Consider the following 72,089-nt stretch of genomic DNA (forward strand, 5'->3'; position numbering starts at 1 on the left):
TAGTAACTTAATTCTGGGAGAGTCATGGACATACAGGTTTACCTGAACATTTGCAAACCTTTTTAAAAGTTTACATTGTGTACGGGGGGGGGGGGGGGGGCTGGATGAAGCCATAATGCTTTTCTTTATGTTTATTTGTTTGTTTCTTTGTTTGCTAAAGGTTCTGTGCATTATCTCCCATCCCATTTCACCAGGCAGTAAAGAAAGCTTAAGCAAAATCCTGGATCAAGGCAGTGATCTGGATTATCCCGACAAAATTTAATTAGTTGTTTCCTATTCCATTTAGGAGATTTTCTGAAAGTTAAATCAAAATCTGTCTGTTACCTAATGTAATATGGAGATGAACACTACCAAAAACAGGAAAAAAAGAAAGATTCCAGATTATTATATCTAATCTCCATATTAAACATAAGTTTTCTCTGTAACATTTGAGCAGCTCGGTTAAAACAACCAACATGATCATTTGAAGGCGAAACACCCAAACCAGTGAGATAACTTGTTGTTATACAAAGAATGAGAATCTGTCAAAGTCGTGTGGGTGTAAATTATTTTTTGGCTGAACTCTGGCGTCTTCGTATAACATATGCTCCATGTATTGTTCATTAAAATTCATTGTCTTGTTCAAATTAGCTTTAATTTGGAAAAAAAAAAAAAAATCAATTCTGATGACCTCATACTGACTTGAACTTATACTCATCAGACTGGAAAAGGCAAACTGTGTTTATTTCTACAGTGATCAACCAACAGATCCCTCCAGGAACATGGTCTGTGAGGCCAAAAATCATGCCATGGTAACTTCTCAATGGGGCATTTCATGTTGGCTCGTTAGTATTCCTAAATCTACTGGTACACTAAATAGTGCACATGATAGACAAGGATGAATGGCGTGTATGTTCTACAGCCTATACTGTTCTTTATCATGATGTAGCATCACCCGACCCAGTAGTACGCAAACTTTTTTCAGCATTGTAGCCCCTATGGAAGCATTTTGCAGCCAAGAACCCCTCAACTCAGTTGTCCCCAAGCCACAACTCCCAAGATACCATATGCTGGTGTTGGTATCTTGTGAGCTTGAGTGAATTTATATCAAACCTTTCTGACCACAACAAGCTCTGAGTGTGTCAAGACCATCAAAGACATGCTCCAGTTTTCCTCTCTAAACTTTTCCAGAACAGGTTGTATAAATTGCATACTGTTCTGAAATAAAGCTTTCGGATTTGATCTACTAATTAATACCAGACAAGGCAGTTATGCAGCAAGACAACAAAAGACAGAGTCATCCAGCCAAATAAGAGGAGCACAGTTAATGTATTGGGAAGGACAAATATTAATTGCCGTATCATATACAATAAGCATGTTTGTTTTAAGAAATGTGTGAATACCTCAAAACAGAAGCTGCTGCACACCACAATAACCACAATATTTAGTCTGTTGTTAAAGAAAAGATCCAAACACTTGCTACACACATATAAGACATAACTGATTTTTTTTTTCATTTTGATGGTTTATTATTATTTATTTACTAATTTGACATTTTTCTCCTCCCTTTTCCTTAACTCTGAAGATACTCTAGGTTGTGTTCATGCAGAATTGTAGAAACTTGCTGAAGTGGCAGAACATTGAGTGGGTTGTGACTGTAAGCTGTTGCTATATCTTTGTGAGGACCAGTTGTAGTTTTACACTTCAAACGGAGTTTTAAAAAAAACAACAACAAAAAAAAACTCCACATCTTTTTACAGGAGGGAGTAAATGTTGGGGTTAAAATGAAGAAAACCCCGTATGAAAATATTTGGGTTAGGAATTGATCTGTGATGCTTTATATGAAAAGCGTCATGTCAGGGAGATCTCTCATCCAAAGTCAGACGTGACAAAAGGCGCGCGCGTGACCGAGAGAGAGAAGAAAAGACAGAGACAGGAAAGACGAACAGAGCAAAGTTAGAGTCAGTCTTCAGTCAGGAAGCAGACAGAGAGGATCATGCGGCGGATAGACTTTTCTCTCCCATCAGCTCCACTGCTGTTATCTTCATCATCATCATATAAATCCAAGCAAGCCCAGCTGAGGAACCATGTCATTTAACAACACCACAGAGGTCCTGGACTACCACTGTGTGCGCTTTTACGTGTCCACCGTGTCCTTCTCGGTGCTGCTTTTCTTCAACCTCATAATCAACTGGACCATAGTATGCGAGAAGAAACTGCGCAGACACGCGCGCTTCGTGCTGGTCTTCCACCTGCTGGTGTCCGCTCTCATCCACCTGGGCATGAGCAGCATCTTCTACTACCAGATCCACCTGAGCGCGCAGCCGAGCCGCTCCGCGTGCCTGGCCATGATCACCGTCCTGATCAGCAGCGCCTCCAACATCCTGCTGACTCTCACAGCTATGGCTTTGGACCGGTTCTGCGCCGTGTGCCACCCGATGCGCTACACCTCCGCCTGCGCAGCAGCTCACTGGCCTTGGCTGCTGGGTGCGCTCACATGGCTGGTGGCTTTGGTGATTCCGCTTAGTTTGTTCCTCCAGCCGGACCCTCTGGAATATAACGGGGAGTGTGGCAGGGAGCAGCTAAAGAGAGGCGAGCTGCAGAAAGTTGTCTTCATAGGCGTGTGCTCGTTGCTCATATTGTACAGCTATGTGAGGATACTAATGGAGGGGCGCAGGTTGGGAGTGCTGAACCGGCGCAACCGGGCCGGGTGTAGGACGATCGCGCTACATGGCACCCAGCTGGCTGTTTACATCCTCCCCAACTTTGTCATCTTTGTACTGACTATTCTGAGCAAAAAGGAGTTAATTCGCCAAGAGACCAAAGAGCTGTCAGCAGTGGTTGTTTTTGCTTTCTTCAGCGTGGCGCAGTGTATTGCGCCAGTAGTTTACGGTTTGCGTAAAGAGGAACTACTGGAACAGCTAAATCACAGGTTCCCTTGCTGCTCACGGTACTTGAAGGCCCTCCTCGGCTGGACTGTTCGAGCCAACTGGCCCCATACGCAACACATAGCAAGGTAAAAACCATACTGTCCGTTTGGTCAAGTTACGCGTCATGTTTGAGTTTCTCATTTTGTTTTAATCCAAGTTTTGACACGTGTGTTGGTCAAGTGGCATCTTAGTGTGATCTTCTTCCACTTTGTAAAATATGAGACTGAGTCATTGATTCTGCGGTGATGCCGACAGTGAAGAAATCTGGAAATCATGGAGTTAACATGACATTTCTAATTAAGTTTAAAGTGACCACCAAAGCTGGTGACTGATAAGAGAAGACTTATCTAGAAATGTGTTCCGGAAACGCCTAAAAGACTATATTATGTATAAAATTCTGAGACAAAAAGTGTATTTTTAAAAAAAACAACAACAAAAAAAAACAAGTTAATCTCCAAAAAAAATTCAGAAGGTTTTGGGCGGTGCTATAGTTTATCATCATGTTGCATAATCTAGTCCTTTGAAAACTAACAAAGTTGAGCAGCTCAGCTTCCGTTTTTTTATCTTTTCTTTAAGTTGAATGTCTGATCTTTAGAAGTTCAGGGTCAAATTTGTCATGTTTTCCCCATTTCATAGTGCTTGTCATATAGACGTAAAAGTCATTTAGTGATGCTGAAATACCAAAGATCTTCTCAGGCATCATCTGAGTGGCAGCTTGTAAAACTCACATCTATCTTTCAGCATTAATGTTGCCTTCATAGTTATGCAAGTTTCTCATGCAGCATACAGGATGCCAAATATAACTTTGAGAGAGAATTTAGACAAACCAGAGGACAGTGTTCCACTTCAGCTCAGTCCATGCTAGAAAAAGGAAAGACAAGTTTGTTTGTTGCACAATTCAATGACAGGGCAAATCAAAGTGCTTTGCAGAGACATTATAATGTGAGAAAATAAGAAGAATAATTTAACATTGAAAATAAGAGAATGGAAAGAAAATAATATTAAGAACATGAAGTTTAAGGATACAAGCTTGAAATAAACTGCAGGTTTGGGCTTTTAAATAAAAGCTCTTCACATGCAGCTGACAACAGGAGGGTCTGTGACCTGGATTTAACGGAGTGTTTCAGCTGATCTGAGGTTTTCTGGGAGTTTGTTCCAACATAGAAACTGAATGCAGCCATGAATTTGTGACCGAAGATGACAATAATCTCTCTTGATAGTTTGGTTCTGTATTTATTTTAGTTGCATTTCAGTTTGCAAAGCACTTTGGGCAGCATAATTCGCAAATCTGCTATATAATCTTGACCTTGACCGTTGCATTGAAGAGTTAACCTGCATTAAGTGACTGCAGTTTTCACTCACTTTGATTTTGTGACTGTTTCCTCAGCCCACGCAATGGTTTCCACCACATAACCATGTCTGTTTTAGATGCAGGGCTGCCAGTCTTTTACTTTCCACAGATTTAGCTTCTCTCAAATGCTTTTAGGATAATATATAATACAAAATTTGCAATAAATTATGTAGCAAATAAATATTTAAAGCAGAAGTTTCAAATGATTATTTTTAAATAATTAAATAAACTGTGTGCATTGCTTTCATCCAGTGATGCAACTTTTTTTTTTTTTTTTTTTCCCAAGAGGCAGATGTATGGGAACCGACTTTTATGGGAAAATGTTCAGTGGAAAAATATTAACCGAGTTCTCCTCTTTTAAAATAAACACAGTTAAGTCACAAGACATTTGTGATTAATGGTTCACATGCAGAGTTAATACAACTCTATGTTCACAATGCAGATGACTAAACCGTACACATTAAAGATCATGAAGGTGATGGAAGTATTGATCTTCTCTGAGGCAGGAGTGTCTACTATTGTTTGATGTACTGTTTGAGAAACATCCAGAGACCGATGTCACTATATCACTTTACCATTTAGTGTAGTTTATTTAAAGCAAAACGAAACTGCACCTATTAAAATTTAACAGTAAAGTGATACACAGATGACGATTGCTAGAAATTGTTTCATGTTTCAACATGACTGTTATTAAGTTTCCCCCCCTGCAACACTTTCAAATGCTCTGGAGGTATCAGTGACCACAAAATACACTTTAAAAAAAAAAAAAAAAAAAGGCAAATGAGCTCAAACCCTCTTTTTTTTCCCCCTAGAGAACGAACGCTGACAGCGCAGACAATCATCTCCGCAGAGATCCAACAAGCCCAAGAGGAGGAGGAAGAGAAAGAAACCGACCCGATGCCAGTCACAAGTTCCTCATATGATTCACACACTTGCCAAATAACAAGAGACGCTGCCTGATGCGGAAAAAAAAAAAAGTAAATCAATGTCAGGATTTTACCTGTAACACCTCACTGAGCTGATGGTGTTTTCATCTCAGGGCCAAAAGGGACAAAGGGGAAGACCGTTTTCATCCCGACTCAACAGGTTGGCCCAGAGGGGCAGCTACACGCGACACCAGCATGTTTATGCTTTGGTCTGTTTTCGACCTCTCATCTGGTAAATTGACAGAGGAAATGTTCAGTCATCAGATCAAAAAGTTCTTTTGTTACAGACTTCCTCGGCTGGTCCAAGGATTTACATCGAGAAACATTCAGTTGACGGTCCAGCTCCTCTGAAGTCTTGTGTCTTTGAGGATTTTAATCACTGAGATGGAGGATGTGCCTCAATATACTGTCCGCTGGATGTTGCTTTTGTGTTATTCATACAGTCGATATTAAAAAATTGAAAGCTTAAAGTTGTTGACGTTCTTATTCCAGCATCTGCAGAGGAAACAGCATACATATGAGGAAATTTCCTGCGAAGGCTGTGCCTCAGTCGCATAGGTTGGCAGTTTGGCAACTAATAACAGACGATTGCTTTGGAAATCTAATAACATGCAAATGTGTAGAATACACATATTACAAAGCTGGGAAGCTGACACCACCAGCAAAAAAAGCCTGGAACAGTAAAAAAAAAAAAAAAGAAAAAGAAAAGCATAAAACAAGAAAGAATGGATCATCTGCTGCAGTTAAGGAGACATTCATGTGTTTTTTTTTAATCTACATTTTGTAACTGAACAGTTTTGCAAAAAGCCAGATACACAAATAAATGAATGAAAGTTTTTTAAAAAAATGTATTAGAAAAATGATCTTTCTTAATAACAGACCTGTATAACGATATTATAAGTGTTAGATGGAACTTTTTCCTACTTCAGGGTCTCATTTAAAAAAAATCCTAACAGGTGGTTGTTAGTGATTAACTGGATAAGTTTCCTCGCAGCATAAATTAAAAAAAAAAGTAAATTCGTGTTTCGTTTATCAAATCTCCTCCTTAATACCAACTAATATTAACTCTTAGGTTGTTTGTTATAAGTAACAAATATTTTACACTGTCAGGGCGTAGAAGGTCCATGCAGCCAGCCTGGTACCTCCTCATCCTGATGTTCGCATTTTGCAGTGCAATGGCATCCCACTCCTCACCTGGACTTAATGATAGTCAAACTGTGTGATTGTGATGGTTACTCTGATACATACAGTATGACTGAACGTAGCTGGTCAGTTTCTATCTCGTGCTGGTTATTTAATTGCCGTGACACAGCATGATCTTTGAAGAAACTCTGTAGGCAACAACAAAAACCACAATGCAAATCTGCCCATTCCAGTTCCTCTCCTACAGGACAAATGTACAAAAGGAAGGGGATGAGAGTCTAAAGAATTTATTAAGAATCTCAAGGGCATGAAATTGGGAAGGATGATCTTATAACAGTGAACTGCGGTGATATTTACCTACAGGTATATACTGTAATAACACTTAAGAGATTTTGTGTAATTATAAACCGAGACTGAAGCTGATCCCACGCTTAGTTGGGTTGAGGTCTGGACTCACAGCAAGACTTTCCATCCTCTTCACTCCCGTATTCTTGACGTACTTTGATGATGTTGGCTCTGTGGAAAACAACAGGATAAAGTTATGTCCCAGATTCTGTGGACATGAGAATGTCTCAGTGCTCCCTTTCTTTGTTAACTTGTAGTCAAAGTTCATTCTAAAAGAAATGCCATAAGAAAAACATGCATTTTGTGTCCACACTCCATTGGCCACCTTTAAGAATGAAGTTCAGGTCCAGTACCAAACAAAATAGATTATACATTAAATAGAATTTGAGCATATCTTTAAGAAGCCTAGCAGGATCCAAGGGGGGCATTAGCTTAGCATAAAGAGGAATAAGAATGAATCTTCATTTAACATTTTAACTCTTCACATTTAATCATTTTCTGTTTTGAATATCAGCTTTACTGCTTCTGACTACAGAAATACATTGTCTGGTATTTTAGTACAGAATATTTAAGCAAATCAAGCTAGTTAACAGTGAAAAGCAGGTCAAAGGTGAGTGAAATAGCTCATCTGTCCAAATGAACTGTATTTTATCTCTCTCCTTATAGGTGGCCACTATGTTATATATTCTATAAATAACAGCTTAAAAAGAGGCAGATTTTCCTGTTTTATTGTAACCTGAAAACAAATCAAGCATTTAAATTTAAATTGAGCAGGAAAACAAATGCCCATCTACAATACATATAGGCTACAGTGATCTGGTTAACGCTTGGAAACCATCTGAATAAATATTTCCATTATTCAGGTGCAGCTTTCCAGCTTTTAAGACTCAAACGAGTCTTTTGCTTCACACTCCACTTTTCTGTGTTAACCACAAACAGCTAGTATGGCTGCTGAGCTTGGCAGTTGGGTTTCAGCCAGGCGCCACCAAACGCCTGGGGATTTCTGAACATGCTAACCGCAGGCCTTTTCTCTTCAGTCTTGCACCCACTGAATTAACACACATTAACACAGTATGTACGCCACGAGCAGGTGGTTCTTGTTTGTATTTCATAGCAGGACCTGAATGCACAAGAAGAAATTTGGCGACAACTTACTGGAAGTTTCTTGCAAGATGATCGCTTTGGAAGAGTTGGGCTGCACAAGTGAAACCAAAGCTTTTAGGCTGTACTGAATACAGCAGAAATGGGAAGTTTGTTAGCAAAGTAGGTGATGTTAATATTTCAAATGGTGAGAAATGTGTGTGAAAGCTACATTAACAGTTTAGATCAAATGTTTTTATTTATGTGATCAATTAAAAAAATAAAAAATAAATTTAAACATTATCTTCATAATATGCCTTTAACCAGGATGAAGTCAAGGCAAAGTACCATATGGTATGGTCCAAACCTAGAGATAAACACATACGTGAGCATAAACATGTTGTGACATTAAAAGAAGAAAATAAATTTTCAGAGGCAGAACATACTCAGGCCAAAGCCAAACAGAGGTATGTTTATTGATGGTTATTGCAGTACAAATAAATTTAACTTACAGGTTCACAAGTGCTCGCTGAGGCAGATATCTCATGGACATACAGATTAATTGATGCCTAATCCAAACGTTGCATTTTAAAAGTGGAAAATGTGACCACAGTAAATACCCCTTGAACTCTTTGAAGCAATGCAATCTTAGTTTTAGGTTTAATGCTTAAACTTTTATGTCATATTTACACAGATGAAGACGGCACAGCAAAAGGTTTAATCTCTAAGAAATAAGTGCCTCTATATGCTATGCAGACATGGTAGTATTCTTAATTTACACCTAATGGTTGCAACTTTTGGCAGAGGAAATAAACATTTGAACCAGAGAAATAAATGAGATATTGACATTTTCTGAGAAAACTGAGTTTTCACAGCACAGAAGGTTCAAACGGCATCTGTGGAGAAGTTTATAAGGCAAGCGTATTCATCCCGACATGTGTGTCTGTTAGCTTAACAAGCAGAAAGGCATTTAAATACACATTTTTAAAAAGATAAATATAATCGCACCGTTAATGTCATTTGAACACCATGTAGGCAAGTGTACAAATGATAAAGGAAAAAGAAAGTACGTTCAAATACCTTTGTGCATAAATTAAACAGACAACCTCCCCATTTACTGGCTTCCCCTTTCAAAGTTGCATTGATTATGTTGAAATTATGTTACAACAACAAAAACAACAGCGTGACTTCACATTTCAGACGACTGAACAGATCAGATCAATCAGCTACAGTCATGAAGTCGAAGTTAAAAGGCGACTGGTCCATTGACAAGCTCCACATGTACTTTAAGCTGCGAGCAGCTTCAGATGCAGGCAGCAGGACTGAATGCAGGCTTGGATTTTCTCACCAAATGATATAAATCTTTTTTCCTCTAGAAGATTCAGACTTTGGCTCAAACGTCTGAAACTTCTGGCTCCGAAAGAACAAAGAATATGTAAGTGATAGAAAAACCAAGATGCAACTTAGATAAATACAGAAAAGAAGAGCTAAAATGTGATTTAGGAAGTTAAAAAAAATATAATTCGGGCACAAATTGTAGCTGCATCTCATTACCTATAAACTTTATAATGCAGGACAGATAAACAGGGTACAGATGATCATGAGCCAAAGATGCCAGTAATATCGTCTTATTTAAACAACCCGGTCTGCGATCTGTAAATGTGAAAAAACTACAAAGAAAATCAATTAAATACAGACATCCATGTTTGACAGCCGCTTAGAAACCCAAAGGATGCGGAGCGACCACGCCTCCCTTCTCCACCACGGCAGCAGAAATGGCCCGCATGTTGTTGAAGAGCTGCTTGGACTGACCAGAACGCAGAACCTTGATGTCGCGGATCACCCTGTCATGTGCCTGAGGAATGACAGAATGAGACGGAGTTCGTTAGAAAACACAGATGAATGTGGTAAACTGTCTGAGAAGTTAAAAGCGGAAATCATTTATTGATTATGCAAAATGCATTTCCGGCATGGCATGCATGCATTTGCATCAGGGGCTGATTCAAACTTGAAATAGGATGTCGTATATGAAATTCATGAAACTGGTGTGAGGACGCTTTCTTTTAAACTATATTCAATCCTGAAGAAAAAAAGGAGGTAAGGAAGCAACTCAGTAGATAAAAACTGTGGTAAAATCTTGTGATACAACTCTGCTCTCTTCTCACGGGGATAATTTAGTTTTGGAAAACATGTAACAACAATTTTATTCAAGTTTTTTTTTTTCTTTTTCTGATAATAAAGTCAGTCATGGTTCGGTGATACACGTCAAGTTGTCCAAATGCAGAAGATGAACAGATTTTCCTAAATGCATATTATCCTTAAATAATACATTTCTAATCACAAAGTTCTTAAAGTTTTATTTTTTTCAAATTGAACTAGTAAATATTAACCAGTCCTGTCCCAGTCAATAACATTTAACTGATTAACTGCATTAAACATAATAAAAATGAATAGTTTGATAGTCTTTTAGGATTAAATTTTCCAACTAGTATAAAATTGGCCTGAGATGCCCACTTTTTAAATCTCTAACTATATATATATATTTTTTTTATCTTCGTTAATTTTTTTAATTAAAAATCTGAAAACAGACAATATTACGACACGAATATAATTTGACTGTGTTGTCTGTCATCTTCCCCCACGTTTCCCTCTAGATTCATCAGTAATAATGTGGGTTTCAGACTACCTACAACTTCCTTCTACAGGCTTGTCAAATAAGCAACTTTTTGCCGCGTTGATTTAAAAAACAAAAAAAAACAAAAAAAAAAAACAACCCCAAAATAAAACAATGTTTTTGTTTTATGCAAACAAATTCAGTCCCGTTTAAATAACAGAACTAAAAACCTCCACCTTCCCATCTCTTTGCAGAGCAACAATGACTTACATATCCTATTATATTCTTAACAACATTGGGATAGTAAGTATAAAAAATAAGTTTGTAAACTGGAAGTTGAACCACAAATGCTGGAAAACATGGGCAAACTAATAATGTTAAATCTGCATATTCACTGCACAGTGTCTAAATGCATGTTGATATTGGATGTTTGTGGTTTTGGAGACGATCTTACCTCCATGCACCACGTCTCACAAAGCATCTTCTCATGCTGAGCTGATGGCTGGCCCTGACTCAGAGAGCGAGAAGCTCTGCACACAGTGGAAAAAACAAAACCAAGACACCTTCATTTAGGCTGTGTAGGAGTTTGATGTGCAAAAACAAAGCAGCAGAGAAAGAGGAAAGAAAAAAACTGCTAAACTGAAGCAGAAAACCTACCTTGACAGGACAACCACCATGGCGTAGAGGTCAATGGCACAGTCTGCAACTCTCTTCAGAACGAACTGCTCATCTAGAAAAAACAGTTGTTGACTCTTAGAGCACTTAAAGTGATCAAGTGTCACATAAAGATCTGTTGATTATTGTTGAACATCACAGTAATTCCAGGGACATACGGCGTCTTTATTTGAGATTGAACTTGAAATCATACATTTCTGAAACCATGGCGATGAATTAGCAGACAGCCAGGTACCAACTGTGCAACATCTCTCAAAGTTTTTAGATGAAAGCACACACACTGTGTCACACTCACCAATTATCTTCTTCCCATGTTTGACCAACAGCTCCTCAATAACAGCCCCAAACTCCTCGATGGCTTTTACTGTCTAGAAAATAATAAAATAACCTGTTTGTGAATCAGCAGCAAAAATGAGCAATTCCATATATGCAAAAAAAAAAAAAAAGATTTAGGAAAGTCCCTGAAATAAATACCAACAAGATCAGAACAAAGAAGGTTTTCACACACACACAATCTGCACTGATGTTATAACAAGATGCAGGAATGAACATACCAGGTCACCACTGTGTGCCAACTCAGGATGAATACTTCCCTGCAGGGTCAGACCTGTGCTCAGACCTGCCTTTCTGCAAAAGCAGGAGAAGAAGAGTGTCACATCAACACTGTGCATCCACATGTGGACAAAATGCAACAACCGACAGCATTATTTACTCCATGTCTCCAGCAGATCTGCTCAGCCGATGTGATACTGTGCAGTTAGACATTGTTTGGCTTTGGAAGAGCTGTGGAATGTTTTACGAGAAGTCTGGAAAAATATTTAGGAAGACTATACAAAGAGATGACGGGAAAACTTTTCTACCGAGACTGTGCTGGAGAACCAAGGAGACCACACCAAATATTGACAAACTCTTTCAAACTGTTTCTGCTCTTAAAAAAAAAAAAAAAAAAAAAAAAATCATTTTTATCATTGCATTTTAATTACTGGAGATATTGCTTGTTTTCTTGGTAATTATAACAACGACAATGACGATAAAATAAGTAGATAAGGGAAATTTGATAATTTCACTATTATTAATTAAGTATTTTTCATTCATTCATGAATGTAACCTGTACCACATCAACACCCTAACGGTATAAATGAAGCTCAGTTGTATAAAACAGACTTAAAAAAAAAAAAAAAAAAAGTTTAACCAAAGGGAACTGACAACAAAGTGCATGTGTTGTGTTTGGGGGCATCCCCGTCTCCCACCATCAAGTGTTGCACTTCCTGCTTCTCAGACAACAGTAAACACAAACAAAAGCAGGGTTCTGTAACCTTTTGGCTCTTTTTGTGATCTCTCCTGCGAGCAGCCCAGCGTTGCCGATGGGGTTCTTCAGAGCTTTCTGTAAGCTCTTCAGGTGGTTCCCAGCATTCTGGGAGGAAGCAGAGAGGAAATAATACTAAGTCTACAGACTGAATGGTTTTCAATGACAAAAGCAGCTTGTATTTTGTTTGGCTTTCTTTATTTGCACAATTTTAACATGGGGTTTAAGTAACAAGTTGCAAACTAATGAAAAAAAACTTTTATTTCTTCTATGTGGCACACAGGGACAGTCTGATTCATTTGGTGCTAAAATATGTGCTAAAAAGAGATCCTTTATGTCAGCGAGGAAGTTGTGTGTGTGTGCATCTCACGTTTTGAAAACTACAACATGTTAGAGTGTCTTGATGAGCATACAGGAAGAGCAAACGTTAAAAAAAAAACCAGAAACTTCCCCTTTACTTTTTTCGCACATGCACTTTGTGATCTGACAAAAAAATTTAAATAAAAGACGACTTGTGGTACCTGGAAGCCGTTGAGAGCCACGAAGAGCCTCAGGATGTCATTTGTACCCTCAAAGATTCGGAAAATTCTCAGATCCCTCATCACTCGCTCCACTCCACAGTCCTGCAGAAACATAATAATGGAAAATTGATCCTATTTTAGAGAACAATGAACCATCAATAGTCACACAGAACCAAACCTTTACTCACAAAAATGCTAAGCTATCAACAACGTGTTTTTATAGATTTTATTTAACTTTATTAACACTCTTGATGTCAGTTCTAGTTTCCGGATACGTTTGCTTTAGTATATTGGCAGCATTAAAGCTGCTAACTCTGCTACTTAGACATACAAGACATTAGACATTGAATAAGGCAATAAAAGCACCAGGTGTGAAGAAGAACAGAGATGTTCACTTTATTTGAACACCTCTGATTTCTGTACATTTGCGTCTGTTCTAAATGGGCACAGCAATGAAAATGCAGAGGCTTCATTCTCACTTTGTTTCTAAGCTGAAGTGAAACCCTGAGTCAAAATGAACACTGTGAGCAAAATTAAACGGTTGCAGAGGTGCTTTATTCCTATTTTTTTTTTTTTTGTACATAAATCATTTCAGCAAGTTTTCATAAACATAAAGAGATGGCATGTTATGAATAAACTCACTGCTGTTCAGACTAGACATTTGTTTACTTCACTTTTTATCCACATTTGTGCAAGTGCAGAGTAAACCCTTCGTCTTCACCTCGTCCTCTGCAGTTTCTGTCAGAAAACACCTACACACACCTGCTCTACTTCCACTCTATTAGCAACATGTCACAGTGACATTTCCTCACACCCCCACCTGTTGCAGTATCTAATTTATTTTAAGCAAAGGATCTTGTTATGTTTACAGAACTTCTTCACCCCCATATCTTCAGCCCTACATCTCGGTTCCTATTAACCTTTTTTTTTTCAAACCTCAACAGAAAAAAAAAAACAGTCTGGTTTCAGTCTTGCATGTTGCAACAATGGGACACTTCACACTGATAAGCCGAGTTCCTGTCACCACGTGACTTCTGAAAAATAAACCTGCGGCTTGCATTTGTAATGGCCACGTGAATTTACAGTCCAATCTATCATGTTGTCGCTGCTAAGCAGATTTATTTGATGGAGCAACGCTTAAGTATAAACATGCTGTTAACAAATATGGGTGAGTTTAACTTTTCTATGAATGCAAATATAAACTTGGCCAGAAATATCACGTTTGCTTCAGTCCATCTATGGCCTGATGGATCTTTAGAAGGAAAAACTCATTTCTTTCTCCAGTTAATACAAGCTGTACTTTGTTGTTTGACTTTCTCTTGTTTCTCACGCACACAGGGACAAAAAAAAGTTTAGTCATTTCAGACTTTAGGGTTTACAAAGATGTTTAAAAAGAGACATACAGAAGTGGAAGTGAAAACCCGACTGCCGGGAAGCATTTGAGATCCACCAACCATCCCATGGTTATTTATTCCTTCTCATAGATTTTACATTTCGGCTGTGGTTTCACTTCAGCCAAGTGTTGAAATAATTTTCTGAAAATGTGATTCAAAATACTGTGGCCAGATTACTGAGTGATAAGACAAAGAAAGAGATCCCCTGTTTCAGCATTTCTTATCGACTCCCTGGAACTCCTATCAAATCTAATATCATCCGTTTCATGTGAACAACGTGAACTGTTCAGCTTCATCCTGTCCCCAATGTTCATCAGCCTGCGAACCAACAGAGCCGATTGTTCTTTCTCAGAACAAAGACTAGTTTGTGATTTCCTGAAATTTTAGGACCAGAATGAGATGCAGGGGTTTTACTCTTTAGGTGATAAAGACACCCACCTTTTGTAAAGTTTATACCCACTAAATTTGTGTGTTTATACAGTATAAACTTTCGTTTATACATTACCAACGTTACCTCAGTGATAAACAGGACAAAAAATAATACTAATCAGTTTTATAGAATACTTCTGTTATATGACAATATACAATTTTATAACTATTTCTATAGAACAGATAAAAAAAAAAAAAACTAAATAAAAAGTCTAATAATGTTAAAGACAAAGAAAAGTGTCTGTAGGAGTAAAACACTGCATATGAAAAGCATAAGAAATGGGGCAGATTTTTAATAATTCATGCAGAGGTATAATGGCATTAAAGTTAATATCTAACCACTATTTGCAAACATTTTTCTGATAATTATATATTTTATATCATGTCCCAATATCGGTCTTTGTAAAACATTTTGCTGCAACTTGTGCTCAAAAATGATCCCGTGTAAGAAGGTTTTGCTTTTCTGGCCCGCCCACAGTCCTAATATTGATACAGCTTGTCTTCTTGGTTAGCTGGATGGTGCTTATGTTGAATGTGCAAACACTGATAAACCACAACACGGCACCACAGGCAGGCAATGTAAATAACACAGATCGGGTTTCTGAAATGCAGCGCACTGCAGGTAAATTTTTATTTGATGTAGCACTGACGGGATTTTTTTCAGATTTCCTTAAGGGTGCATCAGGACAAGTATATGGGTGATTGGTGAGGGTTCAAGCAGGTTTAGGAAAATGTTTCTTTGTTTGGAGCTTGTTAAACTGAAATACGTTGTTTGTTCAAACCAAACTGGAAGTGCTAGCTTTGTTTAAATGTGAATGAAAGTAAATATTCCAAACTTTGAAAATGGGTCATGAGGCTGTTTCCCTTCCCTGAATTACCTTTAATCTTTACACAGAATGATATACTTTGACTTGAATTTCCTGACAGGCAGCTCCTCTTTGGCTTTATTACAGGCCATGTTTATGCATGCTCAAACAGCCATAATTCTCTAGGTTTTTGGGATTTTTTTCTTCCTTTTTTTTTCTCTTAAAAACACAGCAGCCTTTCCCATAAGCAGTTTTGGCAACCATGACTTTTCTTTTTTTTTTTTTTTTTTATGAAGATGCAGCTTAAACACAGGATGAATTTTATGGAGGCTGCTCCTGTTTTCTGGTGGGGGCAAAATAAATTCAACTCTCATTCAGCTTTTCTTGTAAATCTGCATAAGACACCATTAAAAGCTCATAAATCAGTAAGTGTAGTCTATAGCATTACTCACATGTGAGCTAATTATATGATGTCCCACATTTTACTACTAATTCCAGTCTTAACAATTCTGGTCTCTGAATTTGATCCATGATGATGAAATTTAGAAATCTGGGGGAAATCCGATCTGATCTACCAACAAATCTGAAATGTTGTAACAATTAAGTGTAAATTTAGATATCTGGGAGAAATCAGATCTGATATGACGCATCTACCAACAAATCTGAAATGTTGTAACCCCACCCAGAAATGCTTCAATAAAAGACAAAAAAAACAAAATTTAAGGACAGAAAAACGTTAAACTTTTTAAATGTCTGTCATTCTTCACCGTACTAGACAACTAACGTGCTATAGTCGCGATTTCAAACCAACACACAACACAATGTACAGCTTTGGGACCAAAGTCAATCAATGAACACCAACTATCTGTCTATAATGGCGCTTTCTCTTAGTTTACACATACATCATTCGCGTGTGCACAAACTGCTTCCGAGGACATTACAGCGCAGGTGGCTTGCTAAGTTGGTTGTGTTGTTTTTTGTAATCTTTACAGAGGAAACTGGAGCAATGCCAGACAGCTCCTCATTTCACTCTTCAAATCAAGTAGCACTTCAATCTCTAGTTGTCGGTCTGACACAAAGACGTCATCTAATGCAATCATCTCATTGAGTACTGGAAATACCAATTCAGAACTGGCAAAATCCCCTTTCAGATGGCCTGTGCTATTTCTGTTGCCCTGCTTCACAACATCTTAATTTTCTCTGCTGGCGAAGTCAGCTGGTTTAGCCATTAAAATCCCAACAAGAGCTGTTGCAGACGACTTCTCAATCAAATCAGAATTTTACATCTAGAAAGGAGCCCAGCTTTAAAGAGGATAAGCGCCGAGTTGGTATGGAAATGCAGGTGAAAGCCTCTTTTTGTCCTCCAGATGTAGTTATGCGCCGACTTATGCATAACTTACAAAAGACTTTTGGTAAGGGGGGGGGTTGACATAGAATATGCAGACAAGACAATTAGGGATACAAAAGTCCTTCACCCTAGACCAATCTTTAAACATGTGCAACCAAAATGGCAAAACTCTACAGTCCCGCCTTGCCTGTTTGTGTTTGACCGTGGTTTTGTGTGTGAGAGGATGTGTACCAAGCACTCACCTTCATGAAACCCATACCGCCCATAACCTGAATACTCTCGTCAGTCACTGTCCATGCTGCTTCCTGTAAACATAAAATAAAACAAACATGCAGCTGAGACAAAAACATCTGTATTTGACTTGACAAATATACTTCCTCTTCAGTGTTCCACAGAACAAGGAACATGAATATTATGAAAGAAGGGCTGCTTGAAGGAGCACAAATGTACCAAATGAACACAATGTATCTGAAAAGATCTTACAGAGGCAAAGATCTTGCTGATGGCAGCTTCAATCTGGAAGTCAGCAGCTCCCGAGTCCATGTTCCCACTGATCATGTAAGCCATCGACTGCAAACAGAGAAGAAGTGATGTGAACGTTCGTCACTTTGCTGATTCACACTGCTGCATTTGCACTGTTGCATCACTTACATGATCTCAAATAAGAACTTGTACATTTGTCATATTTTAAAAGTTAACTATAATAAATAAGAAAATAATGATGGATGTGTTTTGCTGCATATAAACTTGTGAGCTGGTAATAAAACACAAATGAAAAGAGAGTTGTTCCGCTTGATGACAAGCAAATTCATCAGCTCAGAGCAGAAAGCAGCAGAGATACAGGTAAATAACAGTCATGTTGCCTAGTCTGACCTCTGTGACATACTGCAGCATAACCATGCGCGCCATCTTCTCCTGGATGGCTCCGTAGGTGTGGATCTTGTTCCCAAACTGCGTTCTGTTGGCTGCATGATCCACCTGGTAAAAAGCAACAGCAGCACTCCATCACTATCAGAGCTGAATTCATTAACATAATCCATCTATTATCATTATATGCCAAATGAAGAGTCTACAAAGATTTAAATGATACAGTTCTTCAAAGCCTAGACAGGAACTTTGCAGCTTTTTTTGTCTCCCCTGAGATGTTTGCTGTCTAGTACTTGTAAGAGAAGAGGAAGTTGGCTGCAATTGCTGGCCGCTGTCAAAGGAGGCCTCAACAGTGCGGAAGTGGTGCAAAAAAATGCCATAAGATGCAGAATAAAGACAGGGCATAAGAAATGTGTTCATTTATGTCAAGATTAGATATATAGATATATAGGTATAATCACTAGTTTCCTGTATCGATTTGATTCACAACAGCCTATTTCTATTTGACTTAGATTAAATTCTATTCCTTACGCGTTTATAGTTAACTGTTTAATGCCCATTTGTCCATTTTTCTTGATTAAAAAAATTCTCAGATCTACAGTTGTGCTCATATTTATTCATACCCTTTCATTAAAGAAGGAAAAAAACAGCTGCCTGTAAAATAAGCTGAAATTGACTAAAGTAACAGTAAATCAAAATCTTATGAAAATCATTACATTATTTTCTAATTCTGGTTCAAGAGAAATATTTTTTTTTAAAATGCAAACAAATAAGATAATTTATTACATACTACATCATACATAAACTAATATTTTGTCGAACAATCCTTTAATGTTTCCGCTACAGTCAGGTGTTTTCTGTTCCTCTCAGTCAGACTTCTGCACCTGTTGACAGGTATTTTGTCCCACTGTTCAACAGAAAAGTGCTCTAATTTTTCCAGGACCAATTTTTTGTTTGTTTGTTTTTTTTTCTTCAACTCAATTAAATGAAAAAACAGTGTCTTATATTACTAAATTATATTTTTGCAAATTTTTAGTTATTGTCCCTTTTTAAGTCTCAAGTTATTTGATTGATTGTTGTAAATTCAGCCTTTTCTTTAATGAAAGGGTATGAATACATATAAGCACAACTGTATTTTCATAAAAACACTGGACCCATTTCCATGACGATCAAATTCAGATATCTGGGAGAAATCAGATCTGATATGACGCATCTGCCAGCAAATCAGAAAGGTTGTAACAATACATTGTTTTATCAGAGTTACAGCCAGAAATGCTTCAATAAAAAAAACAAAAAACAAAACTAAAGGACAAAAAAATTTTCAACTTTTTAAATGTCCTAATTAAACCATTTCATTCAGTGGAGTTGCTCTAAATATTCTCAAAGATCTTGAGAATTAAAGTGCTGACTTTAATAAAACTAAGAAAATTTGATCCATGTTATGTTGTGATACAACAGACTAAAAATACAGTAGATACAGCTTGTTCAGTTGTGTGTGCTCCTGTGATCGATACTACTCCAGCTGTTCCTCACTGAAGCGAGAGAATTTCCATCTTTACTTCCATGGAAAAGTTAAAAAATAAACTCATATTTTTGTCTGATTTTCAGATGGTTGACTTGTTTCAGACATGCATTCTGTTCACTGACAAAGGCGTGATCACCATGTGTGTGTGCATCTTTTTTCTATGGTCTGCACGCATGTCGTAGTTTCCCAGCAGGTCCTTGAGATAACATGATCAGGGTCTGCTGGTTTTTAAGCAAACACGAGTGAAAAATAAAGGTGACAGATCCTTGGCAGCAGTGACTCCTTTACTCCCTTCCTCTCAGCATGAGATATGAGGACTGTGGTCCACAATTTAAAAATCAGCTAAAAATACATCTTTTAAACTTGCTTTGACTTAAAAACAAAACATCAACCTGTCAGAAATGTAACTTTAAATTACTTTTGTTGTGACTTAGTAGGGCACCCACCTCTGGTTTATGTCAGAGTACGTATGTGAGTGTTGACATCACTAATACAGGTGAAGGTAATCCACACTGGTGGATGAAAAAATGTCAATGATGCATTTTCTGAGCAAGAGATGCTGATTTGGCACGGAAACAAAACTGGAAACTAGTTGTGTGTGTGTATGTGCTAAGATCTTGCTGAGTAGGCTCATTTATTACGAATAAGAAGACCAATTAAACAGAATGTTTTTTTTCTTTTTTTAATCAATCTCAAAGTTTTATGAATAAATACTGGATTAATTAAATTTGAAGCCTAGCTCTATTCAAGATCTTTAATTGTTAAGCTGTTTAGTTAATCTGAACACACAAGAATGGAGATTTTCACATGTGCGTGCCTCTTCCAGTCATTCTGAGAGCAGGGATTTCCTCTGGTTCTTTTTTAACATCTTACACTGCACAAACAGGTTATTACACATTGATCTGATTAACTATGTTGTACAAAATGAACAAAAAGATAGGTGTTACATTATACCTGCTTAAAAAGGAAAAGTCCTTTGAATGGCTTCATATTTTAAATGTCACAATTTGCATATTTTCCTCTTTAGTAAACTAAATATAAAACTTGAGAAATTTCATTTTGAAAACATTAATTTCTAAGTCTAAAAGGTATTGACGTGGTTTTATATTTAACAGGGTAAATTAGCCAACACAGCAACAGACTCACAGCAATCTGAGTTTTCTGTTGTGGTGAAAACTAAAACTAGCAGCTTAAAAGGTCAGTCGTGCTAAAATATTTTACTTTTGGCACTGCTTACCTATTACTACTTAGTTTACACATAGGGAGAGTTTTGAATCTTGAGCTGCTTTACTTCAGCTGAAAACAGGCCATGGCAAACTCAAAGCAGGGGAATTTCCCCACAACAAATACACGACTGAAACAAAGGGGTGGAACACAGATGAACGAGATACGGCTCGATGCAGCAGATGGGAAACCTGACAGCATATACAAGAACTAAACTATGTCTGAAAGATATACACCCTGCTGTACTCACAGCTTTGCCAATGACACCTTTCATAGTGCCAGAGAGAGCGGCCGCCATGCCAAAGCGGCCATTGTTCAGGATGTTCATGGCCACCTTGAAGCCTCCTCCCACCTCACCCAGAACGCAGTCAACTGGCACACGAACATCTTCAAAGTAAACCTCAGCCGTGTTGGACGCCTTGATGCCCATTTTCTTCTCTGGTGGGCCACTGTGAGTGAGAGGATGAGTTGTAGTTTAATGTTATGAAAAATATATGTGATATACATGTGTGTGTGTGTGATAAATGTAAAGAAAAAGTCTGCCCACTTTGTCACTCCTCCAAAGCTCCTCTCCACAATGAAAGCTGTGATCTTGTCCTTCATCTCCCCAGTTTTGGGATCCTTCATTGGAGTCTTTGCAAACACTGTGAAGATTTCAGCCAAACCTCCATTGCTGATGAGAGAAAAAAAAACAAAACAAAAAAGTTAAGAAAAAAATGAAGACAAGAGAAAAACACCTGCAGCTCGTAGTCATTTATCATAACATTGCGCTGTGCTGCCCCCTTGTGGTTAAAGTGCATATAGCAGCCTTCCTCACCTGATCCAGATCTTGCTTCCATTCATGGTGTAGTACTGTCCGCATGGAGAAAGAACCGCGGTGGTCTTGATGGAGGCAGCATCGGAGCCACTGGCTGGCTCAGTCAGACAGAAGGCAGCAATATTTTCACCTGGATTGACACACATTGTACACAGAGTCAAACACAAACATCTGCCATAAATGACAGCAGATCCTTCTTTTCAATATGTTCATTAAAATCTACAATAACTAGCATTTTTTTTCATAAAAATACAAAGTAAACCAAAATGAACATCCTATTGCTGGTTTTCTAACCTGTGGCGAGCTTGGGCAGGTACTTCTCCTTCTGTGCTTTGTTTCCAAAAAGTAAGATGCCCTTGAAACCAATTGACTGGTGAGCACCCAGAGTGATGCCAACACCCAGATCGTGGCTGCCAACAATCTCAACCAGCCGGGCATACTGTAGGAAGGATGTCGATAACCATATTGAGATATATTCTTATAATATACAATTATATTCAGTTAGCAGTTAGACAGTGTTTATCAATCCATTATGATGTAGATATAAAGTCTCCTGAAGCAGCTGTACCTGCGTGTTTGTGAGGCCAAGGCCACCCAGGTCAGCCGGCACCTGCAAGCCAAAGGCACCCAACTCTTTTAGGCCCTCCATGGTGTGATCCTCCACTTTTTCCAAGGCATCATTCTTAACAGGATCATTCACTTCCTGTCCAAGTGACACGAAACACAAAGAAGAGGAATGAGTAAGAGTTACAAAGAGGGTTACAACTATGATGAAAAAGTATTTTATTCTCGGAACTTTATAGTTACCTCAAAAAATTTGCTGGTTGGCCCCACAAGCTCCTGAAGGAACTGCTCCTGTTCCTCGTTCAGAGCTGAAACACAAACAATTAGTTTTAAGTTTTACTGTTTTTCAGACAGATTTTCAAAATCTGTCAAGAATCTTGTGGAATACCTTTGGGAAAGGGAAACACTTGGGATGTTGCAATCTGCCCCTTGAACATGTTGACAGCAAATGATTTTGATTCCTGCAAAGACAAGAAACCGAACAAAAGATGACAAAGTTTTGCTACAAGAGGCCAAAGGTCCACATTTTGATGTGCAAACCAGCTTGAGTGATTTATAAACAAAATACATATATACATATATATATATATATATATACCTATTGTCATGGCACCCCCCAATGCTAGATTGGTTGTCATGTTGTGGTGGGTGGGGCTAGGTGGGTTTAGCAATCAAAATGATAAACGCAGCACCGGTGTGAATGGGAGAGAGGTGCGGTGGACGTCGGGGACTCCCTCTGAAACTCCGTGTGGATTTTTGTTTGTTTTTGTCCTTGTCAAAATGAATGCACTGATTATGAAATCGGCAGAGGTACGGTGCCAGAGCTGGCCGGAGTCAGCTAGGTGAGATCCAGTACCGAGCGGGGATTCCGAAAACAAACCGCCCGAAGAGGCACCTGCCACAGCAGTGATTGGAACCATAGATAGGCCCTTACTCTGTTACGCAGTTGATGGCCAGACTTTTCTTATATGCATTGCACCAGCCCTAGACCGGGTCAGTAGCTGTACAGTGGCAGAACGGTGTCGTGACACTATTAACAAACTGAAATGACACCATATCCAAATGGCATGAAGCCATTTCTTCTGCATTATGAAGCATTAAAACATTTTCATGCTGCTTACCAAACAACACGACCAACCGAAAACAGACCAACACTATTAAGTCACATAAAATCCATTATTCAGAAACAGAAAAACGGTAACGTACAACAGCAACAGTCTTCTTTTCTGCTTTAGGAGCGGCATCGGCGCCAACTGCTGCAGGCTTTTCCAGCACCGCCTGAGGAGAAATCAAAGAGGATTAACATAACTGTATACAAGTTTACTTTTTAGGAGAAGACCAGAGGAGGCATTGAAGAGCAAACAGAACTTGAAAAATGGATGTGTGATGTACAAATGTTGCAATGCATGTAAGCAAAATTGGAAAGTGACTTTAAGTATATGTATGTATGTAATATATGTAAAATACATTTTTACTAAATAATTTTCTGCTTAAAATTATCCAGTAATTAGTTAGATTATTGGTGGTGTAATTAAGGTGCACATTATACCAGATTTACACATAAATGCTATCATTATTATTATAAAACATATGGAATAAAACAGTCTTTTTTTTCCCTATGGAGTAAGGATTACATAGCAGATAATAAACAATAGCATATTATATCTCTCCATAAACCTCCCCCACTCCCACCTGTGAGGATCCGGTGAAAAAAAAAACTGTAAATAGATAAACAAAATTCATACATTCACTCCTACACCTTCTTACTTGTATGTATGTAGATAGAGATATGCATGTCCACTTAATACATATTTTGCACATCTATATTTACTCTTGTATATATGTCCTTATCCACACATATGTACACACACACACACACACACACACACACACACACGCATATATATTCATATATGCACTCATCCATACATGCATACACACATCCACATATTTACTAACACATCCTCATTCATAGTCCCCTAAATACAACTTTACATTTGTATACTTTTACCTTCATAAATTAAACCAACAATACTTTCATACTTTGTTCATTCGTAAATACCTCCATTAAAGACAAAAAAAAAAAAAAAAAAAAAAAAAAAAAAAAAAGGGAGGAAAAGAGAAAATAAAATAAATACATCCAGAGGGAAATAACTCCTCTTAGAAATTCAGGGGTTAAATAATAAATAAAATGTCCGTCCTTTCTTGTATCATTAAAAATCTGTTCCAACTGGGGTAATAAATTCAATCCATTTGTCCCAAATCTGGTCGTCTCACGACTAACCATAAGGTCATACATCAGACATAAGAATGTACCATTACATAAATAGATCTTCAACATATTTTAAGTAAGTCAGACATGCAGAAGTGTGAGGCTGTGTATGACATTTTCCATATGACTGGTTTGTTGTGAACTTTTGCCTGGACAACTGCAGTGTCACCTTTAATAACTTAATCATGTGATCATTGAACTTTCCCCTACTTCCAGCAGGAGAGAGTTCCAATGTTATGTATACGAGACTCTACATTTGTCCCAACATAAACAAGCACAAAATGTCTAAGACTAAGTGTCATTTCAAGATAAGCAAACTGTACTCTAATGTATGATAAGTTCAAGTTTAAAAAGAAAAGTACCTGAGCAGCCTGGCTGGCATAGAGACGCGCGTTGGATACGGCGACAACAGCACCGGCCTGACGCTGACCGCTGTAATATATATATATATTTTTTTTTTTTTTTAAAATAAAAAAGACAGTTTGTCAAAGGAAATTGTTAAGTTTTCCATAGAAGAACAAAGGGTTAAAAGGCATCCATAATGACCAGCAGACTGTTTTTGTGGTTATGAATTGCTCACCCAGATAACACGGGAGGAATCCTGAGAATGGTGCCGCAAAGGGCGGAAGACTGGCTCACCTTACGAAGCAGCATGACTTATTTTTGTTCTGAAAGAAAAAACAATACGTTCAAATGTACAAAATAAAAGACCTATTACCAAACAGAAAAACGGTGAAGGTTAGCTTGACAATGAAAGCGGAGGACTGTTGGCAGATACGCAACGACGTTTGCTCGTTTCGTAACTTGGCCGGCCTCCCATAAAAGGCGCTCTAAAACGACAAAAACATTATTAATTCTACAGTCAAAACATAAATGACTAATTAAAATAACAAACCTGAACAAGAAAATGTTTTAATATGCCCCCTGCGTCTTAGTGAATACGACGACACAACCTCTGCCGATGTGTTGCTGGTGTTGCCACAGCTGCTTTTGGGTCCGTTTCTTCTTCTACGTTTTTCAAGGCGCCGAGTTTCTACCACTGGTGCGGTAGGACAGCGCCTCTGCTGTTCAACTGGAAAATAATCCCTGTGGGAGGAACAGTGCTTCTTATGCGTATTTTCACTTTATTAAGGTGGCTTATTCCAAGTTTAAACTGAATTCTTGTAAAATAAAAATATAAAGTACAGGTATAACATTTTCATTGTGCTTTTGGTTATAACAGAACATCACAAAGTATCTTATGTTAGGTTTTTTTTTTCTTTCTAACTGCAATGTACACTTTCATCATCCAGATAGGGCAGCATTAGGTATCCAAAGATATCCTTAAATAAAATGTTTAGTCTATTTGGACCTAAAAGTGCATTAAAAAAACATTAGTGGGAAATGGAATAATATTTCATTTAGGGATATAATGTAAAGTTGAACCTTTCTGGAATTTTAGATCTTTTTCACTTTTATATTAATCAAAACACTCTCATGCATTCATTCATTTTCCTATCCGCTTAATCCAATTCAGGGTTGCGGGGAAGCTGGAGCCTATCCCAGCAGTCTTAGGGCGAAAGGCAGGGTACACCCTGGACAGATCACCAGTCCATCACAGGGCCACACAAAGACAAACAACCACTCACGCTCACTCCTAGGGACAATTTAGAGTACCCAATCAGCCTAACGTGCATGTTTTTTTGACCGTGGGAGGAAGCCGGAGTACCTGGAGAGAACCCACACATACATGGGGAGAACATGCAAACTCCACACAGAAAGGTCACTGTCAAAACCGATCGAACCAGCAACCTTCTTGCTGTGAGGCCAGATGGACCTCAACTCCTCCTTGTGTGAACATGGTCTAAGTTTCATTGATCACATAGGCTCTGTTCAGTCAAAAATCTTGTGGACATCCTGTGCTCTTCGGGTATCCCCTTAAGGGTTCCTGACCATAGGCTGGATCTACAGCAACGCATTATATATACATATATTAAAAAAGTTAGTTTATATTACCTTGATAAGTTACTACTGGCCAATTAACACAATAAAGAAATCCAACAGTGATGTTTGCTTCTATAAATAATTGAATTGGCAGCTATTATAATCCAACAGAAAAGTTTAAATGTGATCAATTGCAATGTGATGTAAAAAAAAAAAAAAATCATTCTGATCAAGTCTGTGAGAAAGTCCAAGTTCACAGATCCAATGAGTAGACTGCATTAAACAGACAAAAAAATCATATCTGACAGGTAAGTATCAAATTTATTCTCAAATACACAAGCAAAGGTGGCAATATGAAATCAAACCATTTGACAATCAAGGCCATTCTTTCTGAAATCGCAACTCTTCATTTAGCACCTTAATAGTTGGATTATACATGATTTATATAGTCACTCATATAAAAATGAAACTGGTGAATAATGCAAGTCAGTAACATAAAACAAGCATCAGGAGGTGGGACATTTGGATCACAGTTAGTATATTCACTGCGTGTAATCAAAAAGTACCACTTTCAGCATTTTGTCTTTTCACCAACTAGTACCATCAAACTTTACAGTCACATTAAAAAAAAACTACAGGGTACCCCTCACACAAGACTTATTTGATGACTATGCTTAGGCAGAGATTACTAAACACAAGTTCTCCTGATATTTTTGGACCTATTTTCTTTTCACATTAGCGCTCGCTCTTTACATAGATATACACAGAGAAGTTCATTGTCAAACAATGTGGAACAAAATTCATTATTTTGTGTACCTGGAGTGTAAAAATATGTGATAAAAGAGAGGGAAAAAGAGTAAGGCACTCAATATACTCTTGTGTGGACAAACAATCTGGTACTATAATGCAGATAAATGTACATGCAGGTCTGTCTCCTTTTCAAGTACAAAAATGTATCTGGCGCCTTCTAGTGTTAAACTGGCCTGTGCAGGTCCTGATCGGCCACATCTTAGATAAAATATATGAGAAGACGCTTCAACTGCTTAAAAGAAAACTGGTTTTAGAGCACTTTTAAGGATTGCAAAAGTATTGTGCTGAGCAGACGTGACAGGCACTTTAAATATAATATGAATGAATTTTCTTTTTAACAACGCGGAACGTGTTTATCTAAAAATAAATCTTAAAACCTGCTGTTTTTTTATTATTATTTTTTGTTGGTGGAAGAGGAACTAGACTTTGCAGGTACACCAAGTCAGGCCATTTTCTACATCAATGTTTTTCTAATTTTCTTTGCTGTTTTAAACCCTGTTTCACCAAATTTGTACCAAGTGCCCTCAACCCAATAGACACTTGTGAGCTCAAACTACCAGGAAATGTTCATCGGAACAAGTGGGAACCGTGTGCTAACTTCACATGAATGGTCACTCAACAAAGAAACACTACAACTACATGACATCAACAAAGAACTCGCTTGGATTGCCCATGGCCAGGTGGAACGACTGGCGCGATGCAGTCAGCTCTGGTGGTACCGAGCCCAGGTCACGAGTGGGTGGAGCCCCAGGAGGTCCCCCTGGAGTGGAGGAAGGGGGCGGTGGCAGCGCCGGGTGCATGGGAGCTGTTAGCTGCTGTGTGTGTGGAAGAGCATGGGCAGTTGCCATGGCTGGGTGTGGGTGCTGGGGTACCATCATCACCATCATGGGGTTGTAAGGCAGGATACCTGGAGGGTAGGGAGACATGTGGGGCGGCTGCGGCAAGCGGTGATGATGCGAGCGCTGCAAGGAGGCATGGCTATGTTCGCTCGGGGCAGCTGAACCATGACCACGTCTCAGGCTGCTGCGGGTGGAGTATTCTGATTCGCTGCCACTGCCCGAGCGCGAGTCAGCCCCGCCCCCATCTCCACCCCCACCAGAGGGAGATTTCTCCCCTCCGCCCACGGTGCCTCCGGGGCCTTTACCGCTGCGATGCCGCTCACCTTCGCTTCTCGTTGAGCCACTGCTTCGGCTCCCTGAAGGCAGAACAAAAGGGAAACACTGTAAGACGTGATGTTTACCCTATTTATATTTGTTCATTTAAAACTTGAAAACAAGCAGGAAAGTGTGAGCTCTACAGACAGTAAATGGCTCAAATTCTTCAGATAAAATATTTTAATGCCACACATCAAATGGACAGAAGGGAAATCATTCCCTCACACAAACTTATCACCTTTATATTGACCTATTATTTGCTTTAAAAAAAGCTACAGTAATTCTCAGGTTTAAAAATGTTTAAACTTGTCCTTCATGAAAACTGTCTCTGTTTTATTATCTGGGAATGAAATAAAATCCAAAAATACTTAAAAACTCTCAGCCTTAAACCAAAAACAAATTAACAAATGCAACCCCAATTACCAAAATGTTAAAGAAAAAAAAAAGGACTCTGTGTAAAATGTAAAAAACTGCAGAATGCACTGCTTTCTCACACACAATAAACATAATTTCAGATCTTCAAAGCAGGTTGAAATGCAAAGTATTAGCTTATATTCAATCTTATGGCAGGAGCAGATCTTAAAAACAGCTGGAATGGGATGTTTACAACTGAGTAGCATCACCTCTTCTTTTAACTGTGAATGTTTAGTGAAGCGAGGAGAGCAGCTCCTGGAGTTTTTAAGATGAATGTTTTCCCCTTCATGTCTGATGCAAAACTTAAGGTGCTCAAAAAATTTGAGATTCCTGCTGATTCTCTGAATCGTTTGATATTTACATCTTCACAACTTTGCATGTCATAATAAGCAAGCTTCAGCCCACCGTTACACCTGAGATGCTCTGCCTCTCTAAAATGCTCCTTTTATAGCCAGATCACACAACTGACCTGTTTAACCTAATTAATTAAATATTTGTCAAATGATCCATGTGTGGCTGCCATCAAATTTAAAACCAGCTAATATTTTACATAAAAATGATCAAATCTCTCAGTGTCAACATCTGATATGTTGTGTACGTTCTCTTGGAAATAAAATCTGAATTTATGAGATGAGAAATTATTAAGGCTGTGACGATATGCTTTAGTCACGGTTTGATTTAGATATTTTTGGGTGCCAACTCTCTTTAAAATTGCGATTCTCACAGTTATTCAATGTTGCTAATTTTTGTAGACTAAAAACAACAACAAAAAAAAAAAAATGTAGAAAACTTTTTTTTCCCCGTCAGTTTTAAAAAAAAATTTTATTTAGGAAAAAACAACACAGAAGTCAGACCATCATTATGCTGGTATAATGCCCAAGTAGACATATACTTAAAGTAAAAAGATCAATTTTAAAAAAGAAAAAAAAAAAAGGACAAAAAATTCATATTGGATTATTCTTATTTATTTGAAAAAGAAAATTCGATTTTTTAAAAAAAAAAAAAAAATAAAATGGGAAAAAAAAATTTTTAAGTTGTGAAGCAAAAAATTCTGATATTCGATTTTTCGACTCGATTTCCCACCCCTAGAAATGATTGTACTTTGGTTTTTTTGACATTTTATACAGCCTCCCAACCTTTATGGAATTGGAATGTAATTAATACTGTAAACACCTCAGAGTGCCATTTATAACTAATATAAAGTAGTGATAGTAGTGAACAAGTAAAGCCAAATACTTCACTTAAACAACACGAAAGAGCCTTTTGTGATATAAAATATATATAACTTGCAGTTGGTAAGTTGAGTCATGAATGACACGTGATGCCTCTGTTCTCACCTTCACTGTGCTGACTGCCGGTGCTGCCAGGGGCGTAGCTGTAGCTGGTGAGTTCGTGGTATGGGGGCGGCTGGCTGGAGTAGGGATGTGTAGGGTAGGGCTGATAGGGGAAGGTGTGCATCATGGGCCATGGGGAGGTGCCAGGGAGTGGAAGAGGGGCCAGGGTGTCCTGGTCTGAGGCCCCACTGGAGCCATCATTGTCATTCAGTGATAGATTGGCCATGTCTAGAAGGAAGATGTAGAGCAGGGGTGTCAAACTCAAATTCACAGAAGGCCAAAATTAAAAAGAACAAAGTAGAGGGCCAAACTCTTTTTTTTTTTTTTTTTTTAATATTCAGAAAGTGACAGCTATTATTCATGTTTTCATTATTTTTGAGATACAGTACTGTATTAAACATTTTCATATATTAAATAATAGTTAGGCCTATTTTTGCTTTAACACTGAACCCAGTAAAGGCTTAAAAAAACAGAAATAAATATCAGGCCTCTATATCTGGAACTTTATATTAATTTTAATTGTAACCTAAATCTTTTCATCACAGGCCATCAAGGCCAACACCTAAAAAATATAATAATTATCTTTTAACTTTGAACAGACCATGCCTTCAGTAAATAAAATCATATTTATCCAGTTTAGTTTGCTTCCATTTACTCTGATGATCCACATGGGTCCAATCCAGATACTTGTCAACACTTTTTACATGCAAGTACATCAATTTCTGGAGTCAGGCTCTGAGCTGAGGAAATCCTCAGGACTAGAGTAAGGTCTTCATCAGTGAGTCGACTCCTGTGTGCTGTTTTGTTCATATTCATTAAAGAAAATAGTTGCTCACACAGATATGTGCTGCCAAACACAGAGAGCATTTGCGCAGCTTGGGCACAGTTGGAGCAGCGTGTCGGGGAGGTAAGGTGGAAATTGTGCAAAACCGACAAGAGTCATTCTTTGACTTGAGTGTGTCATTACACTGTAGCTCAGTGGTGGATTTAAGAGGTTTGGGGCCCAGGCAAAGGCAGGCATGGGGCCCTATGGTAAATATAGCACTTTCTACTCCACTACGGTATATTATTTGCATTGCTAACAGCCAGTGTAAAAGTCTCTTTGCTGACTGAGAGGACCCTGTATAATGACAGGGAAGGGTTGCTTCACTTGAGGTATGAACTGATCATTTATTTTGACGAGTCATTCTTTAAGTTACAGATCAACTCACTGACCACATCGCACACCCACACACACACACCCACACACACACAGACACAGACAGATCACATTAGGTATTAGTGCGCTGCTCTATATACCTGAAGCGGAGGCCCAGAGATGCATATAATATAATAATCATTCTGCTGACAGTTTAGCGAATGCATTTTAATAAAAAACATAAGGCTACAACAACAACATTTTTGTTAGTAGTAAGTAATAAATAATCATAAGTGTATGACAAGTTTTATGGGACCCTAAAGAACTGGGGGTCCTAGGCAACCGCCTAGTTTTGCGTAATGGTAAGTCTGCCCCTGCTGTAGCTCAATAAGCTCCATTTGGAGGTATGGTTGGTGCGCTTTTCACGTCAACCACAAACAGGTCGCTAAAAAGTTCAAATCTACATTTTTTGGCTTCAAAGTCGGCAAATTGTCGGGTAAATTCAGCGCTAAGTAGATCAAGTTTTTTTTTTAGCAAGCTGTGCTAAAGGCAACACGGCGGTAGAGGTTTGCTCTCTCATGACTTGGCAGCACAAAATGAACCAGGTTTCCTTGCTGCGCTTGACTCTCCCACAAGCGCAACTTGGTTCTTAAAGCCCTCATTGCGTGTAATAGTGATGACGTGCGCACGCCCCTGAAGCTGCAGATTGAGCACGTCAAGGTGGGGGTGTTTTTCGGTCCGGAGTCTACCTCGCCAAGACAGCATTGAGGGATTTGGTACATGCGCTGTATAATGGATTGGTGGGCCAGACGTAACACATATTTAAAATCATCTCACGGGCCAAATATCATTTTAGTGCGGGCCAAAACTGGCCCGCGGGCCTGAGTTTGACATGTATGATGTAGAGGAAAAGATGAACAATGAAGCACAGAAAAACAAAACTACAAATAAACAGCATAAGTATCTTTTAAAATGTTTCCTCTCCTAATATTATGTCCTTTCTGGAAATTCAGAATTTTTGGATGGCCGGACATTTTCGAAATCCTTCCATAACTCAGATGTCCTACATTTGATCCCAACAGCCATTAGGTTGTCCACAGCTGCTTGTGTGCGAAATTTAATTTAGTGTAACATTCAGCACATTGAAAGTCGGTCTTTGATCTGCCCTTTTTTTTTTTTTTTTTTTAGTAACTCACAGTTCTCACAGTCGCTTAGGTCTCCAAACACGTAGTAGCACTGTTCAGAGAAGGTGATCTTATTGACGGTGTGCCGAATGAAGCCAGCCTTCAGAAGGTTGCTAGCATATTTCCTGGCCTCTCGGCGGTCCTGGAACCCCTCAATGTGGTGAAACAGCCACTCCACTACATCTGAGCCTGGAGACAGGTACAAACACGTAGAGGACAGTTATACACAATTTTATTCAGCCTTAAGGATTAAATGTGTCTTTAAGATGTCCTGTACACAATGTAGAAGATTAAATGCATGAATAAAAATGCAGCAGTACAATAAAGTCAGTGATAAGTACATTAAATATAATCAGGAATTCCCGTCAAGTGGTTAAATCAGGAATAAATTAAGGGGTAAAAGTCTGCAATCACCTGCAGCTCTTTTTGATTGTTAAATTGAAACATTGTTGTCTTCAGGAGTCTTCATATTGCAGAAGTATATAATAACAAAGATCTTTAAAAGTAGATTTAGGAACATCAACATCTTAAGGAGAAGAAGTCATATCCTCAGTGACGGAGCTAAAGGGACACAAAAAATACTGTCTGGAAGCCTGATGTCTCCTAAAGCTGCAAGATTTTAGTACACGAGTCAGAAAAAAAGATAAAATATACAAATAAGTAATTATCATTTAAAAAAAGGGACAAAAATAAAAACCAATGTAGTTTACGTAATTATTGCTTGTGATTCAGTTTCAGGTGATTTCAATTTAACATGTTTTCATTCAAAACAAGCATTCACATTAGTACGTTCGGGTTTTTTCCCTCCCACAAGTCACACGGCTTTAATTCCAGGAATATAATGGTTGCCCTGTAAGGTCCTGTGAGGCAAAGTGAGTTCATGAAACCAACTCAGACTTTTCTTCCTCTTGTTTCCAGTTTTCGTCTTACCGAGGAAAGCATTGGGGATGGTGATTTTAAGCCACATGCGATCCCTGACCTCCAGACCTGACTCGGGAGAAGCCATGGCTTTGGCAACTGAAGCCATATCGGAGTGCAGCGATAAATTAAAATCATCAAAACCTGAAAGGAGACAAGACAAATTAAGGAAGTCAAAGGTGGAAGAATTCAAGATAAAATCATAAGACATCAAAAACAAGACAGTAAGCAGAGGAACTTTTTACGAGATTAAAGGCAGGAAAGCAGCAGCTATCACTTATAACACAACAGTGGAAATGAAGCCAGAAAGAGAAATGTGAAAGATGATTCCTCCACTAATGTCATTAAAAGACAAAGATGGAGAGAAACAGAAGCAAGATAATGAACGGCATTCAGGCTTTCACTTTCAACAGTCTGGCAAACAGAGTACACAATGTTCAGAAGTGGAGAATGAGGCTTTCTGTAAGATATAAAAGACAGTTTTATCACACACTGAGAGGATAATGGAAGCATGAGAAAGACTCACGTTCAGGCTCTGTGACAGAGGAGGAAGAGGTGATGGTGCTGAGTGAAGAGCTGCCAGGATAAGGTGGATAAGCCCCTGTCATCGCCACTGAGTGACTGACCCATGCGGCTGGGTCGATGGGCCGGATCGGTTCGTCTACACAGATAGAAAAGGAGTGCAGTTTACTGAAAGCGACTTCCACCACAGAGAAGGTATGAAGCTGTGCTGTACTTACTGCGAGGCAGGGTAAAGTAGCCTTGAGGAGAGGGGTCCCAGCACTTTGCCACTGTGAGGATGATAGGCCTGACAAATTCCAAGAGAGGGAGGGAAGAGTATTCATAATCAGAAACACCTTGTAAATAGACACAACCTGAAAACTGAGTGATGGGAAAATAACTGCTCACCCAGGCTTGTGTACAATCTCTCTCAGTACTCGCACTGCATCATCATTACTCATATTTTCAAAATTGATGTCATTCACCTTGGTGGGGAAATAAAGAGCAAAAGATTTGAGTAAGAAGTCAGCTGATGTGACTAAACAGGAAAAGAGCAAACTATATAATTTAATCCAGAAAATATCAGTGACTTCGTTGGAGCTAAATTAAAATAATTATTGCAGACACAAGTGCTCATTTTCATGAGTTCTTTTAAGTTTACATGATTAATGCAATACTAGAGGGGAAAAAAAACTATTTAGAAAAAAGCTCCTGAGAGCTCTTTAAATCAAAATAAAATGCTGCTTTACTTTCAAACATTTCATGAACAATACTTAAAAAAAAAACAAAAAAAAACAAAAAAAAAACAACTAGTTTTTGAAAGATTAAGACATCATCCCTCCACACCTGCAGCAACATGTCTCCAGGCTCAATGCGTCCGTCTGCGGCCACAGCGCCTCCTTTCATGATGGAGCCGATATAAATTCCTCCATCTCCTCTTTCGTTGCTCTGGCCCACAATGCTGATGCCCAGGAAGTTGTACTTCTCTGTGTTTTGAAGAATAAAAACAGCATCAGCAAAGGAAATGTAAAAAGTGCAGAAGTATACACTACATTACTGATTTGTATGTTAAATAGCTGGCAATAACAACAAAAAAAAAATCTCCATATGTGTATCTTTTCTTTCAAAGCGAGCTTCAGGTGTGTACAAACCCATGTTGAGAGTGACGGTGATGATGTTCAGGGACATTGTGGAATCTGTGACACTGCTGAAGGACGAGGCCTGGAGATGCAAACACATCAATTATTCTATGGAGTTATATATAAATACTAGGGATGCACCGATAGTGATATCAGTATTGGCTCAATAGCCTGTGTGTATACTTGTACTTGGTATTAATAAAAGTGTTCCAATGCCACACCCGATACAACACTGGTCAAGCCAGCGCAGATGTGTTTGATGACATTCTCCGGACGTGTTTTAAAAAAATATATGCCTTGAATATTAAAATGTTACATTTTTTGTGACACTAAAAGCGAGATCTTTGTTTCAAAACCACACATTTATTGTTGTATTTGGGCAAAATGTGCCAAATCAAAATACAATTTGTTGACATTGTTAGATCTGTTTTGTACGGTTATATTTGTGTTGGTGAGGTAACTTTAGAAAGGATGGGTAATTTATTACAACCTAATGAAATCTTACACAGTTATAACAACAATAATAACCACAGTCGCAATAATATTCACATAAACAGATTTGGTATCGGCAAATATCAGTATCTGCAGATATTCAAATTTTAAATATTGATATTGGATCAGAACTCCCAAAATGTGGATCGGTGCATCCCTAATATGTAATCACACAAACAATAAAACCAAGAAAAATTAATTAGAAATATAACCAAACTGATTTATATTTTTCTATACACACCCTTTCCAGACGTGGTGGCCGCTGTTTCCGCCGTCGACGGTGGCGCTTAAGAAGCCTGGAGGCTGTGCTCTGCTCGGTCGCACTGCTGAACCTACGAGTTCAACAAAAGGTGAAAGGTCAGACAAGAAAAATGTTTTCACAAACAGTCTACAAGCGGGGCATCCACCTGTCTGTAACTCATAAAAGACAATGGAGGAGCAAAACAGGAAACATCACGTGTTGTGACTGCTCATTGTTTTTTAGTCTGGGTATCAAAAAGAAAGGTTTTAACCGCTAAAGTTAAAGCAGCACACAAAATAATACTGTACCAAATAGCACGGTATTATCGTTTTTATTGTATCTGTATTCATTCAAACCTGTTAAAAAAAAAAAAAAAAGGGGGCATGATCATTTACATTTAAAAGTGACTGATATAACATCTGTATGAATGAAGACATGAGAAAAAAATCCCAGATGTTTTGACAAAGGAAAGCAAATAAGAAAACAACAATTCTTATTTTAAACTGTAGTGGTCACCCAACTGCAGTTTGCCATCTTAAGTGTTTCAGTAATCCACCATCACATCAGGCAGGTTTTCACATGCAAAGTGATACATATTTCAGGATTACAGGTCTACCTAAAACCCAGCACAAAGAGTCCCGTTATGATGTTTACACTTACAGTTCATGTTGTTTTTATAATGTAAATTAGCAAGCAGTCCCTGAAATGTCCAGGTTTTATGTGGCTTTAGTTCCACTTGTATTTTAATGTTAAATAAAGTGTCTGCAGTCAGCCTGCAGCAGTCTGATCAGTGACATGCAGTGAGATTAGGAAAGGTAACACTGCTCACTCAACTCTGTTAAAAGGTTTGTGAAGTTTTGTGAAAAGTTTCAAAAATATGAAAAAAAAAAAGACAAGATTTTATTTAATTTTGTTCATTCTATTATGTTCAAATAAACTTTCTAATTTCTAATCTTGACTTTATGCCCTGTTACATATCATATATCAGCATATTAAACATGCTGATTTGCAGCCCAGCCTTTTACAAAAAAAAAAAAAAAGAAGAAGAAAAACTTATATTATTGCAGTGGTTTCCAAACTTTTTCTGCAGGGCCCACTTTTCATCGACGACACTAATGTCGAACCCCATCTACCATCACAGGAACCGAAGAAACATACTAAGAATTGCGTCTTCAGTTTTAGTGGCTGTATTGTAGGTAACTATAATTAAAGCTCTGTCAGTATTATTATCCTTTCTTCTGCTTTAGTGTGAAACATTTTAAACCAGGAATCTCTGCAAACTATTTTAGATGAGTGGAGTTTTCTATGAGACCAAGGCTTCTTTAGTAAAACAATTTTGCTACTTGATAGTTAACCCTTCCTCTGTCTGTAACTCAGCTCTTTTATTCATTTCTCACCTGCTCATAGTGTCATCGTCTTCAGAGTCACAGAAGCTGGTGGTGTCTAACTCGCTGCTCATCACCGTGCTGGAGCTTTCATAGCCAGCCAGGTGGCGCTCTAGGCGGCTCTGACCATTTACACGAGGGCCTAGGACAAAACAGGACACCCAGAAAACATTCAACAAGATTTTTCATGTTTGCTTATTTAAGTGTTTACCTCTTTTTCTGTCAGATGGCAAACATTCCACACTTCTAAATTCCTCGATCCTATCATTCAGTATCTTTGGGATGAGGGCATGTCAAATCTTGAAGGATTGTTTTCATCTGCTGTAGCAGTCCTCACCATGTTGATCCATGCTGTCTCTGTGCCGGGGTCTCTCCCTCCTGAAGGAAACTACAGACTCGGTTTCTGTCTGGTCGTCCAAAGTCTCCACGCTGCCTGTAGCATTGGGGCTGGAAATAAAATCAATGTTTTTTTTAAAAATTATTGTGGTTTTCTGAAATAACTCCAAAAATATTCTGCATTTGACTCGTTTATCTTTTTAAATTTCATGCTTGTATTTATTATTAGTGCTGTTAATAACTGTGGATTTTATAACAGTACATGGATATTTCAGTCATTATTTACTAATATTTATACTAAAACTAAGCTGTTCAGTGGTCATCTCACTGATCCAGTTACATGTCACTTTAATGAGGGTTTTTGCTGGAGATCAGCGGATATGATATCATCAAATTACACTGAATCTAGAAACCGTCTGAAACTGAAACGTTCATCTCCTGCGGCTGTGCTTAAATCTCAGGAGAGGATCTGATAACACACGATCTCCTGGCAGCTCAAGTATAATCACAGCTTCACAAGATGACAGGGAAACCACTACATGTAGACATGAAGGGAAACACTGTGAAAAGAATTCGAGCCATGCAGGTAACTCCATCAGCATGCAGATAAAACATAATTATCCACTGTGAACTTGTACTTGTGAGATTTTATTAGTGGCATGCACAAGGTTTATGACTAAGGTTGCATTTCCTTCACAAAATTAATTAATTTTGTCGTCATGTATCACAATTTAACCAGACTTATTGACTATATGATGTTAAAAATGCTGCACCCGAGCACCACAGTCATCTTTTAAAATGAACAAGATCATCAGAATGAGGGGAAAGTTAACAAGCAGGGGCAACACCTTGTCAGCCAAAGCTCATCAAACACCCAGACTGATTTTTTTCCCCCCACATATTTAGGAGATTTTTAAGTAGAACATGAAGTTTATGTTTGACTTCATTTTCCCATGAACTATAGTATAGTTGTGTGTTGTGTTGAGAGGATGAGGCTCAGTAATGACAGTTTTTCTTTGAAAGAAGATGCCACGCATATTAAAACAAATCCACAATTCTGTGAAGCAACTTGAACACAACACACAGTAACTTTTAACCAGCTCACACACAAGACTGTTTGCTCTGTTCACACATTGAGCCCCTTCAAACAAACATTAAAATCAGATACCTGGGGTAATCACATTACTGTAGTAATCTGATCTAATGTACATGTACTTCTGAAATACAATATTGAAAATTTCATGTCTTCGTTTACAAGTACATTATTGGATTCATCTCGGAGAATGTATGGGCGTGGCGATGTCACTTCCTGTTATTTTCATAATTAGTCTGTTTTTAAAACAGCAAGGCCTGCATTTGTAGCAATAGCTGTAATTTGCCACAAAATAGTTTGGCAGAGAAATAGTCTTTAGTTCATTAATCAGGCCAAATTACAAAACCTGAAGCTAACTTTGTACGAATGCATGGGTTTAAAAAGACAAAACAAATCAGATATAAAGCTCGACATGCACAAAGACACCAGGGTATCAGGAAGAAATCTACATGTGATCTCATAATGACTCTTATCTGATAGGGGATATCTACATGTTTACATGACTACTTGAATTATCTGATGACTCAAGAAATCAAGCAATGATTGGATTTTTGATGTGCATGCATACATGCTTAATATCCCACTCTGAAATATTTAACATTTTAAGAAGAAGCTCTTAAAACTCAAGAACTCTTCAGTAAACACTGGAGACAATTGAAGTCTCATGTCGGCCATCTGTAGCATCTTAGGCTGCTTTGCACGTGTGCATATATCATCAGAAACCAAAACAAGAAGAATCGATCTGATTTACAACCGAGATAAACGGTTTTGGTTTGGATTGGAAAAACAAAATAAAAATAATTCTGCAGTTAATTCTAACCTGACTGTGAATGGAAAATTTAGGGAAGATAGAAAGATTTTTTGTTGTATTTGAAGAAAAAAAACAAAACAACAAAACATTTGGCTACGCTCCTCAAGCCAAAGAACACACTTCAATCTAAAAACATAATTATATAAAAGAGTGAGTACATGGGAGGCTGGGCTGATTAAAGTGAACTCTGAGTAAACATCAAGAGCTCCAGACAACATATTTCTTGAGGAACTAATAGTGGGAAAAAAGGAAACTAAAAAAAAAAAAAGAAAAGACTTTTGAATGTACAGCATAGCCTCAGACTGTAATCATTCTATTTTAAGACAGACCTAAATGTTATAACTAAGCAAATTATCATAAACATGTCTTTTTAATTTATTAATTTATAAGTTATAACTGTAAGTGAGGTAATATTAAAGTACTTATCGTTTCTCTGATGTTTTGTTCAATTCATATCAAAAAGTTTTTAGGTGTTATATGGTTCAGAGTACCTAAAAATCATAACTGTGAGACTCGTTACGTTGGAAGCTTTTCCCAGAGCTGGTCGTGTAAAGAGCAAGGGCGGCTACAACCAGGCTCAATTACACATGATCTGTTGTATTCTTGCAGGAACTTGATACTGGGAGTGTTCAAGAAAAAGAGTTTATACATCAAAGCTCGGAGAGAAGAATAAGAGCAGTACGCAAACTGCGAACATTTCTGTGACCATCATCAGGTGGGTTTACTGAACAGTAACGAGTATGCTGTGCTTACTGGAAGGATGGCGGTCTAGAGTCCCCAATACCCCCGGTTCTCTCTGCAGGAGGGGGCGGGAGAGGCGGCGGAGGTGGTGAGGGCTGACTAGCCGTTTCCACTGGGGGGACCACTGCCACTGGAGGCTCTGCAGCTGGAGTGTCTGAAGATACCAACTAAGACAAGCAGAGAAAGGGAAAATAAACAGATTTAGGGAAACTATGAAGAAATAAGAAAAACAGTTGTTTAAACTGAGTGAAGGCAGATAAATAAGGGGTTAAAAAAAAAAAAGGAGAAAAAAAGAGGTATGAAAGGGGAAGTTGGTGGAGGGAGGGGAAACGGGCAACATGTCAATTAGTTTGTCACACAAACACTGTACTCTATTCAGATGGACGTCTCTGGGGCAAAATGAAATGCTATACTACACTTAACCTGTCTCTCTTCATTACACAACAAAACTGCCTACATACACACACACACACACACACACACACACACACAGAGTAACTATTAGGATGAATGCCATCCAGCATCCAATTACACGAAGAACAAAAACAGGCAAGATGAGAATGACAGGAAATATAAGGTCATCAAAAACAGCCCTGTAACTTTAAATCATTACAATCCAAAATGACTGCAGAATAAAACCCAGCATGTCAATGTGAAATCACAGCATTTAGACAAGCTTACACATTTTCATGTTCCATACTGCCCAACTGTCCCATCAGGTATTTTCAATAAGTACAATTTAACAAACAGACTGCATTTTACGTCAACATATATCGTGGAAATGAAGATACAGATAAAAGCAGACACCTTTACAGAGTCATCAACTCCTCGTTCCTCTTCACTGATAGTTATGAGACTCAGAAACACTTGTCTCCTGGGATTCCTCATCGTTCTTGGTGTGCAGATCACATATCAGTCCCTCTAGTCAAAGCTTTGTTCCCCTTCTCATTAAATGCCTTTTCCCCACTTTCGTATGCACTTAACAGATGCTTCAGTCTCAGACCTACTAAAGTGGGCCAAGTCTTCGTGTTTAGTCTCGATTCAAACGCAACCTGCAGGGTGGAGTACAACAGCTGGGACTTCCATTAGAGAAATGGAAAGTATGACAACTGTAGCTGGCAGCTCACTGTACTGTAACTGCTAACATGAGGTGCAGCATGCAGCTCGGCTTAAAGTATCGATTAGCAAAGAGAAAAGCTTTGCCTTCGTGATTTATTCAGCAAACTGGAAGCTTTTCTGCTCTAACTGTCCCATCACAAAGAGATCACACATGGTATCAATTTAAATAAAAAAATGTTAGATTATGTCTCATATCTGCAGACTTAACTGACTTCAAATGGTGCATAAATCCACTCTGATGTTACAGTCCAGACATGTGCTCATTTACTTTTTTAAATTATATATAAAGACCGGCATGAAAGACGACAAACACTTTGTTCCAATTTTATTTGCATCATAATTTGGTTTACGATATGCAACCTAAAACTGTTGGAGCTAAGGTGATACAAGCCGTGGTACTTACTGAGCAGTTAATCCTATTTTTATAAATCTATAACCTGAAATGTATTTATTTGGAGCCAAGTTTATTATAAATACTTTATACCTCTTGATCTGCTACTTTTTCCCTCTGTAATATTGACTATTTTCCTTGGTATCTGAAGCAAGTATGAAATTTCAGTACAGGGTCAAATCCACTCAGGAATTCACATCTTAAAAAACATTTCTGCATGACAACCAAAACAGTTTTTAGACTTTTAGATATATGGATTAGAAACAATAAAGCAACATAAAACCCCCGTTAACTTTGACCTGAGTGTAAAAATATACAAGCAGTGATAAACTTTAGTTAATCTCTTCAGTTTAAAAAAAAAGTCGGCCAAAGAGGTTGCCGCCTAAACTGGATGGAAGTATTCACAAAAGTCTATTTTTCTGATGGGAATAAAAAAGGGTATTATTACACATGTAAAAATGATGTAAATGTTTGGAATGCTTATCAAGTCCCAGGATAAGATATTAACAATTTTGTAAAATACATGTCAAATGTTGGGGGAAACCATAAAAACAACACGATGAGATTTGATGTATGATTAGATTTGACTTCAAAGTGTATCTGAACGAACCGGAATATGCTGCCTACACTGACTCACCCTGTTGATAAAGCTCCAAGAATATTTTTCTCATACATTTGCTGAGCTTGTTTCCTCCTGTTTAACCTGGCTCGACACCCAGTCTGTTCAGGGTTTTTTCTCTTTCTTCAGATGAACTTTTTTTTATGTGAAAGAAAACATCCTCTCAAGAACAAGCCTGTACAAAATCTGCAATGTCTCATTTATGGAAAGTTATTGATCGGATCAGATTTTAATTGCCGTTTTGTTTTTCTTTGCTGGACCAGATAAATTAGCCTGAGGGAGGTTTTGGAGAAATGCACAAGAAAAGCAAAAGGGATTTCTGATTGGCTGATTCTTTCAGATAAAACTATTGTCTTGACATTTTTCAGACAAACCTCAGGATGAAAAAAAGTCATAGAAAGGTTTCCAACACGAACAGATGTCTGCAACTCTCACACCAAGGTAACAAGAAATTAGTCAAAAGTTTATCATTTCTTACCCATGACACCACTCTGCCGTTAAAACAAGGCAACTTGGCGCTATCATCGGATATCTCTTCCTTCACCACCCTGCAAAACAAAGAGAGAGTGATGTTTAGGAGGTATAAACTGTTCTGTTTTCACAACATGTTGGCTTTGTATGTGGTTGCTGAATCACCCTGCTGCATAAAAGAGCCAGAGAAAATTAGAAAGGTCTGCGATGCCTTTTTTTTTAAACTGGTCATGATGTAAAACAGTGGAAAGTGCAGGGAAATTTAAGAGTTCATACTGCTTCCATGTCAAACAAAATATGTTAATCTGTGACTAGAACACTGTCAGGCTTAAGTTTAAATATCCCCAAATTTCTTGTGACAACTCATTTTGATGTTCCATTATCCACGTAGATCAGGTGACCCAGTCTGTGGGAACACAGACATGCAACCAACCTCACACTTCAGCTCATATTAGTTAGAGAGATGCTAAATCCTCCTCAAATATATACCGACACCATAAAGTTATGAAGAAGAGACTTAGCAACATGCTGCCCTTGCAGAATGAAGACAGCAACTCTATAGTCCCCATATCATATATTTTACTACTTTAATACAGCCAGTGACATTTTCAGAGTTGAGGCTGAGCGTAATCAAGCCCTTGGATACAACATAAACACACACACTTAATCCAGCATCTACCACAGTCGCACAGAAAATATGCTTTCCATCTGAAAACCTACTGGTTTGACAATAACCCACATTCAACTTTAATTTTCTTTCATCAAATGATAATCAACTACTAATTAAAGCCCAATTATGTCACTAGGACTCTAACCTAGATTCTAATCTTTGTATTAAAATGCTACCAGAATCACAAAGCCATGAATCGGCACAGCAAAAACACTCGCTATGAATTAATTTTAATGAGTCACAGCAATGAGTTTAAGCACAGACCTTTACAGCTTTTGTCCTTTGTTGCAAGCTACACAACTTCATCATCTTAACATGCCAGCAAAACAAACACACCCGACAGATACATACATCTACAGCCAAGCAAGAAAACAATCAAAGCTGGGTCAAAATTAAAGAGATATCATGAACATTTTTAGGAGAACAAACTGACAGAAGACACTTCGGCTGGGCGATGTGACCAAAATCTTATATCACAATATAGCTCATTTTATATCCCCATAACGATATACATAACGATATAAAAATGTTTGTGTAATTTTGTGTCAGTCATCAGTTATTGGTCAGATGTATTTGACTCCTTCCATCTGGGGGAATGGCCGTATGATGTTTCACAGGTAAATACCTTTTGCCGCGTTTGCATCTGGAGTTTATTATGAGCGCTTTTGTCACCACTTCACGCTGCTTTTGCGACGTTTACTCGTTGAATCTATTCTTTATTCTGTATTTTTGTGTAAGTGATAAAAATTAGTTGTGTCGAAGTCCGTTGTTGGGACCGCGAGCTAGTCTGATGTCGGTTTCACGGCGGTCTTTTTATTTCCAAACCGCATTCATGTGACAGAAATTTCCCGTCTTTTATGAACAAGCTCATCAGTTTTGGTTGGCAAGTCATCTTTTAGAGAATTATCCTGCTCTGAAATGCGTCTGCTACCGTCGTCCTCCATGTTTGTTTATATATTGCAGCGTGCATGCTGTAAAGTGCATCTTGACGTAAAAAACTGCAGTATAGCACCTTATCGTGGCGTAAACAACAGAGCCTCATATGAAACAATAGACATTTTCTATCGTCCAAACAATACATATCGTCATATCGTCTAGCCCTAGAACAAACTATCATAGTAATTACTGCAAAACACTCTTTTAGCAGCCATCAGGGAACAGGACGAAATGCATGTGGGAAAATGAATGTCACTAATGCTAAAGTACAGGTGAGACTAAGGTTACGTCCACAATGCAGCTCAACTCAGGTGGTGGTGGGGGAAGGAGCGGTGTTTGCCAATATGCAACTCCAATTTTTTTAATGACAGCCTGCACGACACAATATCTGACCCAGGCCATTTTTATATGTGGTCCTAAACTGAATGGATCACAAATCTGCACAGCAGGAGGTGGGACACAGTAAAACTGAATGTGAAAAAAAAAAGGATCAAATAATTTTGGACCACAATTTACTTTTCAGCTTTGTAGCATGTGTGTATCACTTACAGAGTTGTTGTGCAGTCAGCATGTAGTGTCCATATTTACTCGCAAAAACACGGCTTGCCGCATATGAAACATGTGGCTGTGTGTTTTTTTCTCTGTGCATGTATGTCACTTCAGAGCCACGTACTTTTCACATATAAGTGCAATAAAAGGTTCGATTGAAATTGTGAATCATGTGAACGACGGAAGAAAGAAAAAAAAAAGATTTTAGTATAAAAAAATTAGATCTGTAGTGTGAAAGTAGTTTAAGAGTGAACTAGTATCATCTGAAACTGTTGCGGTAACCATTTGTCTCTCTTTATCCCCCTTTTTTTTTTTTTAACTTCGTTTTGACAAATGGTCCACAATATATAAGTTTTTTATCTAATGTATGATATATAACAGGAAATAGCTTTAAAACAAAGTCAATTATCACTACACAAATCCACAAGTCTTTACTGTGGTCAAGTTTATAAAAGAAAATAATATGGTTATTTCTCCATACTAGTAAACCCCAACTACATCACATGATCAATCTCAAGGTTCAAAGCTCTTTAAAGACGCTGTTCTTTCCTCCACTCAACATGCCTTCTTTGTTTATCAGACCACCATTTGGCCCCAACTGTGCTCCCCCCACCACAACCAAACAGATTCCTCCTACTTTAATCCAGTAGCTTTCTGAGACAAGGATGGGCACAAATGCCACACACACCTCAAAGGTTTATGATTTTTCCAGCCTCATCAGGTAACATCCCTCATTCTTTTGTGTGTGAAATCTGGTCAGGCTCCACTGGACTTTCATAAGCAGCTGCTGAGTGCCGGTTTTGTGGGAAAGTGTTGCATAAAGTCATGACTGTTGTGCTCCCTGGTATGGATCTGTCTGAAGATCCCTTAGCCTTTAAAAAGCTGCATCTCTGTAAAAACATTGGTTAGCTAAGAGACTTTTTCTCCATTCAGTGTATCATTTCTCTGCTCACATACTGCAAAACAACAGCATCTAGACAGCAGATGAACAGATGCAACAACAGTCTACAGACAGCTTAATTGTTTTCATTCCTCTGCCCTCCAAACAAACAAGAAACCACAGTCAAGTCATTTCACACACACACTAAAATAATGCACAAATAACCCATAAATATGCTGAATACCATTCCAGTCACTAAAACCTTAAGTCCCTGCAGTCCACTTAAATTGTTCTAGTCCCCTGGTACCATTAAATTCCTCATAGACAAGGCAGCATTAGTTTTCTAATAATTAATCTTGCTGAAAAAGTTCCTTAATCCTTTCTAGGAGCACATGCACACACTAGAATATTTAATAACTTTAGCTTAACGCCACACTATTTCTTTAGCTCTTTGTTCTCCATGTAGACACTCAGCAAATGGACTGTTCAGTTCCAGGTTCCCAGCACCAACCTTCCCCGTGGCTCTCCCCCTTCCACCACACACGCAGCTCCGGTCGACAGCTGGCCACGTACCAGGGAAAATGAAAACACACACCATTACACTCTCCTCTCCTGGGTCGTAGAAGAGGGGGGGAAGAAATCTGTGCTTTGGTTGGACAGCTGACTCGAAGCTATGTTCAAAATTTTTCATCTGAACTCAGTTGGAGGCATTCAAATGAGTGTGTCATGCCAGGCAGCACAATTTAACAGAGGGTCAGGGTTTTTTTTCCCCATTCAGTCTTAGACTGTGGAAGTTTTAAGTAGGTGGCTATGAGAATGATGTGTTCACTTCACCATAAAAAAAAAGGGAATTCCTGCAGTTTATCCACTAGTCATCAGTAATGCTGCAAATTAGCCAACACTGGTAATAGGCTGAAGCAGAGCAATTTGTACATCCCTAGTTTAAACAGATTACATTTTATGGTTATTTAAAGCATTTATTTAGTTGCTAAAATGTAAACAGTATTTTTCTGATGACCATAACCAGATAAAATAGTATTCAGAATAGTATTATGACAATACATCAATCTACATGGATATATCACTGATGTGCTCAATGAGACAATGACATCAACCCAAAATACATACATTGTTCAATAATCAACATAGTTGCCATTCAGCAAATGCACCTTTACATTAAAAATGACTGGATTTTAAGTTCCTCTGGTAGACTGTTTTTTTTTTTTTTTTAATTTGTTTCTGAGCTGTCTTTATTATAAAAACAATTTCAGTTCAATTAATCAATTTAAATATCTGAGCTCAGGGCTAAAAAAAAAAGTTAAATGATATTGAAGTTGCTTTTTGTGATTATGTTACATGATAAATATGTTCAATTACTCGTGATATGGTTTCATATCATATCAGTGGGTCCTAAATTGAATTGTTACTGAATGTAGGATATGGACAAAAATCAAAACAGTATCTATTAATAGATATAATATTGTATTGTGATCAAACTGGGGATTTACACTAGTAATTCATAGTGGGTAATAATCAAATTAAAGCTGTACATTGTTCAATAAGGTAAGTTGGAAAAAAATATCTTTTGATAGTTCATACTGAACTGGTCTCACTTCAGTCCCAATAATCAGTTTCTCTTCAGTTTCCTAATTCGACACGGCCACGTCATTTTGCAAGTGCTGCTTGTTTTTGGAAAAATGAGGATAGCTGATGAGACAAAAGTATGTGTTGCCCGTTAAGTTGGGCGCTTGCTTTCTGTCATGACTGCAGTTTCCATTCATTCGCTACACTTAATGGCCAATCCACAGTAACATAACGGTAATTCGACATGTAGAATTAACTAAAAATAAAAAAGAGGCTGCAGAATCCTGAAACGGTGCACTAATTGAAGATTTGAGACAGACATGCACTGATTTTCCAAGCTTGTTCCACTGTGGGTTTGGTGTTAAAGACTCATTAGCTGCATGATGTAAAGGCCTACCTGCTAACTGCACCACCAAGTCCTACCGCAGCATTTTGCAACGCACACTGCTGCTTAACAGTGCATGCTTTAGCCCTGTATACAATATATCTCTGAATTCATTTTAGGCTTACATGCATCAACATATCAAATGGCCTGCCATCAAAATTGCGTTTAATTTTTAGCAGTTTTAAAGTTAATTTCAGGTATAGCCAAAGTATCCAAAAGTACCTTTCAATTCTTTTGAACTCCATAAAGCACCTTTCTGAGGATTGATGTAAAAAGCAAAAATCAAAATTCACAAAACTGAGTAATCAGACTTCAGGTGTAGTTTCCTTTGGGCTTTTTTGCACTGACTATCTTGAGTTCGTTAATATTGAGGCTTAGATAGATGTAAACATTGCAGTGGCATATGGCGAGGTAATGTGGATGAGAATCATTAATTAAAATAAGATGTAACAGGTTGCTGGAAATATGAATAAAATATATTATTAGTTAACATTGTTATTATGTAAAGCACTTTGCACTGATTTCGTATGTAAAGTACTTATGAATAACGTTTGATTTGATGTACACAACATAATCAGAATACTGACATATTCAGAATAGGGTCAATATTCAGAATATCATAGTGCATGTAAATATATGTTCTTTCAAGAAAAGTATTCTTGTGAAGAATTATGTAATAGCTAATTTAATTTCATGGAAATTAAAGTTTACTCCAGAAATATGTATAAATAACCAACATCATGATCAACAACCATCGGTGGAAACAGACTACCCACTTATTGCAACTTCTGTTTCATAAATTTCCTCAAAGAATTTCTCTCCAATCAGTTATTGGGGTTGGCACCATTAATATTCAGATCAGCAATATCCTGACAAGTCTGTCAAGACCAAAATAAAGACCAATTCAGTCTTTACAGTTTGGATTTGGACTTGACTTTGCAACTTCCCTGGCACAGGCCCTGATGGTGCCATTCAACAAGGAGGAGGGGGGGGGCAGCCTTAATACTCATCCAAACTACAATGCATTTAACAAAAAGCCTAAGGGTCTCACTGGGTGAAGAAACCACAAACATGCATTCCTCTGCAGAAGAGTGCAGAACCACCACAGAAAAAAGAAGAAAAAAAAAAAAAGATTAATTGATAGTGGAGAGGTAGCTCTTTCTGAGGGAGAGGAGAAAGGAAGCGAAGAAGCCAGAGAATGAAAGGATGGCTGGCAGGCCAAAGTGTTAAACAGGGGAGACAAAACCCTGGCTTGTCTCCCAAAAGAAAGAAAAGGCGAGGATTTCACCAGATGATGGACTGAAGGAAAGAGGGGAGGGAGGGATGAGGATTATGGCAAAGCAAAGCAGCAGGGACAAGGAATGTCTCCCATTATAATGGTGATGTTTTCTGAGAAATGTCCCAGCCTTACATACTGTTGAGTATTTATAGAGCAGTTTGGATATCCATCATCAGTGATCACAACCATGCAGTTTCTGGTTAGGGACGTGATCGTTTAATGGTCACCTAACTGGATGTCTTATTCATGACTATTTAAACTTCAGCAAAACATTGTCAAAATAATACTAATTCAAAAATAATGCTGAGACAGACAACTAAATGAGAGTTTCAGCAGCGAGTAGTATTTAAGGATATATTTGACAAATTCTTTAACATTGTTCAGGAGTTTGTTTGGTCAGCTCTTCCACTAATAACATTAGCACAATGAACACTTCTTTCCAACTTTCTATTAAAGCAAACACGGCTTTAGTTTTAAGCTTTTATTGCGCCTTGGTTTTCTTGCAAACACAAAACTCTGCTTAAAGAAAGGAGAAAAATATCACTGCAGCTCACCCAAAGTCTTGGTCCATAGACTTGAAGAAGAATTTGTAGTTTGGCTTGTTTAAAACCTGTTTAAAATCCAGTAAAGTGATATTGTCGGCCGCTATGGGTATTTTCACCAAGTACGGCGTCTCCTCCTCGTCGATGTGATAAATTATTTTGGTTTCCGACATCGCTTCGAGTTTCTTCTAACCTGAAAGTTTCCAAGAGAAATGCAATGTAAGAGGCGAGGTAGCCTTAACTTTGTTGGGGAGTGAGCTAGCGGAGGAGCTAGCTAGGTAGCTAACGAGACGGCAGAGGTGAAACTTTGATGGCCAGAGATTTTTTTTTTTTTTAGTCCGAGTCAGAGGACAAAGCGCAAAATCTCTGCAAACGAGTTCGCTTTCCAACTTTACTAAAGTAAAAATTTGCATTCCCCCTGTTGCCGAGGGGCGAAAAGCGACGGACACGCTACATTCACACACGATCTACAACCAACTTTTCCCCCAACAAAAACATACAGAGGAGGGGGGTCTAAAAACTTTTCACTGCTTGTTGCGGGATAACGCGGCGTATGACGTAAAGACGTACCCCCGTCTAGTTTTTACGTGCTGTCCCAGTCAGACCCCCACTGTCCACACTCATTTTTTAGTGTCATAGACTATATATAAAAGAGTTTAGTATGGTTCACATCCTTTACTTAGAAAAAAGACAAGAAAACGTCTCACTGTAAAATCAAATAGAAAGGCTGTGAGCCTGAAATATTGCTGATTTAGAGATGACCTCTCATACTTTTCTATTTTTCTACTATAATTCCTTATGTATAAAAGAACAAGCTATATTTCATCACTGATTTTAATAAAGAGCGAAGTGATTTTGAACTATTTTATACTACAAATATATCATGTAAATAATAAAGATGTGATCCAATCCACCTTAATTTCTTAATTAAAGAACCTAGCTGACCAAAGTGCTGATCTATTTTTTAATATATTTTTGAAAAAAACATTTCAGTTCAGTTCAATTCAACTTTACTTATATAGCGTCAAATCACGATAATGCCATCTCAAGACGCTTTACAGACAGGAAAAAAAAGCATGATGAAAGCCAATTCATTCATTCATTTTCCGAACCGCTTATCCAATTCAGGGTCGCGGGGAAGCTGGAGCCTATCCCAGCTGGCTTTGGGCGACAGGCAGGGAACACCCTGGACAGCTCGCCAGTCCATCGCAGGGCCACACACAGAGAGACGAACAACCACACTCACGCTCACTCCTAGGGGCAATTTAGAGTAACCGATGGTGGGAGGAAGCCGGAGTACCCGGAGAGAACCCACGCATACACGGGGAGAACATGCAAACTCCACACAGAAAGGCCACTGACCAAACCAGCCAAGGATCGAACCAGTGACCTTGCTGTGAGGCCACAGTGCTAACCACTGCGCCACCGTGCAGCCCAAGCCAATTCATATTAGTCTATATAAGGAAACCAACAGATTGAGTTGGAAGCGCAAACTCAATCTCATAAAGAAAAATGAAATTTATATATTTGGTTACTATAACATTATTATGAACTGCACCTCAAAATTGCAATGTCAACCTGGGAAAAAAGATTTTCCAAGCATGATCTATGTGTTTTACTATCTAAATGAAAATGGGAACAGTGCAGATCTTTACTAAATTTTGTATTTCATTTGACAAACAAGAAACCACAAAGCATCCTTATCCAAGCATGTTTCCTTTTCCATTTCTTCAATTTCTTTTGAGAATCATTTAATTCTTAATCATTCACATGTAGCAGTCAGCAAACACGAACATTTCCACACAAAATAGAAGACACACATATACAGACATAGATAAATTAACACAGTCATCATTACACTAATAGATATCAGCAGAACATCTAATTAACTACAATTTGGATTACTACAAGTAACCATAATACCTTCTAAAATGATTATCCACAAAAATGCCATTATTTTTACCCATGATTGAATTCCCTCCCTAATAAAAAGCATAACAGAAAAAAAAATTACTTTTGTTTTTACCATAGAAATGGTTTTATATTTGCTTCTCACAGATGAGAGATTGTGGAAAAAGGATTAATGCAGGTTACATCAGGTTTTTTTTGGGCGACATTTTGTCTTTAAACGGTGAAATAAAAATCTATTTAATTAGCACATTTGAAGTTTTCTTTAAATTTCAGAACATGGTCACACCTGACACTGTACAACACATTGTACACAAGTCTTTTTCTTAAGGAACAGCTATGTTCAGCTAAATCACTGGCAGATCAGCTGCATAACATTATCAAGCATCAAATATGATCAAGAAGGCACAGAGAAAACTATAAATAAAACTTAAGTGGAAACCAGTTGAAACATTAGAAAGCAAAAAAAACAAAAAAAACAAGTTAAGTTTAATTGTAAAAAATAAATAGGTCTTCATAAATAAAACTTTTGATTTTTTAGTGGAGCGCATGCATTTCACAATAGACCACTAGAGGGAGCTGTTTATCTATTTGTCAAAGCTAAACGAGCATCAAACAGGGACAGTGACAAAACTGCAGGGCTTCAATAAACATTTATTACAATTTTACAGGATAATTTATATTCAACATTTGTTTTTTCAGAAGAGTTTAACAAATCTTTATATAACGAGCTGTCATTGCTTGAAAGATTAGATTGATCCTGTTACCCATTAGAATTTTCTGTTGAAGAAATGTGGCCCAAACACCACACCAACCACACAGATGATCACAAACATCACCCAGAAGATGACTGCCAGGAACTGTACACAAAGTAGTGTCCTCTTACTCTGCTGTATGACAACCTCTTCCCCCACCAGCCCTGGCGCCGTGCCGTACGGCCTGTCTGGGTGCATCTGCTGCACCCTCAGGCTGACGGTGGGCAGAATGATGAAGTGGGTGTCTCTGCTGTTGCTGTTGCCCTCCAAGGAGAATACCACTCTCTGTGTTACTGTGGTTAGACGGGTGGCCACAGTCTCGGGGGCACAGAAGGCCACGTGGGGCATCCTAGAAAGGATCAGGGAGTTACAGGGTAGGGTGAAGGCATCCCCGGTTTCTAGTGGGGTCAAATGGCGGCAAAGAGGGCAAGGGATTGCTGGTGGGCTGTGAGTGTCAGAGGGGTTGAAGGGACAGAGCTGGATCCTCTGGAGGCATTCTGTGCAAAAAACATGGAGGCACTCCAGCATACGGGGACATTTGTTGTACTGGTTGTACTCCTGATAGCAGATGGGACATTCGACATCCATGGGCTCCCCAGGACTGCTGGGGGCTGCAGCAGCTTGGTCCACCTGCTGGACAGTTGGGACAGCATCCTCTGCCATGGTAGGAGGGTGACTGGGGGAAATTAAAGAGTGGGTCCAATAGCAAAACAAAGAATGAGAATAAATCTTGAACAAAGATGGTCAAATCTGTAAAACAAAAAACAAAGATACAAAAAAAAAAAAAAAAACAGCTTTAAGATAAAGTTTAAGTCAGAACTAAAACAAAAGACTTATCTGACTTTTAAACACTGTCTCTTAAGATTTAAGAACACATTCCACAGTTCATAAGTAATAAAGTTTATCTAAACCCCCACCCACTCACAATTACCACTATTCAATCCAGTGTATGTGCACATGCACACATGCACACACAAAGAAAAAAAAATGGAACAAATATTAAACTGAAGTGCCAGGAAAGGATATAATAATTAATGGAAATCCTTCCCCCTTATGTTTACGTGTCTGAGAGCAAGTCTGCTGACTTGTTTTAATTTCGTCATTTACAGGGGAACTCCACTGAATTAGCAGACAGTTGCACAATCGTTTCATCATTTGATTTCATTGGTAGCTCTTAAAGGAAAACTTGTTTTGCAAGATGATTTCTTTCAACTTTTGAAAGAAATGTGGGAAAAAAAAACAGGTAAGAAAAAAAACAAAAAAACCTGAATTTGGTAAAATTGTCCTAACTAAACGAAGTGTGTTTAAAAATTACTCTTTTTTTTTATGTGGAAGCTCTGTAGCAGGAAGCATTTTTAACCTGAAGTACAAGTTATGTTCTTTATCACCACTGCCAGACAAGCCCATAAACCATTACATCATAAAGCCTTTCCATTTTACTCTGCAGGTTCTGATATGCAGCCGTTCCTGATATAAATAGACTACTACATTATTTCTGACTGAGCCGCAGAGTTTCAACAGTGGCTGGAGAGGAACCTGCTCGGCTTTCAACTACAATCTATTCAGATTTCTTTTTCTTGTCAGTGTTGTGACTTTCAGATTCAGTATTTCTGAGTCAGAGGTTAAGGTCAGCAATAATGTGATTTGTAAAGAAAAAGGGGGATTTGTCCACTCTTAGTGTTGTATCAATCAAATTTCATTTTCAGCTTACGATCAACAAGGATCTTGCAGTATGAAGATAGCATAGTAGGATAGTAGCTGCTTTCATTTTGACCCCCATTTACCCAGTTTATTTTTACAATGGTGGAAAATCTGATAACACCTGCAAACATCTAGCTTTTAAATGTTGCGAGAGAGTGTTTACCTTTCACTCCAATGTGAAATGAGTTTGTGATTGCTGGGATTAATTGGTATCATTGACATTAATGAGAACGCAAAACCTGAGTTCACATGCTCAGTTTCATTGAGGGTGTTAACTTCTGGCCCACAAGAGTGAGTGAAGGGACTTTTCTTTAGGGAATCACATGTTTACAAGTCATAACATCCCACGCAGAGTTCCTGAAACTGACAGCAACATCTCACAAAGGAATATAAGAGATGAAATAATTTGTTGTTTTTTTGTTTTTTTTTTACCTGTGTAAGATAGTTGGTAGGTCACTTTTAGTTCCACCATGGGGGTCTGAAATATGAAGTCTGATTTTAAAAACTCAAAAAGAGGTTTTTCTCAGAAACTTCCAATAGGATACAGAGCAATGTCACCCTCTGATCTTTAGACCTGCCATGTGGGAGGTAAGGGGTACTTACTGTTCTGACTGATTCTGTATGTTTACCCACAAAGCAACGGAGATAAACACATTACTGGCAGTGGGAAAGGAAATACTGTACTTGGCTTATATAAGTAGGTGTCCCCATTTTCAAAAAGACTTGTTCAGTTCAGACCTGCTATTTTTTTAAATGTAAAAATGACATATTTATTTCTTGTTTAAATGCCACCTTTTAAATATATCATTGTTATCCGATGAGGTTATGGATAGATTAGAAAATAATGGAGCCACTGGGGAACACACATGTAAAAAACTCATAAGCCCTCTCTGACTGCAAACCATGTGGCCCGAGGTCATTTGTGTGCCTCCAGTCGTAGAGTTTACATGTTATTATAAAACTTCCACTTCACTTTTTATTTCACTGTATTATAACACGCTTATAAAACAAAATATTTCAATCGCTATCAAATAAATAGAATAGCATATATAATTTAATTGAACCACTCTGCTAGGAGACACCGGGTCCTGCCATTCATATGGATGCTACTTTAATATCTAATATTCATTTAATCACCGTCGAAGAGCAAGCATGGAACAATCACAATCCACAAATGATCTACTGAAGGTGGTTATAATCTGGCAGGTGCTTTGTATATTGCTTAAAATCAGTTTGGTGGCATAACTGGTCCACAAAGAGGGCATATGATAGACACTGTAGATTTCACAGCTTCCTGCTTTAAGCTAAGCCAACCACAAATTTCTGCAGTACTGAGAAATATTAGCTTATGAATCAGAAGAGATTTGCTTTGTTAACTATCACCTTGTTGTTCCCATTTGTGTCCCATTTACACAAGGGATAAATATAAGGCAAAGCAGTCATAGGGGGAGTGTTGCTTAGCAGATGGGGTCTCTTTTGTATTGCTCCATGGAAACATAGGCTTCAAACATTTCTTCTCATAAGTAAAATGCATTTTTATGCCATCAAAAATATAAATGATTCACACAAACCCTTTTAATATTTATTTTTTTATATTTAATTTAAAGTGAGTAGATTAAATGCAAGTTATGACAGAGAGAAATTAAAGCCTGCATCAAGTGAGAGTTTAGAAAACCTAAAAGTGTTTTTTATTATGAGTGCACTGAGATAAAATGAAAGTGTGCAAGTACACATTATAAGCGAGAAAAGTTTTACCATACCTGTTACACCTCTTTGATCAAAGCTCACGTTTTGCCCCTTCTGCAACCTTCAATGCTTTCCCTCACACATCCATCTACAGATCGTGTTGATACAGATCCAGTAGTGGCAGAATATCATCTTCCGATGTTTCCTGGATTATTCTGGAGCTACGAGTCCGAGCTTGGTTCACCAGCAGCCACCTGTTTCCATTTGCCTCATCCGATTCTACTAGTCCTCGTCTTTCTGTCTAATCCCCCATGAGGCATCTCTGTGGTCGGCTGAGCAGTAATTAAACCCTTGGTGATGTGGTGGTAACAAGGACACACAATACAGAAAATGACAGATTGAAAGCTCTTCATCACGACTTACACTCACCTTGCATATATGTGAATATCAGGTTGTAGTTATGGACATCCTCGTACTTTTTTGCTCAAACTTAGGTCTAGATGTTGATATTACACTAGTGATGGAAAGTTTTTAGGGCTTTTTAAATAGTCTACATTTTGTATGGCTTAGACTTATCTGAATTTTTTTTTCTTTTTAAATCCTTCCAAACACAATACTCTAATTTATGTAATCATTAGGACATTCTTTATTTCACTGACAATTCAGCTCTAATGCAGTTCCCAAATGGTTTAGACTGACTTGAGGTGCCACAAAACTTTGAAGCAGCAACAGGGTTAAATTCTGGCTGCCAAGCTGAGTAATCATGAGAGGAAAAGTCATGCCGAAACAAGCTAGCAACATACCAGTGCTTATTATAAATGAGAGCCAGTATTTCTTTGTGGAAGCAGGCGTTTCCAGGTTTTCCTGAATGAAAGAGAAAATAGTAAAGTACTCCATTTATTAGGCAACTGGAACCAGATACAATTACATAATAGAGTGATCCTCTGAAGGTCTGCCGATTTACTTTGCCTGAATCTGCAGCGTTGATAAGTACGTGTCTCTATTCAAGCAGAAATGTTGAAGAAAAATAACACCGTGGTTGTTGCTGCTCATCAGTCTGGTTAGAGTTAGCAGACAGGAGTGTCCAAACAATTTGGAGATAAATATTCTGCAGTGAGAAGTGTTATTTACAAGCAGAGAACACTGTGGGCTTTAAAAGTGCAGTACTGGCTATGTTTAAGAGATGCTAGACCATCATTTTGGATAAATAATGCCTTAAAAGGCAGCTTAACTAGTTACCTGTCACATTTGGTTGGGTCAAGAGAGGCCACTGGATGTATACAAATGAACGGTTGTGTGTTACAACTGGATTATATTTCTAATGTTTGTAATTATTTCAGTTGATTGGGCTTTTATTCAGTTCATGGTGACAAAAAAAACTGTTAATCAATAATCTTTGCCAGATGGTCAACAAATTGTTTATGATTAACTTAATTTAAACACATAATGGGTTGGAAAAGTTATTGTCAAAGAAAAGGTAAATCCAGGTGCCGGTCAGGAGTTGACGTGGTTCATTTTTCCCCTTCTTAACACAATAAAAACTATTTTTGTTAATCTTTTTTGGTTTAAAGGGCATCCTTAAAAGAAGTTTTAAAAAGCCTCATTTGTAGGCTACATGCATTTAATAATTTTAAATAATTCTTAAGAGAAATTAAACTGTCATAGGAAATATTAAATAAACAGTAAAACAACAGCAGCCTGATGTCATTCATTTATACTGATGAAGTATAACATAACAAACACTCCAAAACAACAATAATAACAATCGTATGTACATTTTTAAATACATCTAGTGTGAAAATTCAAGTATTATACAAACAATATCTTTACATGACATAGTTGGCACAGATTGTAGATTTTACACAGTAAATCCTGTTTCATTTTTAAACATTACAGAAATGAACACACATAAGTCACTTATAGCAAATTAAAAAATAAATAATAAAAAAGTTTATTCATAAAGTAAAAAGAAATTTCTTGTGACTATGACATTGTTGCAGTTTGTACAGCCCCAAACAGCAGAAGGTCCACGTGTCTGTTTTTATTCACTCCTACTGAAAACGGTTAACTTGCTACAACCAATATGACAGTGCTGAGAGGACCAACATGGCATCTATGTATATTTGTCTATGATTTGTATGCCCATTTTTACCAAAGATATTAATGATATCTTTGCAGAAAGTTGATGGTTTTCCTAGGAGTGGATGTTGCAGCATGTGCATCTCAATATCAGACCATTAAGTACTTTGGGGAATTAGAAGCTAAGTCACAGACTCTAAAGGAATATGTTACATAGCAAAGTTTATGACATTAAAATGAAAAAGGACAGCTTACTGGGAAAGGCTACCAGGGGAAAGAGCATTTCAGCACAGCTTTAGGTTGTAAAGTTGCATCAAAGAAAACAACATGACTTCGTGATCAATGTCATGTGGACGAATGAGACAAAAGGGATGTCTGGACATAATGCAGTGTAAACCGAGCACAACATATCAGCCAAAATGCGTCACTGTCAAATACAGTAGCAGTGGGCTTACTATCAGGACAAGAGAAAGATGCCCCTTGCAGACTTAGTAATAAACTCCTCATGCATCAAATATGAGGTCGTGTGGGATCAGACAGCTCAAGCGTGACTGAAAATGGGTCATGCAACAAGACAATGATTTCAAGCACATCAGCAAATCTATAACAGAATGACTGAAAAAGAAAAGACTCAAAGTGTTGCAAGACCCAGTCAAAGTTCAGACCTCAGCCTGATCAAAATGGAGTGGTGGACCTTCAGAGAGCTCTGCATAAATGAATAATCACAAACATCAATGAACTGGTGCATAAGTCTAGAGACCCACTGCGTCAAATTTCTTCTGAATGCCAGATCATTTTCATATAAAAAGTGATAACATGAAATCATCCTGTAATAATATTGTATCTCAATAGTTCTTCCTGCTTTGTTGCTGTGCAGACACTTCCTGCTTTGCTCTCTCTTTTCCTGGAATTTTTCCCCATTTTTCTGTATTTCCTGCTTTTTCTTACATTTACTGGCAATGATGTTAAGAAACAAGGACTGCTGGTCCCTTATAAAACACTAAACTGGAAATGTTTCTGTTTGTCTTTGAGTGGAATGTCTCTGTATCAGTGAGCCACACCGACTGTTAGCAACTTTCTTTGAGGATAACAGAATTTGAGAAGAGGCCGAAAACGCAACAATGAATTGGTGTGAATGAGGAATTTATTAACTCATTTTCAACTCCCGTCTAAGCTGTTGAGCCTTCAAACGGACTAACTAAATTTTTTGTAAATGGAGCCTCCTGCTACAGAGCTGGCTGACACAATTCCTTGGATGTGTCCAAATGACATAAAAACAAGTGAGAAAGATCCCAGCAGAATATTTAAAGCTTGAGCACTCACTCTACCACCTGAAATCTCAATTAATATGATCTATTAACTCCAAATAAAATGGATAACAAATGTGATGCAAATAGTAGGAGAGGCTAAAATTCCACAATCAGAAGTACTAGAGACACCATCACCAACTCCACTCAAAAACAAATAGACAATCCTGATTGGCAATTCCATAATGCAGCATATGAGAATGACAAAGACAGAGAATATCTTTGTGATCCATCAGTCAAGGAACTGATTGATCTTGCCAATCATTCTGTCCTCACACCATGTTTCATTTCAGGCTCCATCCCTATAGCAGGTAAAGAAATTAAAGTTTTCAGCCGACTTTTGGGCCTGAACACATGGCTATCAAATACATGTATGGCCCATGGGATAACGTTAATCGATTACTTCAATATCTTTTGGTACTGTAAGGTACTGTAATCAGACGTGATGGGGTTCATCCAAATCTATCTGGATACAGATTATTTGGGGCTCATCTGCATCTTGCTTTTGGGACAGCAAACCCAGACACTAGCACAGAGATAAGAGCAAAGAACATAGAAGAGAGACAAACAACACCCAGTTCTTCCCCCTCATCAGATCCTCTTCTCCACATCACCCAAGGTCTCCAGAAGATATCTCTGTCCCAGTCCAGACCCAAGTGAACCCCATCTGTTAAGAAACACAGGGCTCCTCCCCGTCTTCCTCAATAATCATCTGTCCTGGCAGAGCAGAGCACAAGACGATGTGGAGGATCTTCACAAAGCAGTAGCAGAGTTCAAAACAAAGATTGCGTGCCATGATGCATTCAGGGTCCCTGCTGAAGTAAACCTACTACTGACTGCTGTTTTCAGAACAAGCTGGGAAAAAAAACACAGCCTATTGTTATAATTTCACAGGCTTTGTTTGTACAGCTCATAATCCATCTCCAACTACTTTCAGCTTTTCTGCATTCTCTTTTTAGGTTTGAAACCATATTGGTATTTTGCCAACGTGTCTTCTGTTTGCTGAAGGTGTTCTTGATTTTTATCGGTACAACAGTATCCATCACATTCAAGATTTTCAGACTGAAATTATCCATGAGTCCATCTATCCTGTAACTGACTGGAAGCCAGTCATTGGCAACAGAACTATGGCTTGATAAACTCTGCAGTTGTTCTTTCATTAATGAACTGTTTCCTAACCAAGAAGAAGGTTGTTTGGACATTCTGAGAGATCGGTAAATTAAACAAGATACAAAAATGGTGTGACAAGGCCAAGTTAGAGACTGCAATGGAGGAAATATCAACAACTCTAGAAATAAGCAAGTCCAGAATGTGACCTCAAATGAGAGTCAGTTCTTCTACATGTTGCCTTAAATAAAACATATCAATAAAGAAGGGACCCACTTTATGTCAAATTATACCAAAGAGTGATTTATGACCCCTGTCATCCAATGAGAAGCTGCCACGTCACAAGTGGGCGTAGCTTAATGACCCGGAAGTCCCTCCCCTTTGTCATCCAATGAGAAGCTGCCTCTTCTCCACATCACCCAAGGTCTCCAGAAGATATCTCTGTCCCAGTCCAGACCCAAGTGAACCCCATCTGTTAAGAAACACAGGGCTCCCACTGCTCCTCCCCGTCTTCCTCAATAATCATCTGTCCTGGCAGAGCAGAGCACAAGACGATGTGGAGGATCTTCACAAAGCAGTAGCAGAGTTCAAAACAAAGATTGCGTGCCATGATGCATTCAGGGTCCCTGCTGAAGTAAACCTACTACTGACTGCTGTTTTCAGAACAAGCTGGGAAAAAAAACACAGCCTATTGTTATAATTTCACAGGCTTTGTTTGTACAGCTCATAATCCATCTCCAACTACTTTCAGCTTTTCTGCATTCTCTTTTTAGGTTTGAAACCATATTGGTATTTTGCCAACGTGTCTTCTGTTTGCTGAAGGTGTTCTTGATTCTTATCGGTACAACAGTATCCATCACATTCAAGATTTTCAGACTGAAATTATCCATGAGTCCATCTATCCTGTAACTGACTGGAAGCCAGTCATTGGCAACAGAACTATGGCTTGATAAACTCTGCAGTTGTTCTTTCATTAATGAACTGTTTCCTAACCAAGAAGAAGGTTGTTTGGACATTCTGAGAGATCGGTAAATTAAACAAGATACAAAAATGGTCTGACAAGGCCAAGTTAGAGACTGCAATGGAGGAAATATCAACAACTCTAGAAATAAGCAAGTCCAGAATGTGACCTCAAATGAGAGTCAGTTCTTCTACATGTTGCCTTAAATAAAACATATCAATAAAGAAGGGACCCACTTTATGTCAAATTATACCAAAGAGTGATTTATGACCCCTGTCATCCAATGAGAAGCTGCCACGTCACAAGTGGGCGTGGCTTAATGACCCGGAAGTCCCTCCCCTTTGTCATCCAATGAGAAGCTGCCTCTTCTCCACATCACCCAAGGTCTCCAGAAGATATCTCTGTCCCAGTCCAGACCCAAGTGAACCCCATCTGTTAAGAAACACAGGGCTCCTCCCCGTCTTCCTCAATAATCATCTGTCCTGGCAGAGCAGAGCACAAGACGATGTGGAGGATCTTCACAAAGCAGTAGCAGAGTTCAAAACAAAGATTGCGTGCCATGATGCATTCAGGGTCCCTGCTGAAGTAAACCTACTACTGACTGCTGTTTTCAGAACAAGCTGGGAACCAGTAAGATTCCTGTATTAGTTAGAAAAAGAAGGAATAGAAAGTTGTGAACTTGTAGGATGAATCTATCCAATCTGTTAACTGTACCACGTACAACTCAGCATACAACAGAGAACAGCGTAAACTCCATAAAGCTAGCTTTACTAAATAATATTAGATCTCTGTCCAATAAGTCACTCTTAGTCAATGACTCCATAATTTCTCACAGTTTAGATTTCTTTGTCCAAACAGAAACATGGCTGACAGGTTTTTTTTTTTTTTTTTTTTTTTTTTTTTTTAATCTTCTACAGAGCTCTGGGATGCAGTGCAAGTTTTATTGATGAATTTTCTGAATTATTGTCAGTTATTTCTACTGATTTTAATAACTTTATCTTAACAGGTGATTTTAACATCCACATAAATAATCTAACGTATGGTAATACCAAAGAATTTTCTCCTGTATTGGATATGATAATAAAGAAGGGACCCACTTTATGTCAAATTATACCAAAGAGTGATTTATGACCCCTGTCATCCAATGAGAAGCTTCCACGTCACAAGTGGGCGTGGCTTAATGAACAGGAAGTCCCTCCCCTTTGTGATCCAATGAGAACCTGCCACGTCACAAGTGGGCGTGGCTTAATGAACCGGAAGTCCCTCCCCTTTGTGATCAATCAGCGTGTGTCACGTCATAAGTGGGCGTGGCTTAATGAACCGGAAGTCCCGCCCCCTCAGTGATCCAATCAGCGTGTGCCACATCATAAGTGGGCGTATCTTAATGAACCGGAAGTCCCTCCCCCTCTGTGACCCAATCAGCGTGTGCCACGTCATAAGTGGGCGTAACTTGGGTGAGGGGCGGTCCCTGGACCACGTGATGTCCGGAAGTGACGTATGTCCGTACGTCATTTCCCTCCTCCCAGGCGTGGCTCTAAAGTGACGTCATCCGTGGGCGGTCCCTGGACCACGTGATGTCCGGAAGTGACGTCCCTCCTCCCAGGCGTGGCTCTAAAAGTGACGTCATCCGTGGGCGGTCCCTGGACCACGTGATGTCAGGAAGTGACGTCATCCGTGGGCGGTCCCTGGACCACGTGATGTCCGGAAATGACGTATGTCCGTACGTCATACCTGGGCGGCATGTCCGGACATGTCTTCTGGACGTACGGCATGCCTGGACGGTGTGCCTGGACATGCCCGGACATGTCTTCTGGACGTACGTCATGCCTGGGCGGTGTGCCTGGACATGTTAGGGGCATGTCCGAACGAAAAAAAATCCCTTACCTTCTCCATATGCGTGTCACTCTGATGCAATCAGTATTTCTTCAGCGATGAGACGTGGTTTTTCGCCTTTGAGTCTTTTGGGTCTACTGGAAAAGAGCAAACTTATCATGGGAAATGCAAAAAGTAGTATAAACAGAGTTTACTGGGTGGGAAGAGTGAAAAAAGTTTTTTTTGCTGGCTGCAAAAATCCTCTCTGAGTCTGTTTGTATTTACACCCCCACTCTTCTACTGGCCCGTGTGACAAGCACCCCCTCTTGTCTGCAGCAGGCTTTTTACGACCCTCTGTTGGTGTGTTTTCAGTGACTTTTGCGTTGATAAACTATTGGAAAAAAGAAGAAGAATTAAACTATTATGATAAATGCAAAAAGAGAAGTAAAAAAATAGAAGTGTTAGCAAAAATAAAAAGTGCTAATAAATGGATGGGAAAAGAAAAAACGTTTTTTTGCTCCAGCAGTCTGCAAAATCCTTTTTCCCCTCGGTGGTGGGACATGTGTTCTCTTGTTGGTCTGAAAGAAGAGCAAAAAAAAGCTAACTTATTATGATATTTGTAGAGTTTTAACTGATAAAACGAGTACCTTTTTTCTACACACGTCTATCTGCTGCTCATGCGTTTTGAGTCTGTTTTTTACTGAAGGAAGAGAAAAAAAGTTCCTTTAACTGTCCCTGTTTAAATCCTCTAACACCTGGGTTAACTTGCAGAGAAGTGGCAACAAGTTGTTAGCTGAGATAATACAAACAGAACATTCTTTCTGTCTCAAAGTAAGCTTTTATTGCTTAATGACCCCCCCGTAGCCGGGAAAAAAGTTTTAAAAATCAGACACCTGGTCCATGTTTAAGAGAAAGGGTTTTTTAACCTATGGATGCTCATATATTTAACAGAAACGTGTGGTAAACATACATAACTTACAGAGAAGTGTCAGCAAGCTGTTAGCTGAGATAATACAAACAGAACATTCTCTGTGTCAAAAATGAGTTTTTATTGCTTAATGACCCCGTAACGGTCAAGAAACCTGTCAACAACGGTTGCTTCTTATCTGAAAGTTAAGTTAACCACACGTACTTTGGTTCAGTTGACAATGTTGGGTCAGTTTTGTCCTGCAGGTTTTGCTCTGGCCTTATTCTCAAGTACTTTTTGCCTTTGTCCGAAAGCCAACTTCAGTACATCAACTTTCCCGCCGATCTGAACGAGCTGAAAATAGTTCGCATTCCTCTAGTTGTGACAAGTGTCATCGCAGGTACTTCTCACATGGTTTCATAAAGTTATCAATGTTATACAAAGTTTGTGAGGTGTTTAGTTTACCTGATTCCATATTTTCTACTCGCAAGTCTTCTCAGCACAATGTGTGTACCTTTTAAATGTAATCTGTGGTCCTGTTCACAGAACAATGCTGACGGCCGACACGCTGCATAACAGTAGCATAGAATGACGTTGTTAGCAGACTGATGTCGTAACATTTTAACAGAGAAGTTTTTATATTAGCTAATATTAGTCACTGTGAGGCGCTTCATTCTGTTCACACAGAATTGAGGAATTAAAAAAAGAACTGTTTATGTTGTTCCAGAGAATTTGCTTCGTCAGTTGGACTTTTTAGGACAATTAACGTCTTTATCAGGCTGGGGAAGAGTCTTTCTTGTATTTTAAAAACAGATAAGAAGAAAATTAAAGAAATTTCTCAATTATCTTCTCCACTTATACCGTCTCCATTTTTGATTGTTGCTATTGGAACAAGCAAATCTTTCTGTCTCACACTGATTGAACAGCTATCAGTGATGAAACTATTAGCCTTTGGTTTACAGGTTATAACACCTGGGTTGTGGTTTGATTTCATCAGGTGTTAAGTGTGGAGCCCTCCAGGAACATTGCAATACAAACACTTTTGTACGTAATGGTATCCGCTCTCCTGTCCCTGGCTGTTGGTAAGACTTGGTTTTATCACAAAACCTGTAAATAGACACGTTATTAAGGCAGCTATCAATCATATTTAGTTTGCTGTTTGCTTCATGTTGTAGGACTAGTTTTAGTGGCTGTCTTGTAGGTAACTATGATCAAATCAAAGATACTTCAATTAAAACCGTGTCAGTCTTATGATCCGTTCTTCTGCTGAAACATTTTAAACCTGGAATCTTTGCAAACTACTTCAGGTGAGAGGAGTTTTCCATGCTTTAGTAAAACAGCTTTGCTATATATGATAGTTGGATAGAAAGTAACCTGCAGGCTTTTCTTTGTGTCGAGGATGAAAAGTACCCAAGCGGTGGTGGTGCAACTTGTTTGGCTTCAAAATATTAGATAATATTTAGGTACATGCAAAAGACTGTGGACTCATTGTTACCCACCATTAATTATTACTATTACTGGTCAAGCAGGGACAGATATGCTCCATCATAGTTCAGTTTTTTCTTTAAATTACTTGAAGTTTCTCTTGTTGTTTTATCATCATCTCCTATCAGTACTTTTACTAATTTGTCAAAAAACTGCCAAGTTTTATGTAGCCGCGCCGCTGTGATAACTCTGGCCTCTGAGATGAGGGATGTTCCAGCACCAGGAGATGGAGAAACTCCCGGGATGACAACGGTAAATATAGTCTCTTCCTCTCTGTATCGAGTTTGCTAATATTATTTGTGAAGTGTAGAAGTGTGATGAAAATACGACAGTCACTGTGTATCTCGGAAAAAAGAAGCCGGTGGACGGTTATGTTCAAGGTTCCAACGTTCTGGACCTGCATCTTGCTTGCTCCTTAATACTGAAGTAAAAAAAATATATATATCCTTTTACTCCACATTGTGAAAGTTTAGAAAAAGCAGACGATTTTATTTGGTAACTATTTTTACTCAAATAATTAAAAAAAGAGTTAATATTTTATCCCTGTAAATTTCTGGGGTTTTTCAAAGGCTACCGAGCTGCACCTGAATTCTTACTGGGAACGACACTTTCTCAGCAGTTGCATGAACTTTGATAAACTCTATATGCACGTACTTTCTATTCCAGCTACCTTCCAGTAGGAGCGGTGTTCCTGATTGCAGCCACGTGCTGGAGGTCAGCGACTGGGATTCCGTCAGAAAACTGGGACACTTTGCAGGAGCTGTGTTGCTCAGGTAGGTTTTACCACCAGGACCAGAATCCCACTCCTCCTGCAGCAGGACATACTATGCACACGCACCCTGGTTAAAGTTACAAGACAAGAACTCAGACATGCTCACACATTGGCTCCAATTACAATCATTTGTCAATCTAACAAGCTTTTTTTTCTTTGCGCTGTGGAAGCCGGACTATCAGAAGAAAACCTTTCATCATGTAGCAAAACAGAAATCATTTTCATGAGAGAAACATGATTCATTATGATTCATATCTATATCTGCTTTTTTTTTTTTTTTTTATTCCTGGACTTCCGGATTGCTTACAACAGCTAGGGCCTGAAAAAAGTGCATTGTAGCACAAATATATCTCCATCCGCCGTGCCAAGAAGCTTGGAATGGAAAATAGTGAAGAAAAGCTGAAAGAAAGCAAGAAATTACTTCAGAAGAAAATTATCATTCCAACTCAATAAAAGTTGTTTTCACAAAGAAAATTATATTTTCACAGTGTTAAAATTTTTTGATTAACGTAAATTAGATAAACTACAAATTAGATGTATTAATTACATCTAGTAAAGTGATATAACATAAACCCCTTTTTAGCTGCACGGACAAAAGAATCCTTCATTCAATCAAGTTATGAAACGGAAATGAAGCCATATCTGTAATGCATTTTGGAGAAGATGCACTGGACTTAGACACACATTTTCCCATTTACCACAAAAAAAAAAAGAACCTCATATCTAAATATTACAAATGTCGAGATCACAAAAAACTATTTACAAAACCAGCCAATGTGTAAACATAAGATATGAAAACATGATAAAAACAAGTGGTACTGAGTTGCATGGCGGTGGTGATGGGTGTTCCAACGCGGTGTGGTGAGAGTCAGACCCCTGGCTGGTGGTGTGGAGCCGGATCTCCTCCGGGGAAAGGCCCAGGTCACTTTCAGACATGCTTATTGGACAAAGAGAACAACATAGTTTGAATGATCCCAGACAAACTGTTAAAAAAGAAGCGTGTTTCATTTCTCAGTGACAAACAAACAGGTAAGTACAAGTTTCCTCATTCTGGATTTTACAATATTGATATCAGATCTACATTTACAAACCTTAATCCGATTATAAATCTTATACTTGAAACCTAAAAATGCCGCATTTAGAATTAGTTTAGCATTTCCTCTTAGTATATTTTTGTAGCTCAGAGAAAATCCAAAACGGCTTCATGTATTTTTCATCCAGGTGACCGCTCTACTCTGCCCAACCCGACAGTTACTATCATCACAAGTAAACTGCAATAAGCAGAACCTCGCTATGCTAACTGAAACCAGACAAAAGAAAAAAATTATAACTGGTGTGTCATCTTATTGTGTAAACAATTGAAAAAATATAAAAATAAATACACATACTTATTGGGCAGTAGACTTTGCTGAAAACATGAATTAAAAAGTAGGTTATGTTGATGAGAAGGACGTGAGACAGTATTCTTGTTGGATCAATGCAGCTGTTATTTGTAGCATGACTGAGATAAAGCGCTGCGTTTTGTAGAGAAAAATTGATGTGTTTATTGTTATTTAACACTTGATCCAGATGACGACACAGCGGTTTAAAGCGTGGCTGATTTTGTTTCGCTCCATTTTCTTAAAATGGACATAATGCAACATCTTTATTTAGTCATATAATTAAATCACATAACATACAACACATTTATTTGATACAAACATAACATTGTTGCGTAGTGACTGAAAGGTACTTTTTCCCTAAAAAGGATATTATTCATCAGTTTGGGCAACAATTTCGGCTTTGTTTCTAAATCAGTCTTAGTTGCATTATATCAACATGTATGTGCCTGAATTGCTCAACATCTTACTGGGGTTTTTGCAACACAAATTGCTGCTTTACAACATTTGCACTGCTGCTCAGAAATGGGAAATTAGAAGTTGAAATTGCAATATAAAAAGATGGATAAAACATTTCTCATAAACAAATTGTAATCATCAGCATTTATCTATTTAGCTTCACTGGTAACACCTCAAAGATTCAAGACAGTTTTGATGCTTCGCTCCACTGAGGGGCAACATCCACCAACGGGCAGGAAGAAGCAACCGCTTCTCTAAAATGAATGAATAACTTCTTAAACGATATTACTGATCATCTTACTGTATTTGGAATATTAATTTTCAGCCAGGAAAAGTGAGCCAATTTACAAACTGGTGAGAATAGGAACTCCCAAAAAAAATGTAAGTTTTAAAAGTGGATCTTGCAAAGTGTACTTGGGAAGACGGGGATGTTGAGGTTGGGAATTTGGTCTTTGATGCATTTTTGTTCACATTCACCGAGCTATATAAGAAGCATTGCCCTGTTAGAAAAAACTGTCAGACTGAGGAAAAATATAAGAGGGGAACCTTGGATGACCAAGAATCTACAAAAGGCCGGCAAAAAGAAAAAAAAATGTTACACAAGAAATATTTACAAATGCAAACCAATGAAAGTGAAAATATATAAGCAGTATTACAATGTTCTGACTTCTGTTATGAGAAGTAAAATGAAGGAGCACTAGAATGCATTATTTAAGAAACTTGGACTTTTATCAGTGATTTTATTCAGAAGAAGAGCAGCAACAAAGAATTTCCTATTTTTTAAACAAGTCTGGTGACACAGTGCACAATAGACGGGATAGTGCTAAAGAGTTCAACTATTATTCTGTAGGTGTTAATCACGATATGGCCAAAACAATTCCAACATGTGATACTAATTTGAATAAGTTTACTTATACGATCAGGGATAATAAAACTTCAATCTTCTTTTGAGGGAATAATGACGTCACTTCCTGACATCACGTGGTCCAGGGACCGCCCACGGATGACGTCACTTTTAGAGCCACGCCTGGGAGGAGGGACGTCACTTCCGGACATCACGTGGTCCAGGGAACGCCCACGGATGACGTCACTTTAGAGCCACGCCTGGGAGGAGGGAAATGACGTACGGACATACGTCACTTCCGGACATCACGTGGTCCAGGGACCGCCCCTCACCCAAGTTACGCCCACTTATGACGTGACACACGCTGATTGGATCACAAAGGGGAGGGACTTCCGGGTCATTAAGCCACGCCCACTTGTGACGTGGCAGCTTCTCATTGGATGACAGGGGTCATAAATCACTCTTTGGTATAATTTGACATAAAGTGGGTCCCTTCTTTATTATCATATCCAATACAGGAGAAAATTCTTTGGTATTACCATTCGTTAGATTATCTATGTGGATGTTAAAATCACCTGTTAAGATAAAGTTATTAAAATCAGTAGAAATAACTGACAATAATTCAGAAAATTCATCAATAAAACTTGCACTGCATCCCAGAGCTCTGTAGAAGATAAAAAAAAAAAAACAAACAAAAAAAAAAAAAAACCTGTCAGCCATGTTTCTGTTTGGACAAAGAAATCTAAACTGTGAGAAATTATGGAGTCATTGACTAAGAGTGACTTTTGGACAGAGATCTAATATTATTTAGTAAAGCTAGCTTTATGGAGTTTACGCTGTTCTCTGTTGTATGCTGAGTTGTACGTGGTACAGTTAACAGATTGGATAGATTCATCCTACAAGTTCACAACTTTCTATTCCTTCTTTTTCTAACTAATACAGGAATCTTACTGGTTCCCAGCTTGTTCTGAAAACAGCAGTCAGTAGTAGGTTTACTTCAGCAGGGACCCTGAATGCATCATGGCACGCAATCTTTGTTTTGAACTCTGCTACTGCTTTGTGAAGATCCTCCACATCGTCTTGTGCTCTGCTCTGCCAGGACAGATGATTATTGAGGAAGACGGGGAGGAGCAGTGGGAGCCCTGTGTTTCTTAACAGATGGGGTTCACTTGGGTCTGGACTGGGACAGAGATATCTTCTGGAGACCTTGGGTGATGTGGAGAAGAGGCAGCTTCTCATTGGATGACAAAGGGGAGGGACTTCCGGGTCATTAAGCCACGCCCACTTGTGACGTGGCAGCTTCTCATTGGATGACAGGGGTCATAAATCACTCTTTGGTATAATTTGACATAAAGTGGGTCCCTTCTTTATTGATATGTTTTATTTAAGGCAACATGTAGAAGAACTGACTCTCATTTGAGGTCACATTCTGGACTTGCTTATTTCTAGAGTTGTTGATATTTCCTCCATTGCAGTCTCTAACTTGGCCTTGTCAGACCATTTTTGTATCTTGTTTAATTTACCGATCTCTCAGAATGTCCAAACAACCTTCTTCTTGGTTAGGAAACAGTTCATTAATGAAAGAACAACTGCAGAGTTTATCAAGCCATAGTTCTGTTGCCAATGACTGGCTTCCAGTCAGTTACAGGATAGATGGACTCATGGATAATTTCAGTCTGAAAATCTTGAATGTGATGGATACTGTTGTACCGATAAAAATCAAGAACACCTTCAGCAAACAGAAGACACGTTGGCAAAATACCAATATGGTTTCAAACCTAAAAAGAGAATGCAGAAAAGCTGAAAGTAGTTGGAGATGGATTATGAGCTGTACAAACAAAGCCTGTGAAATTATAACAATAGGCTGTGTTTTTTATCACAGAAAAACTTACAAATCCTCCTAAACAGCTCAGCCCAGGGCTCTTTTCCACTGAGAAATGCAATGAATTTGCCAACTTTTTCAGTGAAAAAATTAAAAGAATTTGACAAAATATTACTGCCATACAGTCAAACAAGAAAACTAATCCATGTCCAAAACTTCTGCTTTAAACTCTGATGTTATGTCAGAGTTTAATATGATTGATTTGAAAATACGACAAGAATTTGTCATTTAAAATCAACAACATGCTCTCTGGACATGATACCATCGACTTGTTAAAAGCAGTTTTTTACCTGCTTATTGTCAACGGCTCACTGGCATCAGGTATTTTTCTAAAGTCTCTAAAGATGGCAACTATTAAGCCACTACTAAAGAAAAGGACTCTAGATGCCTCAGTACTCAACAACTAGGCCTGTCTCTAACCTCTCTTTTAAATCCAAGATAATTGAGAATGTTGTGATCAATCAGCTTAATGACTTCTTAATTGAAAGTGGAAATCTTGATAAATTCCAGTCAGGCTTTTGACCTCATCACAGCACTGAGACAGCTCTGGTTAAACTCTTAAATGACATTAGGTTTGACACTGATGCTGGTCAAGTATCAGTCCTGGTCCTGCAGGATCTCAGTGCCGTGTTTGATCCTGTAGATCACAGAATCCTGTCGCACAGGCTGGAAAATTATGTTGGACTTTCTGGAGTGGTCCTTAAATGGTTCAGGTCCTATTTCGAAGGCTAGAGTTATTGTTTTACAATCAGCAGCTTTGAATCTGAGCATGTCACCATGACTTGTGCGGTACCTAAAGGGTCAGTCCTTGGACCTCTTCTGTTCAACTTGTAAATGCTCCCTTTGGGTCAAATAATACAGAACTTTAGCATCAGTTATCACAGTTATGCAGACGATACACAACTTTATGTGTCCTTGGCACCAGACGACTGCAGTCCAATAGACTTACTGTGCATGTCTTTGGAACAAATAAACACTTAATGAGAGAGAATTTTCTACAATTATATGAAGAAAAAAAACTGCAACAACAACCAAACTTCTGTTTGGTTGCAAAGAGAAGAGGGTCACAACATGCTGTAGGGATATTTTTCTGCAACAGGTTCACTGAGGTAGCTTGATGATGTATGTATAAAATTACACACTTTTGCACAAAAAGTATGGAAATGTGTGTATATTGCCTTGTTGTAACAATGCTTCTTGGCAATAAACCTTATATTGTGTATATTGTTGGAAAGTCTGTTCATTTTCCTTTTAAATGGTGCCACATTCATCAAGGAAATATAGGATAAGCAGCATCCTTGTTTAAAAATGGACAAACTAATAGATAACTCACACTACAAATGCATTTTCTTGACAAATGTGTCAACATTTGATAAGGGAATAATATTTGAATACAGAAAAATAAGCACACGTTCCAATGGTATGACATTTATTGCCAAGAAACTCACCTGACATAATTTAGGGAAACCAGAATTTAAGGCAAATGTTTAAAGTGTGCGCTTTGTCACGTATTTCTGTTGAGCTCATGACATTTCAAATGATCATTTCTAATGTTGTAAGTTAATCAGCTGCAGGGTCAGCAGAGCTAATGTGTGTGCGTGCTCAAAAGTAGGAATGTCCCACTTTAAGCTTAAATAAGTCAATAATTGACAGATGAAGAATCAGGTCAAACTATCCAGTACTACACATTTACTCTCCTCTTTTTTAAGTGGTATTATATCACACTAAAATAATTTCATTCTTAAAAAAAACAAAAGAAGTTTTTCTAAAACAGCTAAAAGACTGATAGGTTGTAGAAATCTGGTTCAGTTTTTTTTTTGTGCTTTTAGAAAAACCTTGAAAAAATCTGAAACCCTGTAGATTGATAATTTTTTCTAGACTGATTAATGT

General features: G+C 38.3%; 4 protein-coding genes across 4 annotated transcripts; 1 reads left to right on the top strand and 3 right to left on the bottom strand.

The window, feature by feature from the left end:
* Positions 1 to 2,066: 2,066 nt before the first annotated feature.
* LOC306769055 (uncharacterized protein) lies at positions 2,067 to 5,227 on the top strand (the record flags this gene model as incomplete). Its single annotated transcript, XM_079257558.1, has 2 exons — positions 2,067 to 2,995; positions 5,073 to 5,227. The coding sequence occupies 2 exons, from the start codon at positions 2,067 to 2,069 to the stop codon at positions 5,218 to 5,220; spliced, it is 1,077 nt and encodes a 358-aa protein (XP_079113684.1). The 3' UTR covers positions 5,221 to 5,227.
* Positions 5,228 to 8,199: 2,972 nt separating this feature from the next.
* Positions 8,200 to 25,146, bottom strand: acadvl (acyl-CoA dehydrogenase very long chain). Its single transcript, XM_079257718.1, has 21 exons — positions 25,012 to 25,146; positions 24,697 to 24,784; positions 24,479 to 24,548; positions 23,051 to 23,122; positions 22,233 to 22,305; positions 22,088 to 22,152; positions 21,849 to 21,983; positions 21,575 to 21,719; positions 21,281 to 21,410; positions 21,011 to 21,136; positions 20,714 to 20,912; positions 17,721 to 17,825; positions 17,331 to 17,417; positions 17,090 to 17,152; positions 12,871 to 12,972; positions 12,360 to 12,457; positions 11,598 to 11,670; positions 11,339 to 11,411; positions 11,026 to 11,098; positions 10,823 to 10,898; positions 8,200 to 9,609 (listed from the first exon to the last, which is right to left on the bottom strand). The coding sequence occupies exons 2-21, from the start codon at positions 24,768 to 24,770 to the stop codon at positions 9,472 to 9,474; spliced, it is 1,977 nt and encodes a 658-aa protein (XP_079113844.1). The 5' UTR covers positions 24,771 to 24,784; positions 25,012 to 25,146; the 3' UTR covers positions 8,200 to 9,471.
* Positions 25,147 to 26,350: 1,204 nt separating this feature from the next.
* dvl2 (dishevelled segment polarity protein 2) lies at positions 26,351 to 49,633 on the bottom strand. The gene is made up of 15 exons (XM_079257984.1): positions 49,168 to 49,633; positions 42,338 to 42,407; positions 39,743 to 39,897; positions 37,087 to 37,196; positions 36,762 to 36,891; positions 35,365 to 35,455; positions 34,644 to 34,713; positions 34,339 to 34,478; positions 33,901 to 33,977; positions 33,732 to 33,799; positions 33,518 to 33,652; positions 33,004 to 33,135; positions 32,086 to 32,262; positions 29,755 to 29,979; positions 26,351 to 28,044 (listed from the first exon to the last, which is right to left on the bottom strand). Exons 1-15 carry the CDS (start codon positions 49,326 to 49,328, stop codon positions 27,485 to 27,487), a joined length of 2,301 nt encoding a protein of 766 aa, XP_079114110.1. The 5' UTR covers positions 49,329 to 49,633; the 3' UTR covers positions 26,351 to 27,484.
* Positions 49,634 to 51,833: 2,200 nt separating this feature from the next.
* Positions 51,834 to 52,481, bottom strand: LOC306769219 (uncharacterized protein; the record flags this gene model as incomplete). The annotated part of the gene is made up of 1 exon (XM_079257785.1): positions 51,834 to 52,481. One exon carries the CDS (start codon positions 52,479 to 52,481, stop codon positions 51,834 to 51,836), a length of 648 nt encoding a protein of 215 aa, XP_079113911.1.
* Between the last annotated feature and the right edge of the window lie 19,608 nt (positions 52,482 to 72,089).

Source organism: Telmatherina bonti (genome assembly GCF_933228915.1).
Source record: "Telmatherina bonti genome assembly, chromosome: 18".
Classification (NCBI taxonomy): Eukaryota; Metazoa; Chordata; class Actinopteri; order Atheriniformes; family Telmatherinidae; genus Telmatherina; species Telmatherina bonti.

Coding starts and splice junctions, on each gene's coding strand:
- acadvl (XM_079257718.1), bottom strand. CDS start 24,770: ATGCTGCTTCGTAAGGTGAGCCAGTCTTCCGCCCTTTGCGGCACCATT. Junction 24,549..24,696: donor ATTCCTCCCGTGTTATCTGG/GTGAGCAATTCA, acceptor TATATATTACAG/CGGTCAGCGTCAGGCCGGTG. Junction 17,418..17,720: donor TGCTGCAGTATGTCACAGAG/GTCAGACTAGGC, acceptor CTCTGTTTGCAG/TCGATGGCTTACATGATCAG.
- dvl2 (XM_079257984.1), bottom strand. CDS start 49,328: ATGTCGGAAACCAAAATAATTTATCACATCGACGAGGAGGAGACGCCG. Junction 42,408..49,167: donor TCTATGGACCAAGACTTTGG/GTGAGCTGCAGT, acceptor TTTGTTTTGCAG/GGTGGTGAAGGAAGAGATAT. Junction 36,892..37,086: donor AGACAGCATGGATCAACATG/GTGAGGACTGCT, acceptor GTTTTGTCCTAG/GCCCTCGTGTAAATGGTCAG.